We start from the raw sequence: 72,089 nt of genomic DNA on the forward strand, positions 1-72,089 counted from the left end.
GTACTCACTGATTAACATGCCTTGTCCCTCTTTCAAATAAGATAAACTTAGCAGCAATAAAGCATTTTACATTTCTGAAGCAAATTACAACTCGTAAGCGTTCAGCCTAGCTTTAATCAAAATAAAAATCAATTTGGTTAGCTCTAAATATCCATTTACAGCAACCTAATGAAAAACTGTGGCTGATAAATATTAAACTACATTAGCTGGACTTGGTTATCCATCCACTGGGAGGGTTATAATGCATGTTTCTTTATTTGATGAGTTTGTTGTACTATTGAAACACATAACAAGAAAGATATTCAGTTCATATTTGTAATGCTCTGCATTTTCCTTATTTTATAAGAAATACATCAAAAGGGATGCCAAGTTATCTAACTAGCTTAGCTATTTTACATAGCTTTTCCAGCCACTGTAAGCTGGCCATCAAGTTTTAAGGGTAATTTGATAGAAACTAATATTTAAGCATTTAGACGTGGAGGAAATATTACTGGACAGTGTCTGAATATCGAAACTTTCTTAATGTTTTCTTAAATCCTCTCATTTCCTTTTGGGATTTGGTTTTCTATATCAATGAAAACATCTGGAACTGTAATCATGTAACGCGATGAAACAAACATCTTCTTCAACTCTCGCACTGAATAATAATAAAAAATTGGTTCTGAACGTTCAGATTTTCTTTTTATCTTTGCTGTTTTAAATCTGTGTCACGCCAGCAAAACATAGATTTAGGTAATAATAGCCCTATGTGCTAAAAAGGAAAGAGAGGAAAAAAAAAGTCATTTGGTAGCTGTAATATTTCCACTGTTTGTGATCATCTTCTCTCTCGGGCAGATGAGGTGTAAAGAGCTGCTTCAAAGAAATCGTCTGATGTCCGTGAGTGGAGAGTCCAAGGGGCTTGATTTTGTCATTTAACTAGGAAACCAAAGTGAAGGTGCTTGTTGGAGAATTAGAGCAGGGGAAAGAAAGACACAACGGGGGAATCGAGTTATTATCAGAGGCAGAAAAGAACAAAAGCTCTTTTACTGGGTTTGCAGATGAAGAAAGGTTGTGTTTATATTACCATGTGGACTTTTCGTCCCCAAACAATCAGATTTTTTTCTGTGTTTTGATCCTCGCCGGTTCTCAACGGATGACACTGGATCTTTGCAATTTGGCAGCCTGTCTTGGATAACATTTTTTATTGTGACAGCAACAAGAAAAAAATAGAAAAAAGAAAAATAGTTCCTTGCATAGATGTCTCGCCTGTTCTTGGAGGTGAGCGCCGTGCAATTAGTATGCAACCGAGACGCCTCGACGTGGCTCAATTTGAGCAGAGAAAATTAAGGTTGCAGAAAATATGATGTGTTTTGAGAGCCTTGGGAGAAAGGAGCTAATATGCACGTCAGTCAAGCCTACTGGCAGCACGTAAAAGCCAAGCAACCATTTTCCTACCTGAGAGGGACTAAGATAGTGGTGTGAACTGAGTGAGCGGATGCTGCTCTCAGAGTCGGTGACCTCCAAAGAGAGATTTATGCAGAGTAGAGGTTGTTTGAGAGAAGTGAACTGGGATTCTCATTTGTACTAGATGTCATTCAAACCGGGAACGGAGTGACACTTCAATTAACTCACTGTCCTCGACAAAGTTTACCTTGGTTTCTTCACAACGGTGCAGTGTTTCAGCTCATCCTGCAGGATTAGCCAATCATATTTCCAATCTCAGAGCTGTCACCGCCGTGTCACTGAGCTGCAGCTGCTGGTCAGAATGGCTGCCGCTTCTCCTTCTCCTTCTTCTTCTTCTTCTTCTTCTTCTGTACTTCCAAAAGATTTCCAGGGTGGAGCCTGGTGTCTTCACTGCATCATAGCCTCTGTTGATATTTACTGTGAGTATTATTCAGCATTCCCACTGTTGTTTTTCTGCTTCTGATTTTTTGCAGTCTACTTCTGCACACTTTGTGATATTTTAGCCGTTCATACATGAAAATGTTGAGCTTATTCAGGAGATGGGGCTATGACTTTTGTTTTTTTTGTAATTTTGATAATTTTCAATATATTTAACTTTATTTACAAATATTTTCCTTATAGAAATACACTGAGATCTCATCAATTCCTTCATTTTGATACTTTATCTTTCAGCAGGGCTTCTGCTACTTTTAGCTTTTAGCCAGCATTTTGCTACTTTTAGCAATTTTTAGCTTTTAATTAACCTTTTGCTACTTTATCTAGGTTTTCCTGTATTTAACTTTCAGCTAGCATTTTTCAACTTTCAGCTACCATTTTGCTACTTTTTGTTTCAGCAGGGCATTTGCTACTTTTAGCTTCTAGTTCGCCTTTTGCTACTTTTAGCTTTTAGCAACCTTTTTGCTACGTTTATCTAGATTTTCCTTTGTTTAACTTTCAGCTGTCATTTTCCAACTTTTAGCTTTTAGCTACTGTTTAGCTAGCTTTTTGTTACTTTAATCTTTTAGCTAGTGTTCAGCTTAGTTTTAACAACTCAGTTTCAACTTTTTCTGCAAGTTTTAACAACTCAGTTTCAGCTTTTTCTGCAAATTTCAGCGCTCGGCTTCCACACTGCGTCCTCACAGAAAATGCATTTCAAATTCTGTTTTGTATAATTCAGCTACTTTGATTCGCTGAGCATCTGTCCCCTCCATCTGTCTGATTTATTTCCCGCATCTTCTCAGCATGGGTATTTTCGCAAGTTTCCTGAATGTTGCTTTTTCTTTTTTTTTTTTTCTCAAAAGGGTCATTTGCTCCTTTCTAGCATTCCACCCCTGGGCTGGGTCACACCAGTGGTTTGAATCAGAGACATTGTTGGTCCCGGCCAGACAGCCAGAAGCAGCAGAAATACCCTTGGCACAAGACCAACTCTTTGTGTCCACAAAGCCTCCAGCACGGCTTTGAGATGCTTCTCTGGGGTTTCAGTGAGCTTGGTCCAACACCTTTCACCTTTACAGGAAAGAGAAATGGCTTTAATAAAAACTGAGAGCGAGTTTAAGGAAAGACATGGGAGAATCTGAGGAGTCTGGTGCAGCAGATCCAGTGGAGACATTGTTCCAGATGTTGAAGTAGGGCTGCTTTGGCTGTCTCCCCCTGCTTCTTCCTCTGCTTCTGGAATGAAACACCAACAGACAACTGAGGAATGCAAGCAGATGTTCAGCATTATTATAAGCAGGCCCAGTTTACTTTGACTGCATGTTGGAAGCAACCATGCCTGAATCATATATTTTTTTTGTTAAACAATGCCTGCAAAAAGAGGGAGTCTACTTCAACAATACTAAAAAACACCTTTTTCAGTCATCAGTTGAACAGAAATGTTACTGAATGAGAGATTTTTTTGTAGACAGTAGCAGATCTTGTCACCAGAAGTCCGTATTTCTTGTTTTTAACTGTATATAAACTGCACTGTGGCAGAAACCCTTTGGCAGGTATATTGTAGAAACACATTCAAAATGATATACAGGTTTATATTACAAATATACAAAAAAAAAATCCATCAAAATTTCTCCTCCAGGGATTTTCAAGCAGGTGAAATGACATCTAGTGCTGCAAAACAACCCTAAATCAAAACATTTTCACCACCATTCATCAGAGCTGGTGTGGGATTAAATTATTTACTGCATCCAGTTTCTGACAACTGCACTGTTTTTGTGGCTAAACGGCTTTTTTTTATTCATCCACTGTAAGCTAATTACTCCCAAAGGTCCAATCACTGTCTGTAAATTTATCGGCAAATGTTTTGCACCCGAGTTCTTTGTGGTCAGCACATGCTTCCTCCTTATAGCACTCCTATAAAAGGGACATGTGATTAATTCCTTTCTGACGATTATTGCAGAATGTCTGAACAGACGTAAAAATAAAAAATCATCCATAGATCTTCAGGTGAACGTTGTTCTTTTAGACTCCTGATTTAGTCTGGGTGGCGATGAAAAAATCTATGGTACTGGAGATGATTCTCTCTGCAGATGAATGAGATGACAGACATAGACCTTACCATAATGACACCACACACTTGACAATCCTTCAAAAAGTTTCTAATAACTGACACCGTGCACAGAAAGCCTGGGGTTTTTCCACAAAGCATAAAAACTGTCATCTTGTTGTGCCTTCAGAATAATTGACTCACAACAGATTTATGAAGACATTTCAAACAAGAAAGTGCATAAAAACAGAACATGCTTCGTTGTACAGAACACAGCCTGAATGTAAAGAAGCGCCACAAGACCATTTTAATTTCTGATTTGAACAAAGTCCCCCATGTGAGCACGTTTGGCTGTGGAGTTTTCCGCCGTGCCTCTTAAAGTGCTGAAGAGTTACAGCTGCAATTAGTGCTGTATCGTCACAGTAATCACTGAATCACTGAAGTTTACACACAGGCACAGAAGAACACATCCATCCATCCATCCATCCATCCATCCATCCATCCATCCATCCATCCATCCATCCATCCCATAACACTTTTATAGTGTTTCACTGACAGCTGCTCTCTTTTCCTTGAAATTAAATACAGACAAAAAAAAGTGTAGTTTTTTACTACATACTACTACTGCTAATAATATTACTGTAATACATTTGATTTGTGAGCAGCTTTTGAAACACACAAGAACATTTCAAATTTGAACATATATTTTGTTTTTTTTCCTCTCTTTTAGCTGCTGCCTTCTGCAGGGGTCACCACACCGAGTGAACTTGCAGTTGTTTTACACCTAAAGCAACTTGGGCGTGAACCTGCAGCCTCAGGATTATGAAAACACGGCACAGACCACCGAGCTGCTGCGGCCCGAAGTTGGAACAGTATCTCAGTAACTCATACATGTTAGAGAGAGAGACGTTGTGGAGAGGCAAGGCCTTAGTGGTAATCAGGGCACTTGTGACCCCCCAAACACTAGAAGAGTGGCTCCAACAGATCCCAGGAACAACCTCAGAGACCTCTGCTTAGAGGAGCGCAGTCCTAGGAACAGCTAAGATACTGAGCAGAACCCTAAAGCTCCCAGGCCTCTGGTAGAGGACTCGGTTGAACCACCCATGTGGAAAATAGGGTGAGTCGCATCTAAACGTCATATCTCAGCTTCCTCTGTTGTTTTGTTGTTCCGTAAAATAAATAAAATTTAGGCTGGTGTTATCTATAAACAAGCTCTCAAAGTGTGACCATTTCCATTTTAGTTCTCTCATATTGTTTCTTTGCACTGTGATGGTTTTACTATGATTTGCCCAATAACTGGTGCTTTATACTAATAAATTAAACAAGATGCACTTTTATTATCTCTACTTTCATAATAAGGTGAACTACAATTTAACTCAGCTATCTCATGATGACAAAAACTGCATATTAATAAGAGTGTCTGTATCTAGAGTTTAACATAAAACAGCTTTTTGCTTCAGTTGTGTCACGTATGAGACCAGAAGATCAAAAACCACACAGTGAGTCACACTGTAGAGCTAAAATGTTTCTTTTTTACTTCAGTGGCAAAGTGTTGCTCTGCAAGCACCAGAAGCTCATTTTAGTTGATGCACACACAACCAACATTATTCCCTCCATAGCCTTGTTTGGTGGGACATGACTCCTCCATCATAACACACCTTCAAATGTGCAGCCATGGCTATGAATATAAATTTAATGTTCCAGAAAGGGAAGGCTTCCGATAGCAGCTACTAATAGGAATATTCATACTGTATATCAGCAGAGACACGCATGAATGAATACCAGCGAGTGACTGTAGAACAGAAGAAAAGACTGGCAGGAGAGTTGAGGAAGAGGAGGAACTGAGACATGAAGAGTTTTGGGATCAACAAAGAGTTTAGTGATAAGATCAAAGCCTGACATAGACCTTTCTACAGTAAAGTTTCTTTTCTTTCATTTTTAGGGTACTAAAACACATCAAAAGTGTAACGCGTTTTCATCACATCAGAGCTATATGGTGCATATTTCAAATTTCATTTATCCAGAATTGGAAAACATTCTTTGGTCATCAGTGCTTGCTTCACATTAGCTTCATTTCTGATCTCGACTGCTTCGTGCAGTGGCTGTGGCTAGTGCTAAATCTAGCTCCATTTGTTCGGAGGATTTTAAGAGATTCAGCTGAGTTTTGGAGCAAGACAAGGATTTTGAGATTTGCACAGACGCAATATCGCAGCAGTGTTGTCCTCGCACCGAAGATGCAGGACTTACATGCTTGAATCAGAGCTGAAGTCCACATTAAGAAACAAGGAGATTACTTCTCTTTTGGTTGAGGGAATCTTAGGACCAGAGTGAAATCCATGCAAAAAAATAAAAATAAATAAAAAGATCTGTAACAAGGAAAGCTGTATCATTGGCCTTATTAGTCTATTTTCTCAAATTTACAGATGTGGTTTGTGTGTGTGTGTGTGTGTGTGTGTGTGTGTGTGTGTGTGTGTGTGTGTGTGGTCGATGGACTTCACAGCTGCAGAGAACAAAAAGAGCAGAACGAAAGCTAAAAGAAGCAAAAGGCTGGCCTAAATGCTTAGGATGATTCAGGGCAGGTGTGTCTGACTCTTTACTCTGGTCTTAAGTCACATACAGCACAGTGATTAGTGACTTCCTCCCTGTCCTGTGTTCTGTGTGTCAAGGCCAGACCTGGCTAAGAGGTGGGCTGACTTAGCTGGCTGTTAAGGTTTTGAAAAAGCTGCTACCCATTTTCATAGTGGCTGCCATGGCTTGTCAGCATCTGATGACACGCTAGTGGTGTCCACTCCTGGTCCTAGAGGGAAACTATCCTGCAGGTTTTTTAAGTTCTGCAGAAGCATGTTAATCACTCAGTCATTCAAATCAGGCGTGTCAAAGCCGAGAAACAACTAAAACATGCAGGATAGAGGCCCTCCAGGACCAGGATTGGACACTACTGAGCCAGTCAATGAATTGAAACGATTCAGTTGTGGCTCAGCCTACCTCAGGCCATTGCCATTATTTTGGACCAGAACCAGTGACTGTCCCTCCTTTACTTGATATGCAAAACCACTCTAAAATAACTGTTGTAGCGTTCAGACTTTTATATATGTTGTAGATAGAATAATAAAGAAAAAAGGGTTTTAAACCATTTCCTGTTGTGTATTTGCCTCTGCTGAGACTGGTTGGTCGTCTTTTAAATAACACCCTGAAAAGTCTTTCCCACCTGACACAAACATCACTTTACTTTAATAGACTACTGGTGCATCGCCAGATCTTATAGACTGTTTTACACTGCTGGCATGTTGAATGATGCAAACAAGTCTGCAAGCCTGGTCTTAAAGGAACGATTTATGGTCCAAATGGATATAAAAAGTAGCAAAATCCTGATAGTCTTGACTTGAATGAAATGCAAATCTCAGCTTTGAGAGGGTCACCGCACCTTTGCACCAGTTTAGATGCAAATTAAAGACTATTATACAAGTGCACTCTTAAATTTGCACCTGAGAGCCATGAGCAAAGTCACTTTTGCAGCTGATCATTTTGCATATTTGCATGTGAAATAATCAGGACTAATTTGCTAAGCTTTGGTCACCCAGAATTCGACTGCGAGCTGTACATTTACAGACAAGCACATCTTGACTTTTGTGCCTGATATGGTGAGCTGCTTCAAAGAGAATGCAAAGATGCTGCAACATCTGCAGTAAAAGGAAGCGTAGGGAAAGAGTGTGTGCTGCCTGATCCTGAACCATAAAGAGTAAACGAGTAGGGAACTCTTGTGAAACTGAAGTGAAATGAGGATTTTGTTTATCAGAGTAAACCAGATAAACATGTTTTATCTGGGTCAAAAGGCACATCTCAAATACCCTGAACAGGTGATTATGTTAATCCTAATTTGGCTTGTTTGTGGCCTATTCCTCAAACTTTAAATGAAGAAACAAAATTCCAGATCCTTCTTTTTTTGTTGCTAAATTCATGCTCAAATTTACGTTTTTGTGCTTTGATGGAGTCTTTACATGAACGCAACGATCCACCATGCAACTAAACTGAACAAGGAAGCTTCTGGTTCTTAAACCCTGGTTCAAACACACACTCTGACACGATCGCTATCATTTTGACACGATGGCCACACACTGTGTCACCAGCATTTCCGCTCTCTGTCCTTGTGTGAGTCACAGTTTCATTTTCTAAACAGATTAAGAGGTTATCAGAGCATGTTTAAAGTATGCATATCACCTAGGCTAAGCTGAGCACAACATTTTGGGAGGGAAGACAGACTTTCTTTTGCAAACAAATCCAATTCTTGAATCTCGTCTTTATGTTTAAGTCACATTTAACAACAATTCTGTGAATTGTTTATGTCTGACTTGAGAACCCTGTGAGCATCAAATAAATGACAAATTAATTTCCAGATTTAAAATACTGCATATTTGAATGTACATAGTTTAAAGAAGTTTAAACATTTTGATAATAACTATTTTTTAGTAGCCCACTTTAGAAAATCAGCAAGCAAAAAAAAAAGGCTCAACTTTGTCAATATTATGGCGGCGGGTGATATGCATTCCTTAAAGCTGCATCTTTAATTTGTTTTGTTCTGCTCTGTGACTATTACTTTCTGTCATGGAGTGTCTGCTCCTTTTTGATCCAAATCTGTCACACCTGGTCAGGATGTGTAATCAGCACACCTATGTTCAGTTATCTCTCTGTGTATTTATTGTCCTGGTTTCTCTCTTTTCTGGTGTGTTGCTGCTTTGTTTAATTTAAGTTTTTTTTTGGCATAATTAGTCAATTCCTTATGTCTGTATATCCTGACTTCTTCATTTACAAGGGTTATGTGAAATATTAAAATCAAACCACTACTACTAAATATTTTTAGCATTTCAAAGGCCTAAAAAGGTTTTTTAAAATATAAAAACAAATACATCTTTACAGTTTCAGGTCAAAATCATTGCAATACAGCTTAGACATGCCAGATGAATGTTTGCTGCTGTTGACTTTATCATAATAGCTCAGCAGTTGTCAAAAATACAAATTTGGGTCAATAAGTCCTTAGAGGTGAAGTCATTAGTTTTTATTTGCCATTATAAATGGTTACAATAGTAGTCAAGGAGACCAAGAGGTATAGAAACAAAAATATACTGCTGAATTTGATTTCAGACAAAAAAGAAATCTCATAAAGCAGAAAAAGAATAGTCTCCAAAACCACCATCCCAGCAAAAGAAAATGGTCAAACTATCTGCTTGTTAACCACTGACATGTTTTCTTTTTGCCACATTTGAATGTTTCTGATTGGTAAAAAAAAAAAAAAAAGAAGCTTTACCTGCGTTTACTTTTAGTTGATTCTGATTCTACACATTTCACGTGAGAGCTCAGATGATCCACCTCATTTCTGCCTGGTATCTGTCTCCATCACATTTTAGGTGTATAAGCTTAACAGCGCTGACCTTCCTCTCACTAATGACCCTTGTCATCTCACGGGCTCACACCAGCACTTTACACCAGGGGGACAGTATAAACAACCGCTCCAGATGAGCGGTCCTCAATCACCGAGCCGTAATGGCAGTTACCTTGGCACAGTGATATCCGTCATCATCGCCCGGCATTAATTTATCATAAGGGATGAGGCATTAGGACGTCAGAGGGACAAAACACAGTACAGCAGAGACAGGGGCTCCCTCTGGTGTGATGAAAAGAAGCACTCAGAGCTCCATGCTGGGATGCACAAGATATGCTTGGGGAAATGTACTGTTTGATTTTTTTCCCCTCAAAAGAAAAGTAATTAGAGGCTTTGTTTAGTTTCTTTTTGTCGTATCAGGTCGGTAAATCTCTATTTTTTTCCCCTCTGCTGTTTATTCTGCCAATTGTGTTAAAAAAATTGCTTCTCTTTGCATGAAATCTGGACTGTAAACTAGCAGATTAAACCCACCTCAGAGGCTCATCTACGATGCAAACAAGTAGAGTGTTCAAAGTTACCCTCGGAGTGATCAGGGCTTCTGTGCAGATGATGGCGTCTCTCACAAGAAGGTTTCCAGAGCAGATGGTTGCCTGGGTCTGCAGACTCAAAGGCTAAAATACCTCCTGCCCCCTCCTTTGTCACCCTGGCATCACGCAGCTCCTCGGTGGAGGGCAGCTGACAGCCACTCAGCAGAGAACACACCATGTTGGAGCTTGTCCTTGGTGTAGGAGGAGACAGATTAGAACCAGCTTTGTGGATGTTTTCAGATTTACAGAAATAGAGTGGTATTGGTAAGAGATTATGCTGAACTTCTCCTCATGTGACTTTTCTTTTAATTACAAAGAGATTTTGGTTTTGGTTGAAGGAATTCAGACAAAGTCAAACGTGGATATTAAATTCAGTGCAAACTATTTTTAAGCTTGAGCTCTGGAACCTGTAGTGTGGCAACAATAAGGATAAAACTGAGGAAACACTGAGTTCCTGACGAGTCAAGTAAATTTAGGTCATTAGGGTTAGATTGAAACAATTTTCTAAAACCAATGTTCAAGTGCAAACATTTATGAAGCAACAACTGCAAAATATCTGCAATGCTTTTTATTCTTCGATTCATGTGACTGATCAATTTTCTTCCATTTGTGTGTGGTCAGGTTGTGAAGGCAACGGGTCCAGTAGAGAAACCCAAACATCTCTCTACCCAGCAACACTCTTTAGATCCTTCTAATATTAGGTGTTCCCAGGCCAGAGATCAAGTTCTGGGTCTGCCCCTGGGTCTCCTACCTGTGGGTTTGCTCAGAAATCCCCAGAGGAAGGCTCCCAGGAGGCATCCTAATCAGATCCTCGAACCACCTCAGCCGACTCCTTTCAATGCAAAGGAGCAGCAGCTCTACTCTGAGCTCCCCTGTGTTGATGGAGCTCCTCACCTTTTGTATAAGGCTGAGCTCCAGCTACCCTACAGAGGCCGACTCTCATCCCAGCTGCTTCACGCTCGTCCCAGTTCACGCTCAAGGTCAAGGTCACGGTATTGAAGACACCAACAGAACTACATCATCCACAGAAAGCAACAAGACCCTGGAGGTTCCCGAACCAGACACCCTCCTCTCCACGACAGCGCCTTGAGGTCCTGTCCATGACCTGTAAAACACAACCTCTCCCTAAAGGAGTGCACAATTTTCTTTACCAAAACATTACCAACAACTTGTGACATTTTGTTGGGATTCCTTGAGTCACCTTTAACACAGTGGGCCTCTTTCATTGTACGTCTGCTGAGAATGTTTAAAGATCAAAGTAATCTGTGCATGTAACTTTTGAAAAACCTCTAATAGGTTGATGTTTGATGCCGAGTAGCTGCTTTTCCTCTTAATTGAGAAACATTTCTTAAGCATATACTTTTTAAAATGTTGCTTCACTGAAACTGCTCTGGAGACAAATTTTTCGATCAGCCCAGTGAGTAGTGTGAGTTTAGAGAATTGTGACAAGGTAGAAGTGTAAACGAGACACGAGTCCTTCTCGTTTGATCTCCACATGTTGACCTGTTTTGATCACGTGACACAGACACCTGCTTCCCTGTCCTCTCCAGACATTTCCTCTCTGCGATGAGGTACTTCCTGTTCTCAGACCTTGTCAGATACAACTCTAATCCTCATTTTTCATCGCTGAATGTCCAAACCCTGCCTCTGCAAACTCTACCCTGTGAAGAAACCTGCGTGTGAAAACTTTCTCAGTTCCACAGAGGTCCACCTGCACTCTTTTACAATGAACTTACAGTAGTCGTATAACTCATCCTGTCTGTATGCAAAAATACATATAAAAATAGCTTTCTGGCCGTTTCTAACATGTATCAAAGTCTCAAGCTCTCTGTATCTTTGTCTCACTTCCTTTTCTTGCCCTTTTAGCTGATCCTGATGTATTCTACCCCTCTGGTGGCCTCTGGCCAGCTTTACTCTCAACAATGGGGAGGGAGGAGGTCACTTGATGCCCCTCTGAAGCGCAACTCCCTTCCCTTTTACTCTCCTCGTATTCCTATAATATGCTGTGCTGCAGTGTCGTTTTTCTTCTGCTTTCTTCTTTTTGCCATCCCCTCCCCTCCCCTCGCTTTTCTAGTCTTCTCTGCAGCCCTCTGGGTGAGGTTGTCCTACCAGGATGGAACAAAGGTAGCTCTCTGTCTCACTTCTTTTTTTCAGAATAGAAGAAAATTCATACGCAGACTGTAGAGTATTCCTTTAAAAAAAGTAAACAAACTAGATCTTTCAACAAGATATCCGACTGTATTATGCGGTGACATATTGAACTAAGTTTGTATTGTGTGAGTTTGCTTATTGTCTTTTTATAGATCTTTTGGTTAAGGCAGCTTTTGGGACAGCGCCAACTAAAAACAAATTTCCCTGAGGGGACTATAAAATTCTTTGCATTGTATCGTAAATTATTGTAGAGTCAATATTGTATTGCATCGTATTGTATTATAATGGTAAAACAGGCTTTTATGTGAAATAAAATGTAATTTAAAAATAAAGAGTCACCTGTCTTTGATTTCAATGCTTATATCACCTGAAATTGATCACTTGAGTTCATAAACTACTAAATAATGTAAATATTTCACTTAATAAAGAGCATTAATCTCTTCCAGATTTTTTTATAGTGGCAAATGTGAGATTTGTGTGTTAATTAATAATACTGCTATTAAAAATACATGATATTCTTGAGGCTTTAGGATAGTCAAAGATCTTAAAAATGTTTATTTTAATGGCTGTCAGGAGGTTTCTCAGCCAGAACATTAAGATGCTTTCACATTTTTGTAAAAACATGTCATTTTCCCTCCTTAACACCAGTCATTACATAATCTAAAATGTTAATTTTTTTAACAAAATTGACAGCAACTAACTGTCTCAACAAGCCTAAAGATTCATTCTTAAACTCCCAACAAATTTAAGTTTATGAAAAAGGTTTTACAAAGGCAACAAATTTGAAACGTCCAGTTTCCATAAACACAGGTGAGTTTTGCTGGAATGCTACCAGCTGGGCTGGGAGTTTAAAAGTGACCGAAAACACATGCTGCTCCACCTTCCACATGTCTTTGTTCTGATACAAGCCTGAGCAGCAGCACGAGGGACCTGCAGCTCTGCACACTGCATGTGGAGTCAGCAGAGGAACTTGCCATCAGGTCCCGATCAACCTCCTCTCAACCCCCTCCCTCTTCTCTTCATCCGGATCTCGGACCATGCTGGCAGCCATGATGAATGATTCATTCCCCAAGTGAAAAGAGCTGACTCATGGCTAAATCTCAGCTCCATATTTCCAAAGTGGGCAGAAACTAAATGGCTTTACCAATAGCATTGCCCTCTCACAAGCTACAGCAACCTTCTTGATCTGCTGCTGAATATGCAGGAAACAGACTATCAAACTGTGCTGCGGCTGTTTTAGCCAAAATGGCTGCAGTTAATTATTAGATGAGGTGTAATTTTTCAGCCTGTGGTTTTATCCAAATTGCTTCTGCTGCTGTGGTTATTCCCCAATTCAAATAAACTCACCGAAACCACTGATTAAAAATGCCACTTTAAAATGGTAAGATTGCTGCCGTGAAAGGCGGGTGATTATGTAATTGCCTAGGTCTGTTAGTTTGCAAGCAAAATATCTTGTGAACCAGGGAACAAATTTAAATGATATTCTCAGAGAGTAATCACTGAATACAAATCTACAACCAATTACCTTTTGAAGTTACGTGATTCAAGGGGGTTCACTGCTACTCGATATCAGCCAACATGTAAATGGTTATAAGTCGGTCAGTTTCACAGATATTTAACTACGGTCTGGCATGGTGGCAGCTGAGAGTCATCCTCAACCAATACACCAAGCACTTTGAGATCACTCAATCTTTATTTAAAACACTGGCATGAGAGCAGTGGGGAAAAATGCATTGCTTCAAGGAACGCAAGTTCCATTACAAATGTTTTTGTCTTTCAAGATACACAGTGAATAGAAAAGTGTTCATCCCCCCCCTTGGATGTGTCATGCTTTTATTGCTGTCATACATCAATATAAATTGGCCTTCTTTACAAAAAACTAAAAACCTTCAGTGTCAACATGAAGTCAAGTTTCTACAGATTAATACCAATTAAATGTAATGTAAACTAAAAGTCAGGGGATGGATACAAAAAGATACCTTAACTGTTGAAGAAAACTCATGACATCTCATTTAGTTTGGCTAGGAAGTTTAGAGACTTAGTTCAAGATTTTTTATATGAGTTTTGTTCAACAGTATCTTTCTCTTTGCCACTCTCCTATAAAGCTCAGACTGGTGAAGAACCCGGACAGTAATTGTTGAGGCTCAGTGTCTCCCATCTCACCTGCTGAAGGTGGAACTCCTTCAGAGAGCTCACAGGTGTCCTGGTGGCCCCTCTCACTAATCTCCTTCTTGAACAGTCATTCAATAGATGAGGACGGCCTGCTCTTAGTAGACTTACACATGTCCCATATTCTTTCCATCTCTTGATGATGGTTTGAACAGAATTCCTGGAAACAGGGCCTTGGGAATCCTTTTGTATCCATCCCCTGACTTGTGCTTCTCAATAAGCTTTTCTCTGAGTTGCTCGGAGGGTTCTTTTGTCTTCGTGGTGTAATAGTAGCCGGGAATACTGATTACCCAGTAGATAGACCTTCCAGACACAGGTGTTCTTATAGTGCAATCACTTGAGACACACTCGCTGCCCTCAGGTGATTCCCATTTCACTAATTGTAAGCCTGCTAGCACCAAGTGGCTGGACCTCTGTTGAATTAGGTCAGTCACTTTAAAGAGGGTGAATATTTATACAGTCACCTATTTTACATGACGTATTTTTATTCAATTGGTAATAGTCTGTAGAAATTTAAATTCACTTTAAGATTGAAGGGTTTTTTTTTTACTTTAAATTTGTTTCTGTAAAGAAGGCCATTTTATATTGACCATGATTGATTATGATAGCAGTAAAAGCATAAAACATCCAAAGGGGGTGAGTACTTTTTATAGACACTGTATTTTTGGGGCTTGGTGCACACAAATATTCACACACTCAGACTCACGGTGTGACATTTGTAGATGAAGGACATTTCAGTTCTGCTCTGCTGCATGGGACTAATGGTCAATAACAAATTTATTTTCATCACAGTATGTGTGTACAAGTGTAAAAGAGTGTGTTTGTGTGTCCCTCACTTCCTTCTCTGGCAGTTATTATGGACATTTGAAATTCTGTGCCAGCATCTAGATCGAGCAGGGGGGGGATTACTCATCTGCCTCAGATATTGTGCTCCTTGGTGGTGCTCGGCTTTGCGGCTGACTTAATGAGAGTCGAAGGCTTTGTTGTTGTGAATTTCTCTATTCATCCAAAAGAGGAGGAAAAGGTGCTCCGCTGAGGAGGAAGGCAAAAAATAAGGTAGCTTCTCTCAGCTTCTTTTCCTGCTGAAAAGCAATGACAGCTAATACCTGAGGGCACTTCCTTATCTTCAGCCTGTCAACATAGACAGACCATATCATTCAGCAGGAGCTTTACTCAGTGGGGAAAAAAGCCATCTACCAATGGGAATAAGCCCTTCCTTGAAAAACTGTGATGCGCTATCTCTCGCCGTGCCTTGGTAACCTTTATCATATAGTGTTTATGGAAGAATGGTTCCTCACTGTGCCAAATACTTTGACTTTTTCTTTCATTTCCTGATTTCAAAGCCAGGCTGAGATGTTCTCAGCTTAGAGGAAACAGGATGAGGTGAAGAGGGAGGAAGTGCATTGTGAGAGTAAAATGAGATTACGGGGTGAGAAGAGAAGACCCGGTAGAGATTGAAAAGATGTGCTGACCGCAGGTGGGGTTAGTGTGTGTGTAAGTGTGTGTGTGCATGAGAACGTTGCTCTCTCAGACTTATTCTTTTCTCAATCCCAAGTTGAAGGATCACAACTGACGAGATGATGCAATTTTAAATCTCTGCTGACGTTTCCTGCCGGCGCACACAAGTAAGAAAAGTTTGGATTCATTAATAAAGATGAAACTGAAGACAGAGTGTGTGCACCTTTTACAAAAACTCTGACCCATATATAACAATTTTTTAGAAGGCTTGGACAACACACACACACACACACACACAGTAACAGTAATTAAAGGAACACTAAGGTCAAATACTGAGATGATGAGTACAGGGGCCATTCATAGAATTAAAAACACCAACACGTTGAGCTAACAATCAATACAAACTATTGGTTTAAAGGAGTCAAAACAAAAAAATATAAACATGACATAAAGCTGTCTTTGTGGATCTAGAGAAAGAATATGACAGGGTACCAAGAGAGGAACTGTGATACTGATTTAGGAAGTCAAAGTATGTGAAGGTTGTGCAGGAGGTGTACAAGGACAGCAAGACAGTGGTGAGATGTGCAGCAGGAGTGAAAGATGGGTTCAAGGTGGGGGATTACATCCACGATCTGCCCTGAGCAACTACTCGGGTTCAGTGGTGATGGACAGGTTGACAGATGAGGTCAGGCAGAAGTCCACGTGGACTGCGATGTTTGCAGATGATGATCTGTAGTGAGAGTAGGGAGCAGGTGGAGGAGAGCCTGGAGAGGTGGCGGTATGCTCTGGAAAGAAGAGGAACAAAAGTCAGCAGAAGCGACTTCTGAAGGGAGATAAGCATACCAGTACTGCAAGGAGTAGATGTATTAAAGGTCGATGAGTTCAAATACCTGGAGTAAACCATTTCAAGCAACAGGAAGTGCACAGGAGGGGTGAAGAAGAGAGCGCGGGTTGGGTGGAGTGGATGGAGACGAGTGTCAGGGCTGATTTGTGACAGAGGCACAGCTGCAAGAGTGAAAGAAAAGGTTTACAAGCTGGTTGTGAGACCTGCCGTGGAGACAGTGGTTCAAAAAGACAGGAGGCAGAGCTGGAGACAAAAAAAGATGTTGAGGTTTTTATTGGAAAAATGGACAGGATTAGAAATGAGCACGTCAGAGGAACAGCTCAGGTTGAGCGGTTTGGAGACACAGAGTAAGGGCAGTGGACATATTGGATAAAGGATGTTAAATGCGGAGCTTCTGGGGAGGAGGAAAAAAAGGAAGACCCCAGAGAAGGTTCATGATCCAGTGAAGGATGACATGCAGACGTTTGGTGTGACAAAGGATGCTGGGATAGGATAGGGTGAGATGGAGACAGATGATCTGCTGTAGTAACTCCTAAAAAGAGAAACTGATTGAAGGTAAAGCTGCACTGAAAGTAGAACAAATACAAAATTGCACACAAAGAATGTTGCAAAAAACTGAAAAAATAGAATAGGAAACATTTAATATCATTCGACATCTGCACTTTGTCCTCCAAACGATCTTCAGTTTGTTTGGAGATGAAAATACCTGAGCATGACACCTCTAATTTTTTTGACCCAAATACGCAGACTTGTTTCAGTCTTGGACTGACACAGTAAGATGATTTTGGTGTGTGAAAATGTTTCAGAATGGTTCTGACCTTTGGGTTTATAACACAACATACAAAAGAAAAAAGGCAATCCTACAGTTACAGAGAAATGTGCACTTAAGGGAGAAGAGCAACTGAAGAGCAACTGGAACCAGATCCTTTATATTCTGTAGTTTCATGAAAGCGTTACAGAAATATATACACATTCTTGTTGACAGATATAGAGAAGTATATTCATTCAGTAAATTCAAGCTATTTTTTAGCGTTGAGCCTGAAGTTTGTGCGGTTGGTATAAATACCACAATTAAACATCCCAGAGCCGCCCACTAAATGAGCTTGTTTGTTATTTATTTGAGCAAAAATGCACAAGTTGTATATGCTGACTAAAAAAGGCCTATCTGTAAACCAATCAGCCGTAAGTCAAAGGAAAAAGATGGTGTGGTATTAGCTGAGACCCACCACCAACACATAGTCTGACTTATAATTTTAGCATGTAAAGTGAGTGATATGCATTCCTTCCTTCCTTTTTTTAGTTGTTGATAGAGTTGATAGATTGTCACTAAGGAACCTGTGCAGAGAGAATGCCAGTCTTAGTTTGCTTAGCCCCTGAACACGCCACATCCTGTTCATAACCACAAAACAACAACAACCAAAAAACCCACATCCGTCAAAGAAAAAAAAAAAAAGCCGGTCTTCACACTGTGTGACGTTTCACTTACTAATAATTACTAATAAAAATGGATCTTTTTATACACTGGGCTGAGCTCTGGTAATTTTCCGATGAAGAAGAGTGGCTCACTCTCCTACAAGCACATGCGCATGCATACAAGTGTTTCCCAAGAAGAAATCGATGGCCTTCTGTGGGAGGAGGCAATATGCCACAATTCACTGGGCTGCCCACAAAGTAAACAGCCACTTGCAGGTGACGGCAAAGGAGGAAGGCAGGGTGTATCTTGTTTGGTTACAGCGCCACTCTGGTTCCATATTGGAGCGAAACAAAGATTTAGCGACATGATTTAGGAACTCAATCGATAAAAATGGAAAGGCCACATGTGGGGTAGTTCTACCTCAGAAAGCAGATGGGTTAAAATAAGTACATCACCCACAAAAAGTCTGTTTAGTATGCATTTTGTACAGTTGTTTGCCAGTGTCTGAAATAACCTTGTTAAAATTTTCTGACTTTTCGGCATGTCAAGATGTTCTTGCCTTCGCTGCAAATGTCACATCACCCCATAACATTTTAATACCTCAAGCTGTGACACTATTCTTCACAACTGGGTGTGAGATTTTTCTCCCAAAAGGCATTTGGTCTTAATTTAAACACAAATTTGTACATTTTTTTCTTTCTGGAATTGTAGACGAAATGTTCTTTTACCAAAGATTCATCAGCTAGCTACGACCAACTAAAGCTGTTTTAGGAAACTCAAACTCGCTGTCTAGTGCAAAAGCTAATGGTATTTGCAAAGCCAGCCAGGTAAAACATCTTCTTACAAGCTGTTTTTACTGTCTTAGCTTTTACTTCTTATGTCCTAAAGCAGAGGTGTGGTTTGGCCAACTGTGAAAAATGACACGGCCCGTATCGGACCCAACCACTGGGTTAAACTTTGACCAATATTTGGTCAAACCAACCCAACCTATGACCCCACAGCTTTAACACAGCAGTGAAGCAGTAGTTTTCAGGAGCTATGGTTTCACATGAACATTAGCAAGATTATGTTCACCTCGAAGCAATTGAAACTTTCCTATCAGTTTGCTCCGCAGTGTAGATGGGCAAAGAGAGAACAAAATGTGAGCCCCAATAATGTGCTGGAGAAAGAAAAAAGAAGCATTGTTCACATGGAAGTTTGACACTTTGCTTAAAAGAAATAAGAGTATTCCCTTGTGATTCAGCATCATTATTTACGTTAGAACTTCTGGAAAAATTCAAAGAAGCTATCAGGAGAAAAATCTAACTTTTTTGTATCTTTTGCAGCACTTATGAACCGTATATGTCTTCATGCCCCCTTTCACATTTTCCTTCAGACACTTCACTGTCAGTTATCCCTCGTCTCGTCGTGGACCTTATGGTCTGTGTCTGATGCTGACAGCTAAGATGAAGTATTGAGGACCCTTAGTCTCTAGAGTTCTGGATGCCTCACTCCCACTTCCATCTCCCTCTAATACGATTGGTCTCTTCGTTAATTGCGGAGGTCACAGATAGATGGGGAATTGAATTTTTCTTCCCTTTGAGGCAACAAAAACTAGATCACTGAGTTGGAGATGGCATTGTTAAAAAAAAGGGTTGCTATAGTGTTAAAGAACCATTGTGACCATTTCTTTTGCCATTTGATAAAGATAACACAGTGATTCAAAATTTAAGAAGTAAATAGTTTCTATTGTCAGTAAATATTCAGTTGAAAATCTTTTGGTTCCAGTTTGTTTCAGTTAAACAACCTATTTTACCAGAAGGAACCTCTCTGTAACACAGATCTGTATTCTGTCTTGTCAGTCTTGCCTTGTTTATGTGTGATCTGGTCACTTTATTTCTTGTTTTATTTTGTAGAACATTTTCCCACCGCTGCCTCCTGTCAACTTAATGCTGCGTTTTGGGTCCTCCCCCTTCACCATGTATTATTACATATTTATTTAAACCCACATAAAATCTTTAAAATATATTATTCAAAATAGAGTTACGTGTTCAGTCATATTAGTGTTGGCTATTCTGTTAGTTTGTTTGTTAATGACAAATCTCTTGTGCAAAATAAATACTAATACTTAGATGAGGTTGTGTTGGAGTCCTGCTCATCAGTAAGAGCTTTTGTGCCATAACGTCACTTTTTAGAGTCCACCAAAAAAAAAAATAAAACATCAATCATTTGTTTTTTTGGTGCTGCTGTTAAATTCTCACATGAGTTAATTCGTTCCAATATTTGTCTAAGTGGTAGTTTTGAGTTTGAGGTTCATCAGGTTCATTAACAGGAAGTGCTTACCTCTGACCTCTGACCTCTGTTGTTTGTGGCCACACAAAAAGCTGCTGAACTTAAACATCATGTTTCCTCTTCTCTTCTGAAGGATTCTTGTTTCAGTTATATATAAAATTTCCACTCAAAGATCCCATCTTTAGGGCTATTAGTAGAATGTAATAAATGCCTCCACTCTAACAAATGGGTTAGTCTGAACCTAATCTGGGTCAAACCATAATCCAGGAGCTGACCCATGGGTGAGGTAGGTTTGAGTTGAATACTCGTCTCTCTGTCCAACGTCTCATCTTTTTAATTTCTGTGACTGCTTTTATTTGTTCATTCGCCCGCTCCCCTATGCGGGGGTCACCATAGCGAGTGAACTTGCCTGAGAGATTTGGCAATTGTCTTACGCCAGATGCCCTTCTTGATGCAACCTGGGCTCAAACCTGCAGCCTCAGGATTACAAGATTGGAGCACTGACCACCGAGCTACAGCAGCCCCCCTTTTTAATTTCTGCCACTCTCATTCTTTAAAACACACAAGCAGGGAGGCTGCAGCTTCTCTTGCAGGTGTCAGCAGTGACAATCCTAAACTCCAGGGCAGTGAAATATACATATGACAGCTAGCTTGTAAAATACAAATGTAATGAAGAGGAAATAAAGCAAAATGTAATGGAACAAATTCTGTAGAAAGAGAAAATTAAAATGGGATTAAATTAAATTGAAGAGTTTCATAGTTGACATCCTGTTTCAGTAATTCATGTTTGGTTGGATGCAGCAGTCATTTCCAGCTACTAATCTCCAGTCGCAGACAATTTATTGATCATTAGGAAATGCATTTTAAATGGAAGATGTTGCAATTCACTGATTTCTTGTGTTCAAAACCGTAAGAATGGACTAAATCATTACTAGATCTGGGTGTGGACATAAGTTCTTATACTGGAAAAAAAATTAAAAAATCAATGAGTTTCCCAAAAGACAAGTTGTTCTGTAACCTAATATGTCGTTTCCCTGCAAAATATCAGCTCAAAAAGACATTTGCAAATTGGAGGTACAGTTGAGTAGATTATTTTTTTTGTTGTTTTGTTTTTAAAGGAGAAGAAATGAACATCATCTTAATAACCAAAGAAGCTCAAAAGTGTACTTCAGATGTTTTTTAACAGAGAATTTGGCACCAGTGGAACACTTGAAATGTGCAGATCTGTCACAAGGTGACTCTGGTTTCTGAACAGTCCTGGTCGATCAAAAAAGATAAAGCTGAACAAGTTAGGGTCAGATCTTTAACCAAATTCAATCAACAAGAGGTTAAGAAAAACTGAACCACTGAATATACTGTTTATTACCTTTCAAAATATTTTGTTTAAAAAACTTTTTTGCAAGCAAGTGTTCTTAAAATTCATTAGCAAATTGTGTAAATAGCTTTTGTAAATAACTACAATAAGTAGTGTTTACATAAAGCAAGAAGACATAGTATGAAGGAGAGTTATCAGAAGCAAACTGATCCAAACTCTTCAAATTAACCAATGAATGAATAATGTTTTAGTGTGTTGGAAGGACTGGTAAACTTTTCATTTGACTCATTGTCCAGGTTTTATCCCAACAGGTGATCATGTGTTTGTTTGTCTGTCTGTTAGCAAAATAGCTCATGAACCACTGAATGAAACTTTCAGAATGTAATGATTGGATGTGAATCTGCAACTGATTAACTTTTGAAATCAATGTGACTGTAGATGGTCCCCACAGCTAATGGACCTTAGCCAACACAGAAATGGCTCAAACCAAGTTAATTTTATAGATACTGAGCTAAAGTTTGGTGCAGTAGTAGCTAAGAGTCATCCTCAACGCATACTCTGAGCACCGGCAGATCGCATGAGATCATTCTTTAAAACGTTGGAGTGCGAGTCAGCAGACACTCTGCATTCCTTCAAGGAATGCTAGTTTCATTTGACATCAAATAACTCAACAAGTCACATCTGATAAGCTCCACCGCAGCTGTTAAAACTGATTTTTTTTTCTATCAAGCACCTCTTTTCTGAAAATGGTTTTAAAGTTTTCTCATTTTTGATAATTGCAGATTTAAAATTTAAAAAAAAAAAGCCTGAAGAGAAGCAAAGTCATTGTGTGCTGTTTCTGGTGGTGAATGAAGCCTTTGCCGTTGTGGCCGTTCTCGTGGTTGAACTTCATTCCTTTCCAGAGGCAGGTTGGTGTCAGTGCCAGGGTAGGCTGAAGTAACAGATGGTTGCTGGAACAAGTCTGGCCTGTCCCCATCTCTCTTTGCTCACAATAACCCCACTGCTGTTCTCATGGTAACACTATCTGCCAAGTCTCAAGGATTGGATTTTTACTGGACGCATGAGCTCAGCGCCGTACCATTGGTGGACGCTCTTCTCCCCTCTATCTCTCTTCTTCGCTCCTGCACCTTCATCCTTTGCTCTGTGTCTGTTGGATCGGGTTTTTTTTCCCCTTCCTTCTTGCTGGCCCAGGATCCTTTGTCTCCTTTATCTGGCTCCTCCTCTCCTCGACTCATCTGTCAGCGGCGCTTGTTGAGTCAACAGTTCCTTCTCTTCCTCCTCCTGGTTTTGTTTCATCATCCAGAAATCCCAACTGTGACCGAGCTTTATCAGTTCGTCTGTTTAAATCTAATCTCCTGTATCTCCGATGTTACTGTTCTTTCTTTAGTTTCACTATATCTTCAGTAGGTTGCCTCTGTTGTATTATGTTCTGCAGGCTGTGCTGATAGGCTTATCACATGACTGATGGTTTCAACTGTGAATCCGAACTCTCGCCTTTAAAAATAAACGTGTCGAGCATTTTGGTTTAGGGTTCTTGCAGCGTGGCTTCGCCTGACACTGGCATTTGGGGAGAAAGTTAATCAAGTGCACGCATACACAGACTCATACAAACACTCTTATTAAGGATATTTGATTTAAACAGACTCAGCATGGAGTAGAAGACAGCCAGCTGTTCTCTGGACGAACTAAGATCTCGGAAACAGTGGCCATCTGTGGCACATTGATTGGAGGGGGGGGGGTGACCTATTCTGAATTCAAAACATCTCCAAATCAAATGCAAGCCCACACGCATACACTCAGCCCAACCCCTGCTCCATCAAAGAGGAAATTCAAATCACCAGAGTTAAGGAGGCAAGCTGGCTTTCTGTGTGTCTTGCTGTTCACAAGGTGAGCTCACCCCCTTTTCCCCTCTCTTTCTTCCTCTGACGGCATTGTAAATGGAATGAGTCTGGTTGCATTGCTGTATTACGGTGGGATAAAGTATCAGTCCTGGTAATCTTCCGTGGATTAATGGCTTCTTCTTTATCTGCTGCGGCTGCTCCTCTCAGATGTCTGGCCGGGCCAGGAGCCTCCTGCTGGAATACTAATGACAGACAGACAGTTCCAGCTCTTCCCTGTCCCCAGCCCCAACCCAGCCCACAGTACGTGGGTTTGTTGTGTGTGTGTTATTGAAGGAAAAAAAATTGGGCACACATGTGTGAAGTGCATCTGCATGTAGACGGAGAACGCGAACAGCAGCAGGACAGCGCAGGAGACTGCACGCAGCGTGAAGAGTGTGTGTGTTTTCGCCCCCAAGACCCTGTCGCCTTTTTTTTTTTCCTGTGAGGTAGTCGCTGTCCTCCTTGTCTTGGGTGACACCTGCTTTGCATACAGGAGGGGGCTGGGAGAGAGGGCACGGTGTTGAAATGAGGGTCCCCCAGGATGTGAGAGATGGAAGAGAGAGAAAGGAAGGACACTAGATTAGCAGAAAAAAAATAGAATTAGTTAACCAAAAGGAGAAACCAGAGAGGAACAATGGTAGATATAAACAAACCCCAGCAACTAAACCACTCCATGTGCCCCCTTTCCTCTTTTTATACACTTATGAGTATCTAGTCTTTGGTAAATAACTTGCTGTATGGCATAGTCCTCTCTAACTCTAATTCCATTCCTTTAGCAAGGTCACATTTACCCCATGTCGTCTCTGAGCTAAGAATATCTAGCAGGGCTTTTATGAAAAGGAAAATAACCAACAGTAAATGCCATCTGCTTCCTCAGTGAAAGAAGAAAAGAAAGAGGAGGAGGAAAGAAAAAGGAGGGGGGTTGGAGTGACTGAAGCACAACATGTACCAACTACTGGCCATGCTCATGTGAAGAGAAACACAGAGGAGAACAAAAGAAGACTGTACACCATGAGACTCCATTCATTGTTGTGGTGGAACAGGAACCCAGTATGAGAGCAGAAGCGCCAAAAGAACATTCATCTTGGAAATGAAATGCCATTTTGAGAAGATAAATCAAGTTGACATCTAAAAGGGTCATGAGAGAGTTGCCCAGTGATACCTCAGGAAAATGCCAAAAACAACCAATGCAGTTTGCTCAGAAGCAGAAGATTTAGGTCCAGTTGTTTCAGTTATCAGCCACTGTCAACTCACTATAGATTAATTCATTTTAATACTATTAATTTGTAGACACAAATGATCAAAAACTCCTCTTTAAGCCTGATCGTGATATTGTTAGATTGAACAAATGCCAGACCTGCCATTTAGAAAAACGTCTTTACCCCCAAAAAAACTGAAAAGCTGAAACCTTGAGAAACTGTGTCTGGTGTGCCAGCCATCTTTACAACACTTCCTTTAAGACTTAGGTTTAATTTTCATTCAACAACAACGTCAAGAAGCTATTTAAGTTGATGAATGCCAGTACGCTATTTATGTCCGTGGACAGTTGCTATAGGACGAAAGCTTAAAAAACAGGGGGGGGGAGAAAAGGAAGTGAAAGTGGAATCTGTGCAATATTTAGGTCTAGTCTACATCTCGAGCTGAATGTTTCCACTTACAGTTGGTAAAAGACACTTTTACCCATACTCTTTCATGCAAAGCGGTTTCTTCTCCGAGTTGTCGGTGAACTGTTTGCTTCAGGTCTCCTCATGGTAACGTAAAAGGACACAGTTCAGGTCTTTGACGCTGCAATTTAATTATAATAATGTACTCATCTTATTCAGTTTGGTAAAGCAACAGATTGTCGTCTTTTTCCATTAGCCCAGTCTTTTAAGATCCACTTTATGAACAGATTGTCACAGTCTGGGTTCAGTTTTGGACCTTTAAGTACTTGGTCTGGCATTTTTTGGAGTATTACGAGTTTTGGTGTTTTGGTTATTTGGCTCTGTTCTTGATTTTTTTGTCTGTTGTTCCATCACTGCTTCTAGATGTCCTCCATAGTCCTTGTTTCCATTTTCTTTCAGACCACCTGTGTTCTATTTGTAATCAGCACACCTGTTGTCATTTAGTAACCCCCTCTCTCAGTGCTAACACTATACTTCCTGTTTTTTTCCTCTGTTCTTTACCAGATCTTCTGTTAACTCATGAATCTTACTGGTTTGCCAGTTTTGCATTAGTTGCCCTTGCATTTTTGGTTGAGTAAATAATCTTGCTTCCTTGTTGTTTCATCTCCTGCGTGCCCACATTTGGGTCTTGCTAAAACCACCATCTACTGCTCGTGACACAGATGACCTGACATTTTACTCTAGGACTCGATGGCATCCTCGTGAATTGAGTGCGACAATAATGTAGCGGCCGTCCTGTCTAAGATGTCACAAAGCGGGCCCAAACAATGATGCTGCCACTACTGTGTTTTAAAGACGTTATAAAGTTCTTATTCTGGAATGCAGGGTTTTTCTTTCTCCAAATATCACCCATTTCAAGAAATAAAGTAAAAATTGATTTTAGCTGTTTACAGAACATTTTGTGACAAGCTCCTGCTCTATTTGTGTTATTTGTCTCTTCAGTCCTCATTTAGGAGAGCTTTTGCCTTGCAGCTCCGCAACCCAGACTGTTTTGTTAATTAATATTAGCCAATGTGAAAGAAGCCTTTAGTTCTTTTAGAATTACCCTGGGTATGTTTATGTCCTTGTTCCTGTTTGAAACCAAAGCGTAACTGAATCAAATTGGACAGAAATTCTGAATCTACGAAAACAGCCCCTCGAAAACGAGATGAAGCAGTAAATTCAACAAAACCACACTGCTAAAAGTGCAGTTTTATACCCTTTGTTGACAAATGCAAAAGTCCCTTCAGTTAATCAAACTTTGAGCTTGTTGAACATCTAAGTGGAAAATCAACACTTTCTTTGGATGAAATATTTTAATTCTCTAGTGGATTTATGATTCTTTTTTCCCCTTGCACAAACATAGAAGTATCCTGTGTTCTAGTCACACTGCAGTAGGTTGATTGGTTTTTGGCAGTCTCCTTGCAGCTGTTCTTTACAAGTCACATCTTGAATAGTGGTAAGCTATTTCGTTTGCCGTTCAGTTAGAGCTACACGAAGAGAACTCTCTGTTTGCCCGTGTGAGTGAGAGGAACAGAGGAAAAGACAGACGTCAGGATGTCCACATAAACTTCTCCCTCCACATTTTTCGATTTCCCCTTCCTCGTTCTCTTTACCGGTTTCTGCTGCTTACTTCTTGTCCTCTATCCGCCTTTCTCCCCGACTTCCCTGAGTCTTATCCTGTGCGGTCCCAGTCACTTCCCTCCACGCTTTCATCTCGCACGAAGAGATAATGAGTGGGATTGCATCACCCTCAGAGTAATTTGTCATAACTTTGACTTTAAGAGAAAAAAAAAAGAAAAAAATACTCACTTTGATCCCAAAATCCCAAAAGGATGAAATATTGTCAAAGTAAAAACAATTAGTGAAGGATCTGCTGTGAAGCATATAAAAGTTGCTGCTGCATTAGATATTAGGACTGTAGCTAGCGTGACAGCCACAGGAAGCATCAGCTCAGGAGGAGACAGATGTCCAACCGGAAATATTGCTGGTATGTAGGAGGCCAGACATTGTTCAGTCTGCAACATCACATCTGCACGTGAACTGAGTCTGAGTTCAGTCCCTAACCCAGAAGACTTCAGGTAGTTTAGCACTTTCCACACTCAGTTTGGTAGGGTCACTACAGGTCCATATGAATGGATTTAATTAGGAAAAGAATACATTGAATACAGTTTTAAAGAAAGGTTAACAGCTTTGATGAGCAGAAAATAATGTCCAGCCTTCACCAGGTTGGTAACATAAATGCAACAGTAAGGAGGAGAGGGGGTTAGTTTAAGACTTTTTATTAACAGTGTTATTGGTCCACATTTTCCATGAAGCTTGATAATGCAAGATTAAACACGAAATAGTAACTGTTCTTCGATGGGCTTCTCCCTTCTTCAGGAGTTGCCACAGCAAGCAAACTCACACAAAAGATTTGGCAATTGTCTTACACCAGATGCCCTTCCTGCAGCAACCTGGGCTCAAACCTGCAGCCTCGGGGATTATAAGACCTCGGCACTGACCACTGACTTACCGCAGCCCGACACGAAACAGTCACTAAATGAACAAAATGTTGACTTCCGCCCACCCACCCAAACAGCCTGACTGAGTCACCTGAATCCAGCGGAGCGTCTTTGGGACAAATTAGAATCAGGAAGTTTTGCTAATGTGCATTTGGCAACTGCACTGAAATTACATGGTGTAATTATGTTGCTATGGATGTGAATTGGTAAAGAGTGTTTCCTTCTGGTCCGTTTAGAAAAGAAAGTGATGTCTTTCCTAGAATTTCTGTTCTAAGAGTCCTCGTTGGCTTTAGAAACCAGGTAAAAAAACAAAAAAACAAAACAAAACACAACTCTGTTCTAATTTATTTACAGCATATGGACAGCAGAGATGTGAATAGATGACACGTTTACTCGGGTGAAGAGAAAAAGTAAGACAAGGTGCTCTGGTTTCATTTGTGATTATTGGTGCGTGTGTTTGTGCCCCAAGCTCTTTGTGCCTTTTTGATGAACTCAGAGTCAACATTTCCCACACACCAGCACCAACACACACACACATGCTCAGTGGCTTGTGTTCTTCAGAGGACATTTCTTCTATGTGGCCCTTACTGCCGAACCACGGAGCTAACCTCAGCCCAAACCTAAAAATGCAATCAGTTCATGAAGAGCTGATTTCCAAAAACCTTCATTGTAAAGCTGGTACATGTAACATCCAAAATCCAATATGTCCCCACAAGGCCAGTGAATTGTTGACAGTTGAGCCACACAAACGCAGCTAAAGCAGATCACACGCTCACACCCGCTGACAGCCACCATTGGCTCTGCAAAGAGTCCCCTCCTGTCCCCGTCCTTTCTTGCCTGCAGCTGCTGGCCAGCCTGTCAGTTCCCAGGCATCAAGCCATCAGAGATGACACCTCCTCACGCCACCAAGTGGCAGTCAGCTGTCCTGCACGTTTCACAGAAAAGAAAGGCTCCCCCACCCAGGCAGAAAAAGTACTGAAGAATGCGTTTGACCGATAACGCTTACAGCTTCTCCACTGGAAAGATCAGACACGTACTGAAAGGGGGTTCAAACGGTGCTGTTCTAACACCACGTTGGTGAAAATATGTTTCAGAGTGGATGTAAGTATTAACATTTTTTGACTTAAAACAGAGTAACTTAATTCTCAAAAGGAAAGTTTTCAAAAAAATCAACAAATTATAAATTTTGATGATCAAAAACTGCGTCATTTGGTCTTTTTTTTGGGTCTGATTAGTGTCAGCAGACTTCCTGCACCTAAAAGTGTTTAAAGTGTCATAAAGATGAATGAAGGCATGCTTCAAAAAGGAGGATTTAGTGTTCACGGTGAGACAATTCAGTGTGTCGGAGAAGTTCACACGCTTGTTTTCACAGCACTTAAATACAAATGATAAGAAAATTACTTTCAGGCTTTTATAAATTAGTTGTCTTTTTTATTGTTAAACAATTATATAATCATTTGAATAAATGAAGTCATTCCAGGACATAGCATTTATTAAGAACTGTGTTTTAGGAGTAAATATTATAATTTTATCTGTACAAATACTCATATATGCTACCATATATGAGTGCCTAAACTCAGCTTTTCCACTCACAAAACTATGCTTGTTAAATGACTGACATCCTCTATGGCATTATGGGTCATAAACATTGTGTTTGTATGTCAACATACATTTTTGAGAGGAAAAACAAGTTTTAACTGTGTCCTGAGTTCATGAAAGTGTCACCATCAAAGGTTAAAGGTCAGTTGACTTTTTTACATGAATAAATTTCAGTATTTATTGGTGTTTTTAAAGCAGTTTAAAGTTACAGACTTTGTGTCAAAGTGCATGAAATGCAAACCCTCTCATTGAAGCAGACTCGTCGAACACCAGTGGTTTCATCATCATAGATGTTAAATCTAATTTATGATGCATAAAAAGTGATTTTTGGTGCAGTTTGTGCTGGCATCCAAAAGCAAAGAAGGATAAACAAAAAAAAGAAAAGAAGTCTTAAAGAAACTGCAATATGAATGTAATTTCACTGGTGCTTTGAATCAAACTAGACCAAAAAAAGAGGAAGGAATTAGATATAAATGACCTGTATGCTCCAACTGAGCATCAGAATTTACCAGTTTTCATTTTCCTAAACTAACAAAAACCAAAACCAAGGCGGATCGTTCAGCAGGATACCAAACTAACAAACCCACAGAAATGTGTCCCAAGGGGCAGAAGTAAAGGTCTGGTGAACGGCCGAGCCAAAGTTTAGACCTGAATCCAACTGAAATGTTGTGGAAGTATTTGAAACAGATGGTGCAAATAAAAATTACTTAAAAAAAATAACTATTCCCAAAGTTTGCAATAAAAAAAAAGAGTGGGAGCACATTCTGGCAACCAGTGTCACAAACAGAGTGATCCCTGCTGCTGGGAACGCCATGGACGGCTTACTTAGATTTGAAAAAAAATTCACATCTTTGAATGTTTTCAGCAAATAGTTTCTTAAATCAAAGTTGCTCAGTGTGGTGATAAAACACATCTTTACCTACAGCTTCGAAGAGATTCATGTGTTTAACTAAATATGACAAAAAGTAAACAGTCTTTGAAGGATGCTTACTTGTCCAGATGAGATTAAAAAAGATGACAAAATAAAGTTTTTTTTAACTCTTTTCAGAATTAATTTTGGAGCCTGGTTCATTAACGACAGGCAGGCGTAAAAAAGAAGATAAAACGACATCGAGACGTGCCGAAACGGAGAAAAACAAAAGGACTGAGGCAACAAAAAGAGCAGGAGGCCGTAAAAATGCAGGGGGCTCTGCTCAACACTCGGAGTAACTGAGGTGGGGGGTCATGCGGGATGATGAACTGCCGTCATGTTACCTTCTTGTTAGGAGGAAACTACAAGCTTATAATCTGCCTTTCAGCTGCCGAGGTCACTCAGGAAATCAACACAAACGTTTGGCGGCAAACACTCGGCTACAAGCCTGCAAGCGGCACGCACAACAAGTGATGCCTGTGGACTGGAGGCATTTTAAAAGGCAGGTACATCGTCTCCGTCGGTATCACTTTGATCGTCTTCTCTTTTCAGCACCCACCCTCGCTTTCTTTAAAAAAAAACCCGATATTTGCATTCACCCAGGACAACTCCTCCGTTTGAGGTTACATAGACGAGAATTGGGGAGGATTTGAGGGGATTTCTCTCCTGCAGGTTTTTAGAGAGGGTGAGGTATCAATCAGGTGCTGATGTTACACTGACGCAACATTTCAGCCTCCGGAGAGCTTTACTCCTGGACGCCGCGGGGATCCGAATCAGCTCACGGAACAGCTAAAGTCTCCGACACGTGACCCTGAGCACATACGTAAACAGAAAACCTGTTAGGAATCTGATAGGAAACACGAAACACCTCTCAAAGAACCAAGAAACGTCTGAAACACCAGCTAATTTTAATCTGTTTATTCTCATTCATCAGGCATTTCTAGAGATTTTACATTCAAGAGTGCAGGTTTTTTTGGTATAAATATGATAAAACATCTGAATGTCATAGAATATATTTCTCTTTAAAAACTCCAAGTAAGAAAATTAGCTTTGGCGCGAGGCAGAATATATATTTTTATATATAGAGAGAGAAAGAAAAAGATCAGCAGGTAGGTGCATAGCACTGGTCCCCAACACCTTGGAATATAGTTAGAAACAGTTTGTTCTCAAAATAAATATCTTTAGAAAAATAAAGAAGCTGTACTTTGTACAGTGTGTCATTCACATTCTTTACTGGTGGGGTGATGATCCCAGGATAAGGTGCAGGGGTGGAGGGATTCGCCTCTTCAGAACAAGCAGTTTGAAAAAGTTTTTTTTAAAGTCACTACACCGAAGTGCTTAGAAAAATGAACAGAAAAGTTTAAGTGAACTCCAAACATAACATCTGAAACATGAAGGATTAAACAACCTTGCTTTGAGGTAAAAAAGAAAAAAGGCGCTTCAGGGCGAAGGCTGACTAGTTGATCTTCTTGGTGTTCTCCGAGTTCTCCGACCCGTCTTTGGCTTTCAGCGAGCTGCCCTGTCCCGTGACAGGAGAGGTAGAGCCGTTCTCGCTGGACTCTTTGGTTGTGCCGTTATCGCAGCGTGGCTTCTTTAAGTCGCCTGTGAGCGCCGCGTACGGGGAGTGACCGGAAAACAGGGTCCTGTACAGGGCCGACTCGACGGAGGCGAAGGGTGAGGAGGAGGAGCCCGTCAGCATCATCCGGGACTAGAGACACAAAACAGAAATGAACAAAAGGAAGAAAAAGGCGCAACATGAGGAAAAGACGAGGTTCAGGAGGACGGTTGTTTCAAACTACTGTGGGCCTTCAAAGCAACGGCACAAACCAGACATTTCAGAATAAACAACAAAATTATTTTAGAGAACATACAGCAGTGTAACATCTCACAAAACATCAACAAACACGGCAACAAAATGGGAAACAAAAACATTTTTAAAAATGGTTTCCTGATGTTATAAGGCTGTTTTAATTGTGGGTTTTATTTTTTATTGTAGATTTGATTTTGTTGTTGTTTTCAAACTGATTGTTCTTAATGAAGTTGTTCCTTTTTCTTTTTGCGATAAACGTATTTTTAGTGTTTGAAAGTGAAACTAGTTCCAACTCTTTCCTTAAAACAGGTGCCTTTTAAAGTTACTTCAATCTGTATTTTGCATTAAAATAAAAGAAACATGATTACTTTGTATTCATTCAGCTGGTTGACTTTTACTGCTCTTATCAGCAAGGGTTTTTGTAACAGAAGCCACTTTTTTTCTGCAAATTAACCATAAAGTACAGCAAAAAATAATTGTAAGATATGAGACATAATTAAAGCAAGAAAGAGTTAAAGGTAAACCCAATCCTGGATTTACAGCAATCAGATGACTCAAGTTACAAAAGCATCAAATTTAGTTTTCTGTTTGCTGGGTGGACTGTTAGTTTAGTTCACAGAAATAGTAAAGGTTACGGCAGGATTAATATTTTTCTCTCAATTAAAAAAAAAAAAACAATCATACGGTTAACTAAAAAGGAACGGGTGAAAGTTGCGTACTCAAAAAGAAGGTTTGCTGTATAAATAAATAGCTCTAAAGACAGACTACATAAGAGGGCTTTGGTGCTATAGTTCTGTGTAAAAAGTGCCTTAATATGTGCACAATGTGGCTAAAGAGAGATCTAAATATGAAGAGGGTGAGGAGGGTCATAATTATGAGGCTAATTGGAGAATGTGCTTATTTAAACCATGTGATGTTGGTCTTATGTGTCTATAAAAGAACAGAAAATAGATACCAATCAGCATTTACTCTCCATTAGCAGAAGTCTGAACAACATCCACATCATCAGGAAGACAAAACAACAAACAGCAGGCTCGAACTCGGCTCCTGAATCTGACGAAATGGTTTGCCTGTAATTTGACAGATCAGTCAGACGGAGCTAACGGAGCAAAAGTTGAAAGAAAGAAGATGCGATAGATTTATCTGTGTCTCAGTGAAGAGCGCAAGTTTCCCAGAGAAGAGAAAAGTGGATGATGCAAGCTGATGAAAATGATGCAAACGCTCCAGCCCTGTGGGTAATACCCAGCTAATGTGAGTCACAGCAGCAAAAACTTAAAACAAAAAAAAAAGAAAAAAAGGAAAAAAAAAAAAAGAAACAGGGAGGAAGGTCATTTAAAAGACAAGATGTGAAAGATATGGCACCGAAACATCTGTTCATTTGAGGTGTTCTTTAATTAATAGAAACGAACGGTGCTCAATAGTTAATATCACCTTCCTGCTCAGCACGTCGATCCCTTCACCTTGGGTTAAAAATTCTCCTCGGTGTGTTAAAGTGTGAGTCACACCGGGGGCCTGACACTTACCTTGTTGACAACGATGAAAATGGTGTAGATGAGCATCAGGTGGTGCTTCTGCAGAGGCAGGTAGTGGGTCTGCTGCAGAGCAAAGAGCACCGCTCCCATCAGGGTGATCTTTGTGGGGCTGAACAGTTGAACAATTAAAAAAAAAAAAACATTTTTAAAAATCAGATCATTTACTATGAGTAAATATAATTTGAGCCTTCTGATGTGATGCGTACACACTAATTGGAATTTTAAAAAACAGCTTTATGGAGCATTATGTAATAAGTTTGGTTTATGTTTTCATCAGAACTTCACAAGAAGGTGCATCGACAAATAAAAATAAAAAAGTGCAAGTTTTATTTTGAGCATTTAGGAAACACCTAAATCCCTGATGTAATGTCAGAATCCTGTAGATTAGATTACTTACTAAGACATTTTGAGGAGCTCATTTGTTTCTGGCTTCCACACACCTCGAACAAGCTGCTCAAAATTACTTATGAGACCACCTCCGGCACCTGGGGAGAGAAGACGAGACGCACGGTTGAAAAACTTGCAGCGTCAACGCGAGCTGAACGTCAGGTGCCTTATGGCGATCTGAACGCGCTCCGACAGAAGCCACCCACTGACCTCTCGCCCACCCGATGGCGATCATAACCAGCAGGCTGTCTTTGTATTTGCTGTGGGCCTGCGTGACGCCTCCGAGGACCTTCCACGTCCTGGTCACCTCCTTCATGCCTGACAGCACCAACCTGAGGGGCTGCAGGGCGGCACAGGAGTACACCGCGTCCATGGGGCAGTAAAAGACGAGGTACCTGCGGAAGAGAGCGGGGGTTGTAGGACATGAAACAGACACTCACACTTCAGCGGCCAAGTCTGTGCAAACTACATGTGGCTTGGCTTCAAATACTTCCTGCAACCAGCAGAGGGCAATGTGTAATTTTAGGTGAGACGGGTGTGATTTTATATGACGCCTGCAGAGGGCACCAAACGCTTTAAAATTAAAAAGGAACTCAACTATAACCTTTGTTTCCTTTACTGACTCCTGCATGAAATAGTTGCCCCACTCCCACTAACTCTCACACTAGCTGCTTCCTCTCCTTTCCACTCGATTCGTATATATCCCCCCCGCTTTAATTATTTACCAGACGATTGAAGCAAGCAGAACACCCGTGCTGTTGGACAAAGGTGCTACTGGTGGCTCGGCCAGCATGATCCCCGACAGCACAGCCCCCCCAAAACAGTAGAGCATGGAGCTGAACCAGCAGGCCAAGGGGCTGACCCTGGACACCTCGAGGGCTCCTGTGGAAGAACAGAACGGAACAGAACGGAACGTGTAAGAATGATTGCACAAGCATGTTGAGCGTTGCACATTTCGTTCCTTCGCCACAGTTAAATCTCAAACTCATCACTGTTCGTGGCGAATCGTTCTTCAGAAATACACTGTTCCTTTTAATTGGGTGGAAGCACTTTTGCAACAAAGGGCATGTTGATAGATAACGTTGGGGAACTGATCTAATTGCATCCCGCGAATGTCCTTCCTCTGCTCTGTACTTTGAACTTTAAAATCTCACAGCAAGCTGCAGCCGGGGCTGACGGACCCTGCCTCTCTGCGAACACTATAAACGGGTTAATATTTACACAGTGGAGGAGACTGTGAGGCACATGGGTCAGACGGGGAAGAGGCCAAAGTATCAACGCTGTGCTACACTCCGAAGTTCAGCAACCCGTGAAGTCTAAATGATATTTAGCTCATTCTAATTCATTATTCATAATTCTAATTAATTCTGGATGAAACAAACAGCATGAGAACTGCTCTGCTATGACGTCACGAGTTTAGATTTCCTTTGTTTAAATGAATAAAAGGCTCTGTAAATACAGTTTGCCTAAGCTGAAGGACAACAGTGAGAGTTTGTGTGCTCTTTATAAAACGCTGCGTAGTGAGACACCAGCACAGCTCAACCCAAACTACCAGGCCAATGTGCACCGAATCGTTCGTTCACCTCAGACAGGTGGGCGTTATTTAACTCTGACGCACTCATCCTGAGTAACTCGATACCCACTCGGGGCTGTAAAGGTAATCTGAGGATTACAGGAAGATTACGGACTCAAGTATCTGCTTGTTTTCTCTGTAGGCTGCTTTGAACTCATTCCGCGCAGATCACAGTTTTTATTTTACAGCTGTTTATGGTGTAGGTAGTAGGTAAATGAAAAGATAAAGCATGGGGGAAATTATACATGAGCCAAGCCACAAATAAAACTGAAAAGAGATCCATTTTACACTGAGTGATGGTCTTCAGGTATGTCTTCAAAATGCAGTGTGCCCCTGATTACATGTGATAGAGGTCCGCGGTGGTTTTAAGCGTGCACAAAACTTCCATGACAAAGCTGTGGTGGTTTATCATGGTGGAAGCATATCGGGATCCTTGGTAGAGCGTGGTGGCAGCACATCCAACACATCCATGTGGAGCTCGTGAGCAGCAGTGTGGCTTGGTCATGGAGAATCTGAAGCCGGGCTGGTTACACTGGCCTCAATGCTTAGGCTACAACCGTGATTGTGGTGACGTTTGGAAACAACCGAGCGGACACATGAAGCCCGTGCTGGTCGTGTCGTGATCGCCCAGCATGCAGCTGCATCCTGACAGGCGTACAGAGAGTGAGGGTGCAGAAGACCACATCAGAGGCGTGGAAAATAGCAGGAAAAACCCCATTTGGTGAGTTCTGATACACAAACGCAGCATCAGAAGCACTGCTAAGTGTGACTTTAAAGTTTCACCTTTTGACCTTAAGCAGCAGCTGCAACAGTAAGTACTCGAGGAATGTCTGAAAACTGTGACAGATAAGAAAGAGTGCTGAAAAATCTCTTCTGTCTGTCATTTACATCCTCCACAGTAAGCAGCAGTCACTGCAGTTTAAAAGTGCAGCATATTGTTTGTACAAAAAAAAAAACACTGATGATGCTTTCTCATCACTTTTACTTCTGCTGCAAAAATAAGATCCTGCATCCACTGACTCACCAGAAAACCGACATTAGAAAGAAATCCCAAAGTGAAGCAGGCTCCATTCATCAAACAAAGCAAGTTGTCGAGGTTTTATTTTTTGTTGACATAAAAACAGAGACGACTTGGACACTCTGGACTGCAGGCGTGCCTTCACCGCACCCTGTCGTCTGGTTTTGCATATGGAGGACACACATCTACAAGTCAAATCTAGGTAATTAGGCCACTTGCACTGCTGCTGTCCCACGTCATACACTCAAACTTTCACTTCTATAAAACCAGAAACATGTATAATAAGTATAAGTATAAGTCCTGTCATTGCTGGGAATTGACGCCGGCAGGACCCAGCTTACAGAAGCTGCCATGTTGTATTTTTGGGACCAGAGAAAAATGCTTACGGGGTCTACGGGGATGCTGGTCCCCTTCCAGATTCACCTTCCAGCATCCTGTATTATATTATACAGTCTTTGGATAAAAACTGTTAAGATCTCATGTTTTTTTTTTAATCGCCTCTCTTAGCTCCTCCTCATCTTCATCATCTGCTCTAAATGACTAAAAACTATTGTTGACTGTTTGGGATTTCAACCAAACCCCACTGTTGAACCTATGATCACTGTGCCTCCTTTACATCTCTGCCTTCCTGCTCCCTAAACACTCCCCTTGTGGCAGAACAAGCAATTTGAGTTAAAAATAGCCGACTAATAAGATAAACACTTAAAGAGAGCTGCCAGCCGGTCTCGAAATGCTGAGCAGAAAACTGCATTTGTGTCCGTTTTCCTACAAACATGTAAATAACAGACTCATATTTTTTTTTTTTTTTTTAAATTCAGACACTTCTTGGGAGATTCTCTCAGTAACTTGTTGTCAGCCTAGTTGGCTAACTTCAAGTCCTATGTTAAAAGGAAATAAACACCCTCTCTTATTTGTCTGGTTTGTCGAGATTTAAAACTTTGTTTATCTCCCCTCTGGTCACACGGTCGGATGCCAGGAGTAAAGGACAATGGGTTTGAAAATGTCACAGCAGCTCAGATGCTTGGAGAGGCAGGATCCAAAATAGATTCAGAGCAGTGGGACTACAATGAGCCGCGTCCGGGGTCTGAATGTTTGCGTGTGTTGAAAGTGTACTGCCGGGACGGTTAAAAGTTCCAACTGTCCCCACAGCGACAATCAGAACAACGTTAACAGAGATCAGATCAGTGGCCGACTTCGGTCTGAGTTACTATCGTGCCCTGGGGCAAACTAAATGTTGGTTCTGAAGTGCTGCTTGGTGGATGAGGTGTTTTACAGAGGCTTATGTGATTTTACACCGAGCAGTCCTCCCACTTCTTTGGGAAAGCAGCGAAGACGACTGACGGCCGGTGGCGGACCCTTGGCGTTTCTTGTGCTGCTGACACGGCGCTCAGGCGTCAGTGATTTAAGTCTCGTGTAGAAAAGAAGCTGCTCTGCTCCTCGGGGCAGCGGTTGGAGCTCCGAGGAAAAGACTGCAGTGCTGACGAAGCAGCCGGGCGGGCACATTCAGTTAAAGGAGGGCACGTTTTTTTTATCTGCGACGCACCAGCAGCCAGTAAATTCACCAAACCGGCAGCTGAGCTGGACGCAACTCCCTGAAAATTACCCAGGAAAACTGCATAGGACTCACCTGGGAGATAGTTTAACTTTATCATTTCATAGCAGATCTAAAACACCTGCACGGTCACAAAATGCACCAATCCAGATCTGTAGCTGATGCCTCTGAAATGCTATTAAAAGAAAACTAAATTATTTTAAGCACAAAACAATTCACTGATGGATTTATTGGTTGGTAATACATGAAACCAATTAGGTCTAATAATTAACTTTCACTGATAAAAACCTAATCATTGCTTTTTCATTTTGAATAGCCTCCACTTCTCATTTATAACTAACTTTGAGTCAAATGAGAAATTATATATTTTGACACAAACTTTCAACAGAAACTTTTAGGTAGTTTTATTTTATGATTCAAGGTTAAAATTAAACCATTAGCTATTATTTAAATATGAATTTTGTTCCGTTTGATGTATTAAAAACACATACATAACATATAAAAGGTAAATATAAAAACAGTTAATATTTTGTTTGTGTTGCATTTTGTTGCAGTGCATTGCGATACATTAAGTTGGTGTTTAATTCCAACCCCGCTGTGTTTTAGAGTGTATTTGTTTATTTATTTAGTCACTTTTTTTTCTGCGTTTGGTTTACGTGGCTTTCAGGAGGGGAAGCAGTTGGAAGTTTGACAGTTTGAACTATCCGCCGAACTTCACCAGAACCGAGCTGCCGCTTTCCAAAATAATCATAATAATAATAAATAAGCTGCTGAACTTCCTCCTTACCTGGCTGCTCCCTCAGAGCCATCACCGACACGACATAGTGCGCCATCTCAAAGTAAGGAAACATGGACAGGTTCGCCAGCCCGTGGGACAGCTCGTCCAACATCCCGAACAAATCCATTACTGTCTCGACTGCAGTGAGCTATGCTAGTTCATTCCAACGGAGAGAAGAAAGAGAGAAAAAAGGCACCGGTCCAACAGCGGAGCATCAGGCCGAGCACAGGGCTTGCATCCACGGTGTGTGAGGTCTGACTCGAGCCGGAGGAGGAGGAGGAGGAGGAGGAGGAGGGGGACACAACAGCTGTGTTTGTGCCGAGCAGGAGCAACTCACAGCTGGCTAGTTAACGTGAAGGATGGCCGCTCGTCGCCGGGCAACAGCTCGGTACTAATATGGGATGGTCACTATCAACCGTCACTCACGCGCTGGTGTCAACCGCCGCGCATAGGCGGAATTCCTGCTCTGCTTCCGCCATGCAGGCGATGCAGTGGGCGGAGCCGCAAGTGAGAGCGCCGCCAGCCAATCAGGTGTCAGAGGGTGGCCTCGTGAAGTGATGGGACAGGAAGTTTGATCAAGCTAACAGCCCTCCCGTGTAGCTGCTGGCTGTTGAAAAACTTCCCACTTTATTGTTTTTTTTTTCTTTCATTTTTTTGTTTGTTTTTAAATTTTTTTGTGTGTCTGTGCACTTTTATGCATTTTCAAATTTTACTTTTCCTGTTGGACAGCATATTCAGCTGCTAGGCGTGAAGTGACTTGTTGCATTTTTGCTACTGATAACAGCAGTGGTGCAATCCATCCATCCATCCATCCATCCATCCATCCATCCATTCATTCATCCATCCATCACGGAGGCAACAGGTTTATGAAGGCAACACAGAAACCCCTTTCCCATACTATGCAACACTAAAATCATTTCATGTTTTGTTGCTATTGTCAAACTATTAAAAATCCAGGAACCTTTAAATAATAATTAAAATTGTTCAAATTATGTTCTGCTCCTCTCTGGTTTTCCTGCTTACTTTTTTGCAGATCATGTACTGCTGTTTTAAAACCATTTTAATAACTTCCACTGGAGCGGTGCCACCAACGTGCTTAAACATCCATTTTGTGAATAAAAGATGTATGAATTTAACAAAGCTTAACAGCTTTGATAACAGTGAGCTCAAATTCAAAGCCAAACTAGTCAAGGCAACGAAACCAAACAGAAAATGATATGTGCAGGCACAACTATACCGTGAGTAACTGGAGAGGAAACTTAACACCAAATGACAGCAAAAGAGACACTTGAATAAAGTTGAATTCTGCTTTACTTTATTTTGTTTTTACAGATAAAAGAAGCACCAAAGTGACACGTCGGAGCAAAACTGATCCTGGTGTTGTGCAGGCCCAGGCCAAAGGGAAACACTTTATTCCTGTCCATTTACAGAGCAAACACAGGCAGGATCACTTTTTTTCTTACTTCTGTCAGTGTGATTTACTGCAACATTAAAAGTCAGATCTTGTGTGTCAGCAAACATTACCTCACCGGTGGAAGCTGCAGAACTGGTTAGTCTGTGGCGTCAAACGCAAAATCCAGAAACTGCAATAAAGCAACTGAAAAGCACCAGTTCATTGTAAGACATGTACACAAGTCCCCACTAAAAACAACAGAGGAAAACAATTAATTAATCAGACTCAGATGTCATGTTCTTGGCCGTGGACTCAATGTTGATTTGCTTCTGAAATCTTTGCACCATGGGAGAGCATGACACCTGCTGGTGAGTAAGCCTATATTCATTTTCTTCATGTCCTTATATATTCAGCAACAACTGAGGAATTCCAAAATGAGAATATGCTGAGTCATAATAGGTTAATGGATACAGAGACAGTTGTTAAATACCACGTCTAACTCTGCTTCACTGACGCTTAATTGACCCTGTAGCTGTATCAGTTATATTAATTATGTAATCACTGAAAAATAATCAGTAATTCAGGACTTCAGTATGTTTTATAAAACTTTAGGTTTATGTATTATAAATGATAAGTGACAAAACAGAGTACAGGTGAGGATGAAACATTTGAGGAGAATTTGTAATGTAAGCCAGGCCCCAGTAGATGGCAGTGCTCGACCACCTATGACGTAATCCACTGTTCACCTCCACTAACTTCTGGCTGCACATATTCTTACAGAAAAAAATATCCATTTATCACCAGCAGCTGTCAACAAGGGAGTAATTTCACATTACATGCTGCCTTATTAAAAACGATAAATCAGAATGAAGAGATTACATGTGGGAAACTAATATAAAAATTAGTCTGTATTTGACAAGCAGTAGTCTCCAAACTTTGATCGTTTTTATGTTTTGAGCCCTGTGAATGAAGCTGGTACTGCGTTAGTTTATATCATTTCAAAGGTATTGTGTCCTCTCATTAAAAGATGAGATGATCCCCATGATATGATGAGATGATTATAATTATCATGAAGCGATTCACGTGGAAAAAGAGACCATCATTCACAGTCGAACTCCACCCATAGCCAGTCATTTGGAGCCACACAGTCCAGCTCGGAAATTTAAGTCATATTCTCAGGACTAAACTTCCTGCCTCTGACAGCTCAGAGGCCGCGTCTCATTCCTCATTCCTTGGATTTTTTTGGGTCCACCTCAAACAATCAGGGGCTGAATCTGGGGTTTCCAGAACAACTGGAATCTTTCTGCCAATCTGTCCTCAAGCTTCCCGCCCGTTTGCCGCCTTTTCTCGAGGAAACCAGGCAAGGGTGAGGCCAGATAAGATCGCCCTCGTCTTCCCAATAGTTTCATGCAGAGGTATTTCCTGGTACGGGAACGGCTTTTGTTGCATTCGTCAAACAATTGAAGGTCAAGCAAAAAATATGCTGCTGGAATTTGAAGAAAATAACTTTGTTCGTGTGATAAAATGCTGTGGCAGCAACAATAAACCACAATGTTTTGGCTTGTCTATTGGATTTCTAGTCATTTTTTTTCCCACACAGCAAAAAAATTGATGCAATAACAAAGGAAATTGACTGAACCTGCCTGCTCATGTCTAAAAATCACATGAAATGATCTTTCTCCCTAAAAATAACTGCTAAAAACTAAAAAAGAAAAAGAGACTGACTCAGGCATTCACACAACAAGCAAACATCTAATGATGCCATTAATATAGTTCCTTTTTTTCTGACAATGCCTGTAGACTTTTGCCCAAATAGAAAGCTTGGACATTTTAACCAGTGTCCCTGAGACATGTTTACATCAACATCTATCTCAAAACTGGTGACTCAGGCCGCGACACATGACACCTTCACATGTAAGTCCCCAGCAACGCCGCTTAAAACAGAAACTTGCTCCAAAATGCTCTGAAATAACCAGTGGCATTTTGTGGTCAAGTAACAGCAACATAAAACCAGTCACACGGAGAACAGGTGTTTAATGAACACAACGGGGGAAATTACAATAGAAATTCACCTGGTGGGTTGTTTGATTTTGGATGATTCATATTCAGAGCAGATCACTAAGAAATAGGACTACATCAGTGTTACAGCGACAAAACCGAAACATCAGCGCTGACGTAGTCTCGTGGTGCTTCATCCCTTTTTTCTTTAAAGTGAGAAACTGCTGAGGCTTTGCTCACATCCTTAAGTCTCATGGTCAAGCTTCCTCAATCAAAAGGAAAAAAACACAAAGTTTGTCAAGCAAAGACTCGCTCGCTTTTATTCTTTAAATGGTGTTCATAATAAAAACTGCAGTCCTGCCTTCACAATGACGGAAAAGGTCCAAAGAGGTTCAAGATCAGCTCCTCGGAGCAATGCAAACCCTTCCCTCTTCTCACTCAGACACAACCACATAAAACCCCTGCAATTAGTTCAAGCCAACAGACAGAAGGAATATTGATCTGGGCTGCATCGATTAAAGATATTTAGAAAGGTCTACAACGAGCAAACACTGACTGGGAGCCATAAATCATATCAGTATGATATCCTTGCATTAAAATAAAAAAATAAACTGTTTTCTTCTGTATTTAACGAATAATATAAACCTATTTCTGCTGTAAGAATGTGCTGTTATACAAAATGTATTTCCTTCAATAATGTATTTTTTAAATAAAATCTCAGCTATGTTTTACTTTCATTTTGGTCCACAGTGGAGTGTGGGAACAAAAGGTCTGATTATGCATTAAGTAAATGCAAAAACAAAAACCAGGTATTTTGACAGTATGGGTAAATTATATGTCTGATTCAGTTGGTTCTTGGAACTGCATAACTATTTAGTAATCAATATAAAGCCTGTGACAACAATTTTACTGCCAAATCACACGCACACACAATAATTCTGTTTATTGATTTTCAGTCAGACTGAATTAAGATGGCTGCCTTAAATGGCCTCTTTTTTGGGGCCAGGGATGTGCACGAAAAAGTTGGCTTGCCATTAAAACACATCAGAAACAGGTTGTTTTGAAGTTCACACATTAGCTTGTGCAGTTTTAACCTTTAAAAACTTCGAAGACAACAACAACAACAAAAGAACCGTCAGGAAAGCCTGCGGTTGACTGAGCCTAAATGTGACAGTTTTCACTTCACCTGTCAGGCTTCTTTTATCGTTACTTTGCCATCCCTGTTTGTAGTGCAAACATGTTCTAAAAAAGAACCCTAAGGTCCACGTCCTTTTGGGAAACTCTCTAGCCCCAGAACCATTAGAGAGACGAGCCTAAGAACAGTTTGAACTGACTCTAATTGGATCAAAGAGTTCATATATTATCTTAATTATATATGCCTTAAAAAATCAAGTCATCTCACTTTGTTGTCTCTTGAAGATGTTTCACCTTTCATATGAAAGGCTTATAGTCAGAGTTGGGAAAATCGCTCTAAAATCTTCTTTAGAATCATGAGTCACTGACCCACCTGTCTGTCCTGTGAAACAGTCGGTCACTGTGAGGTGACTAACAACAAGACCAACCAGTTAAAGTGTTTTGATCACCAACCATTCCAGCTGCCTGGTAGAAAGGATCAAGAATGCACTGCAGGTGTTGGAAGGGTGGGATCTCGAGGCAGCCCCTTCTGTTAAGAGTTGGTTTTTCTTTTCTCGTTTGATGTAGACGGCCTTCTTCACTGCATCTGCAGCAGCTAGCATCTAGAATTACCATGACCTGAATGACTGAGGATAGCCCCTTACACATAATGGTTCTGCAGTATGGCTGAAAAAAAAACCCTTTTCTTTAAGTCCGCTTCTGTAATTCACACATGAGCCAATCATGCTGTCCAAGTCACACCACAGAAGCCAGCACTGGAAAGCCAGTGGAGTGACAGCAGCAGCACTGGTTAGAGTATAACATCGAACTCAATGCCCCGACTTCACACATACTCACCAGCTCATCTCTATGACTACCTCTAGCGTCACTGGAGCGCCTTGGCCATTTCACACATGACACCGATGTAAGAACAACGCATCTCGGGTTCAGCTTGAAAGTGCTGTCTGAAAGGGGCTAATGGTTCGTAGCTTTTTTCTCATGATTGCAGCTCCTCGCTTCATTAACTCTAGTACCGTCCCCCAGAGGTCATTTTGAAAGTGCTTATACAAAGGTGACAGACCATTTAGTTATTTTCCTCTTTGCTGGAAAGAGCTTGAAATGACTCAAACAACTTGGAAGTGTGACCAATGGGACAACGCGGTCGGCAGAGTATTGAATACAGAGAAGGTCAGTCAGCGAGTCAGCTTGTTGTTTCCTTCCTCGGGGAACCAAATGTATGTGGGGCATTGGCCGCCTTTGGGTATGGCTGGAAAAACCTCTCACCCTCAAGACATTTCCACAGAGCTCTCAATGTCCAACTACACACACAAACACAATTTAGGCACAAAAAAGTGCACTCATTTCTATCTATGGTATCTCCAGCTACGTGTGTGTGTGCTGGGGCGAGCTGGGTTTGTGTCAGCCTGACCACACAACTATGCAGGGAGTCATGTGGCTTGCGTCATTCTGTGGTAAATTAGAAGTCACGCTCTAAACAGATTATTTTAGTCTCTGATTATATGAGCACCAAATGATGGCTTAGCCTAAACAACAGCGACTCTGCCCTAATGTTCCCTCTTTGATTGCACAGAGGAGGTCTTGATGATAATTATTATTCTAAAGACATTTGCACAAACTGATCAGTGAATAAATGTGGACGTTTGCTTGCATACCTATGCTTACTTCCAATATTTTTAGTAAACTTTGCAAGCAATGTTTGTGTATTTTGGAAGGTATTTGGTGAGTATAACTGTTGCTTTCACTGCATCATTTATGTTAATATATCAGTACAATTATTTAAAGAAAGCACTGTTACAGAAATAATACAATCCACTTTTTAGGTGATTTTAACGATCAACTTTCTGAAGATTTAATCTCTATTTCCTTCTCTGTTTTTCGCCGGATGCAGCTGGCTGTTTTTGCATGCAAGCAGGAAGTGAGGAAGGTGGAACTCTTCATGTGCTAAAAAAAACAAAACAAAACCTTCCAGTGGTTCTATTTTAAATGATCAACACAAACAAAATGGATCACATTATGTATCGTATCGTACAGTTGGAAGAAAAACCACGCGGGTTGCACTGCATCCTAATGAAAAGTCCAAACCAGCCTTCACTCCACCGTAAAAACAAAAACGTTCTCGTATATTTTTTTTCTTCTCTACCAAAATCAACCATATAATTTCAAGTGAGCCAAAACTGGGTGTTGCCTTCTTTCTGGTGAAACCGTGCCACGTGTTTGGTTGATGAGGTGGAGGATGATGAAATATCCTGACAGAAACCGTGACTATTTTTGTCAGTAAGTCAGAGTTAGATAGAAAAAAAATCCTGATGATTTATACCATCCAGTCTGAGCTTGTGTCTGTGTGTGTGTATGCACCTCTACAGTCTGCATTTGGACTCTGATATTAGAGAAGCCAGACCTCTCAATAACAAAACCTTACACTTAAACTAAATAAATATAGTTATATTTAAGTGTAATATCAACTAAAAACAGTTTCACTAACCCAATGCAGGTTTTAACCTCAATAAAGGCATCCAATCCTGGGAAAGAACTGAAAGGATGAAAAGTAGGTGATCATGTAACCATCTGTGTCAGGGTGTGTGTGTTCATTAGCAAAATCTAGATCTCAGGAACCACTGGGCAGATTTTAATTCAATTTACAGAATGCAATAACTGGATGGACAATGATTTTGTAGTCATCTGAGATGACCGCCACAGCTAATCAACCAACAGCAAACACAAAAACGGCTACAACTCAGTCAGTCTTACAGATATTGAGCTAAAATTTGGTATGGTAGTAGCTGAAAGTCATGCCCAACACATAGTCTGAGCACTGACTGGTCATGCAAAAACTTTGTTTAAAACTTTGACGAGCAAGACTTTGGGTGATACTCACTCTTTCAAGGAATGCTAGTTTATTTTAACCCTTTTTTAAGCTGCATGTGCAGAAAGTCCGTGGTATAAGCAGTGTAAACCTTCTCTCTTTTATGTTGTAGTCCCAAAAATAAACCAGTATTTATAAATGAAAAAACATTTTTTGTTGGTTACATCAGGGAGTAAGAACGTGTAGAGAATAATGCTAACAGTGAAAAGAAGAGTGGGCTGTCAAAGTCAAATTAAAAGGAAATAAGGACTATGTTTTATTAATCTGTAGTGCAAGTTTTTCCTTATTTAATAAATGTTTGTTATGATTAAAATGGCAAGTTAGGCTATGATTGTTTGGTACAGTTTACCATGCTTACTGCATCCTCTTTGCATTGCTTAAACATAACTCCTCACACGAAAGGCTCTGACTGAATGAAAGCTCTGGAAATTTATTGAAATTCAAAGACATTATGCAGTGAGGAAACGGGAGAAAAAAAAACATCTTCTTGCACAATGTGATGCATTTATTTAAACCTCAGTCCAGCTATTCATCTCTTTCTTGTCTTACAGTTGCCTTGAACAAGGTGTGAGGCAACAAATCAATTTAAAGCCAAATCCTCTCAGGATGCCAAAGCTCCTATTCAATCTCTACTTGCTTTCAAGTGATTATGCAAAGAAAGGACAAAAAAAAAAGAAAAAACAAAAAGTTCAGTGTTTGTGCAACGCTGTGGGAAAACTGGTAGTGTTTTGCACTTAGTGAAAAGAGTCAACCTTCCTTGTTAAACTCAAAGCCAAGCTCTCAAAAGCGTGCCGTCAAGGACACTTTGACTTAATTACATCAGCTCAATCTTAAGTGACAGGAACGTGTTCAAGATGAAACTGTATCTGCAAGAAAATGCACCCCCACCCAAAAAAAATCATGTTTAATTATTTCATAAAGGTAACTTCACGGTTCTCTAATCAGCTTTATTTCAAGTTGTGCCCTTTAAAAGTAACTCAATTCCCTTACTATGCATTCTCAGTAATTCAGACAGACATTAATCAAGCCTGACTAGAGCAGTTGTCATGCTGAGGAGGAATGCTCCACTCGACTCCCTCCGTTTCTGAGGATAATTGGTACTGATTACCACTTCTTAGTGTGCGTACGCACTGCTCACTGATGAGGAAAGATGCTCATAAACACGCTGGTTGTGTTCAAAATTCGGCTCACAAAAGCTCCTGCGTGCACATCCACACTGTGAGCCTCATTATCTCCAGCAGCTCATACCTGCAGAGGAGGAAACTTGTTTATTTGACTTTCTATGTCTCCTAAAGACATTCCACGGAGGCTTTCCCACGCTGAGGGTAATGCTGGTAGCTTGTGGCAGATGGGTTTAAAGGCTGGAGACCTTTTGGACTTTGTGTTGATAGTCTGTGCCTGAAAATGCTTTGTGTTAATACACAACACGCATACCTCCGAGACAAGTCCAGACATGTTAGAGGAGAGCAAGCACTTTCTCAGTTATTGCTGAGTGTGCATGTGTGTACCCAGACAAGAGGATTTAAATGTTGCAGGATTATTGCTTGGTTTCTTTGTCGTGTCTCGGAGTCACACACCGATGCTGTGTGCAGATTTTTTTTTTTTTTAAAACAGGGTGGCTATGTTTACAGAGGGCAGCAACAGTCAAGCTTTAAAAAACTGTCTTGATAATCCGGCTATCCTTAGAAAGTGAGTTGTAACAGAGGAGAAAACACAAGCGCGGAGTTGCCGTGAAGCATGTGGCTCCAAAATAGATCTTATCAGAGTGGCTCCTGTTGCCAGACGACAGTTTGCTCTGTCTATTTTCTGTGAAAACACAGACACCCGCTTCACTGCTAAGGCCCGATCCAGCCTCCCCCGGAGCGCCCACTGTCACCGTGTATCAGCGGTGTTTTTGGTGAAACCAGAGTCCTCAGACATCAGAGGGCCAAGGACGCGGAGCAAAGAACAGGGACCCCACCCCTCGGCTTCTTTCTCACCACCAGCTGCCAGCGAGGGCCAGATCAGTGGCCCGGGTAACTGATTTACACCCTGCAGGTGTCCCGCATGTCCTATGTGCATGCATGCATAAGTCAACGCACGTGCAATCGCAGAGCAAATCGGCCCCTTTGGTGTATTTTAGCATTTAGTTAGGGTTGTGAAGTGAAACAGAGATAAATGCTTCACACTTTGAGCCCATCGTATTCATTTTGCATGATAAAACTCTTTGAGTCAGCAATCAAATTCATTTTGTGCTTTTTGCCTGTAATATTATGTATAACAATATTTAAAAAATTGTTGTAGTTCAAAAAGACAATATACATATATTATTTTGTTCTCTTATATATATATATGTACAATGTAAAGCCACAGAGTTAAATAAATGCTAGCTGGTTCCATTTTTTAGTCTAAATGGATAACCAAGTTCTGTCTAATTAAGAGCATTTAACTTGAAGGGATAGCTCAGATCTCTGAAGTGGGTTTCTGTGGAATGGTTATGAACAATCATTATCTTACCTTGTTGTAAATAGTTTTTAGTTTGGAGGAGTATAATTTAATTCTGACCAGATACTAACGACTATTCTTAGTAGAGCCAAAACCAAAGTGGATTGTTGTTGTTTTCAAACCACTCCAATCTGAAATATTTCACAACTGTTTGTGTAAATGCTGTTTTATGAACTTTTACACTTCTGTCAGTTTTTTGTTATATGTTTATTCAGGTTTTTTAGGATAATCATGCTGGAAGTGCCCAGGTTGCACTGGACATGCTGCAGCTAGTTACCATTTACTGATATTTGCTTTTGCTAATCATCAGAGTGACCTTTATTTTTGTTATTTTTGATAATATGTTTTTTATTAGGCAATCTTATCAAGTACAACTTGCATGATCCCCTGGTAGTTTGGTTTGGCCTTAAATTAGATGGCCTTTTTGCAGTGTGGGTAAGAACAAGAAGAAGTTTCTGATTCTTTCTGAAATCATTCTGAAACACCCCTTTTACCATCCTTCTCTGATTTCATGTTCCCAGTCTTCATAAAGGGTACACTATCAGAGGAGACGGAGATGGGGAAGGATGAGATGATAAGAAAGAAAGATGGCGGGGTGGGCAGTGGAGTGTTGTGGGGGTCAAGTTATTGCAGACTGCTGATTCAGCTCTTCCCACCACCCATCACGCGATCTATTCCAGTGTTTCCTGAGGGAGAAGTTACGTTCTCATGGCTGCTGCTCAATATAAAACAAAAACCCTTACAGGACAGACAGCACTTAGTGCCGAGGATCGGATTACTCGGATGTGGCAATACATGGTGAAAAAGCTCCAGAGGAAAAGCTCAAGAATCCAACAATAAGCTGAAGTATAAAACTGTCAACAGCTCAGTGGTTGTAAATGTTGAGGTGGTGGGCAGAAAGCTTCGTCACCATGCAGTTCTACCTCCATCTGTCCCACAGGAAATGGATGAAGTCAAAGATTCTTAAATATAAATGAATGTCTTTCCACATCTGTCAAAACAGCACTGTTTGTCCTCAGTTTCCCCCCCATGCTGTCCCCTGATTCAGCCTACCCAGTGTGCCTCGTATCCAAACAATAGTGACAAATGCGTAGAAGGTCAAGGCTGAGCTAGGTGTCACCCGTCAGCCAGCTGAGCCCAGAAACTTTGACGAACTTGTCTAATTGGCCGACAGGAAGGAAGCCTGTGAATGCAAGGAAGTGAGGTTCACTGAAAAGACCCAACAGCTGCAGCGGCCTTGCTCGTTAAGGGTAAAAAACCAGTAAAAGTTTCCTGAGTGTGCTCAAGTCTGGCTGCTGTCGCTTAGCAACGCTGATTGAGTTTTACCACTGAGAGACTGTTATCTATTCCTGACTGCCCTGTCCTGCTGGAAAGGTCTTCTCAGATGTGTGTGGAACCACGACGTGCTGATGAGTATCTAAAAACTATGTCAGTTACCTATTATTGTCCTACTACTCTTATCTGATGTGTGAGTCAGTAACGGGGAAAGAATCAGGCACGATGCAGTCAGCTAAGAAGCTATTTGGATTTAAATAAATAACACGTTGACCTCAATTCTTGACAAAAATCCAGGAAAATCAGCTTGGAGACAGTTGTACGCTCACTGATTTTTAATATCTTTTTCACTTAACTGACTGTAATAGTCTGCCACAGTTAGATGGTACCAGCTGCTAATTAAAACACCTGCATGTGGGAGTTTAAAGTCAAACTACGGGTATTTTTAAGCCCCGCTGTGAAACTGTTTTATATAAATAAATCAGACGCCTAAAAACTGTATTTTCTTTTAAATATTAACAGTCTATATAGTGTAAATTAGTAAAATATATAACATTTCTAGGGGCAAATACCAGCTTCATCATACACATCTATATCTTAATATTAAGAAACGCAATAAAGGCCGAGGGAACAGGGGGTGTGCAGGGTTCTGCAGCACCCCTGATGCATGCCCGAAGACATGCAGGTCTAAATACATGGTTAAAGTATTAATTAAAAAAAAAAGTATATAAAAACGTTTTATTAGTTCCACACAACAGTTATTGTATATCTTACAACTGCTCAAAACACACAGAAAGTGTGCAGATTTGCATTAAGTCATGATAACAGTTTTTTAGTTTGTTTGTCCAAAATTTTTTATGTCTATATTAAGATAAGACAATATGCCAGAGTGCATTTTACTGCATATATTTGGTATTATGTGTGTTTAGTTTCATACAAATTAACACATCAACCCCCCGACTGGAACATGTTCCCATGGCTTTGAATGCAAACCTTTTTGTTTGTTTTGTTTGTTTGTTTGTTTGTTTTTGGATGATTAGCTTAGTTTTAAATGATGAACCATGATCCACTGCAGAGATTTTAGCTCTGTTTTTCACCAACATTGTTTCTGAGTTTAGAGGAATACACAGTCAGAACCACTGATGTTGCAGAGGAACTGAGTCAGTTAGACATACGTATGTGAAACTAAAGGTTTACGCATCAAAGCAGAGCTGACAGGCAGTGTTTTTGGGTCAGAAGCAGAAGACTTGTCCTAAATGTTTAAAATGAATGATAATCAGGGCCAAAGGAATAAATGCCGCTTTATTTTGTAAGTTTCTGCCTAAATTTAGGTTTTGCACTGCTCCTGGTAGATATTTTAAAACTAAATTTAAACAAGCTGGTGGCGTTTCGCTTGAAATTTTCCAGCATTTTTGAAATATCAACAACATCAACAATAAAACGATCATAAATGCTGTTTATCATTTGTAAGCAGACTCTAAACTCAGTGTGCTTTAAAAACTAACTACTGTGAACTTACAAAAATGTATGTTTTGAACTTGATTTACTAATTTGCCCTCAAAGTCAGAATTTTAATGTTTTGTTGTTATCGTCCTGTATAATTTCTTTGTACTCCGATCTAAGTTTTGCTTTATCTTAAAATATACCCATCTCCCCAGCTTCTTTTTTCAAAAATCTCATTGTTGTTTAATACAGTCCTAACATTACATTATGTTTTTTTTCTTTGCTGATTTATGAAAAACCCTTTTGTCTAATAATCACAGACATCACATCGCCTCGGTATGAACTGTCCTGTTCCTGTATCATTGTCTTCTTACTTTTCCTCCAATTTCCTGTGGTTTCACCTTTCATTGTGTGGATCAGTCCCCTCTTCCTCATTTTCTTCCCTCCTAATAAAGCTGTGAATAGGAAGAGCAGCCATGCAGCTCTTCTCCACTGAGTCCATAAATAAATATTTATGAGTTTTCAATTGAATACTGATTCAAGCACTCACACAATTGATTTCCTTTTTTTATCTTTCTGTATGTTTTTTACAGTTAAAGTTCTTTTTCATACTTTGTGCTATTTTAGCCTTTCATTCATCAAAATGTTCATCTGATTTAGGAGATAAGTGCTTTGTCTTCCGGTTTTTGTAACTTTTATACTATTAGCTTTGCATAGTGACTGCTTCTTTGAGCTTTTATTTTCTTTTACTTAATAACTTTATGAAATACAGTTTTTCTAGTTTTGCTTTCTCATCCATGCAATTTTAAACTTTTGTGTGATTCTGCCTGTGTTTTAACCGAATAAAAGCATAAGCATTGTTCTGTTTTGATTTTCTAGCCTAGACCCAAAGCAACATGGCTGCCACTTCAGTTAGTCATGTTATTGTTTTAAAAGCCAGAAAAGAAAAAACTGCAGACTTATTAACAGCTGCACCTTACCACAGCACAGGAGGCAGCTAAGAAATTGAACTTGGTTATTAATCAAACCACTGATACAAGAAGGCAGATGGCAGGAAGTGTGTGTGCGTCTAAGACAGCTGTGGCTGTCATACATGGTTGACGCAGACCTTCCCAGGTGTTGCCTCCTGGGCTTCATCGAGGGAGGCACAGCGGGCGCTGCGTTTGTGTTCGCACCAACTGATCAGAGTGTGTGTGTGTGTGTGTGGCGTTCACACGGCACTTTCAGTCTCGGTGCGCTTTACGATATGGATACATGTCATGTCCTGCCTCCGTCAGGGCAGTTGTTGTGTCATGCTGTGCCTCAAAGTGGTTGGCACCCAGAGAGACAAAGATAATTTACTTTAAGCTGAAGCAGCTTCTTATGTGTGCATTCTTTTCATGCCAAAACACAGTCAACACCTTTAGTTTAAACAAAGGAAATGTATCTGTTTCTTAGCTGGATATTTGCTCAGGAAGTTCCACAGAGACAAAAAGACACGCAGGTTCACACAGCAGCAGCAAAGGAGATAAAAATAAATGAACGTTCAAAGAAAAATGTAAGTGATCATGCGTCGAGTTGTGCCTTTTTGAACCACAACTGCAGCAGTGTGGTTAATTCTGACTGTTTACACACTTGACTTGTGGATTTATGAACATATTTTTGTCTAAATGTTTTGCCAAAGTGGATAACTCCAACACCAACCAGTAATTTATATTTATATTGCCTGCCGTCAAAGGCAAGCATTATGTTTTTGGCCGTGTCTGTGTGTCGATTAGTAAAATATCTCCTGAACTATGAGACGGGTTTTAATGAAACTCTCAGAAAGTAATCAGCTGTTGTAAGTCTGGAGTTAGTCCAATTCAACATGGTCGCCACTCCTGATCAACATTAAGCAACACAAAAACAGCTATAACTCAGTCAAATTTACAGATATTGAGCAAAGTTTGGTGTGGTAGCAGCAACATATACACTCAAGATCCTAATCCCTTCTCATCATAAGATGATCTTAGTTTAAAACATGGTGGGTGATGTGCATTGCTTCAAAGTATGCTCAGCCTTAATTATATATGACTATTCTCATTAGCTGGAAATGACAGCAATTTTAGTCATTTGTCTCTAAAGCATCTTTTTTTATTTAATTCATCATACTGCACAAACAACATGTGAGTGAACTAGAAAAGCCCTGAGTCAGCGTCTGAGGAAATATTTAGTTTTACTGCTTACTGATGCCGATGTTTTGCCCGTTTCTTTTCTTGTCATCGTGACCAAACGTGTGAACAATGGCGCCAGTATGTTTAGAGAACAATGTGATGTGACTGCCTGTCCATCACCTGCTTGCATCACACCGACAGGAACACAGGTCACCGACTGATTGGGTTTCATTTCCTCCAGAGCGCTCAAAAGAAGGAAGACGGACTGATAAGCAAGAGGGACAGAAGCAGAAGTGTCTAATGTGTTCAGAGGGGACCACAACATTTGTGTATGTCTGCAGACGTGTGCACGTTGCTTGACTAGTCTGGATCTGTGTGCGTGATTGTTAAAAATGATTCACAAACAAAGGAATGATTGCACTGGTTTTGTTTTGTTTTTTTTCATGTGCAGCATAAATGAGCTTATTGTTTCACGCTGTTATCTGCAGAAAAAACAAAAAAAACAACTCTCTCAGCAGAATCTTTGCTGTGTTTGAAATTTATTACACTTTCTATAAAACGTCTCCTCATTTGAGGAGGGGAAACAAGGCTAGGTGGAAACAAAGGACAATTCAAATCAGCTGAACAGCCACTTTGAAGTTTGGAAATAATTATTCACCCTGGCACACATTTAGACAGCCAATTAGGATTGACAGAAACCTCAGGAAGCGCCAGGAAGAAGTGCTGCTGAGTTGCCTGGTTTGATTTTCAAGTATCTGAGTGTGAATTAAAAAAAAAAAAAAAGAAGCAAGCAGCAGTAATCTTACACAGCCGGTTGGTTGCTGAATATTTCTGAAAACTAAGAGCTTGCTGCTTTTATGCTCCTTGGGCCAGTATAATAGGAACAGACAAAATGAAGATGACATTATGGCTGAAATGTTTCCTCACTGTCTGTGTGTGGTTTTGAAGCTGTCAGATCATTAGCGAAACTGGTCCCCTGTACTGCGATGACGTATAGATTCATTTATTTCCTCTATCTGTTTAGATAGAGACAACCACATGTTCCCACACCTACTGTCGTGTTATTGAGGCCCTCGATCATATCGCAGATCATGACACCGGCGATGAGCAGAGTGGCCAGAAACCTGACATGGAAGGTCCTATAAAGGAGGAAGTGTCAGGAATTAAAGGCAACATAAAATACGAGGCAACCAGTTCAGTGGGGTTGGTGTTACAGAATGGAGATGTACTGGTCTTCATCCTGACCCAAGAGGATGAAAATGTTATCAAAAAGGCCCCAAAGCCAACAAAATACCCAATATCCTTGCTTGATGACATAAAATCCTGCTTTGAACTGTTTCCGACTGATTGAAACCATAATGATAAATATGAAACTTAGAGGAGAGGCATATGTACAAAGACAGTGGATGGAGTTAGATCATACAGATATCTAAACATAAATAGGTTGATTTATTTTGTCTCATGTGTACAGCTCTAGTTTATGGGAGTCCCAATCTGGTTGTGCAGTAATTTTATCACATGGTTAAGTTTTCAGCTGCAATTTAGGGCCTGTGTTCAGTTTTCATAAGGATCAGTTTTGACCAAGAACACAAAACGTGTTTTTCTGTTTCACTATTAAAACCTTGAAATGATTTAAACATACATCCTTGACACGCTCTGACAGATAATAATCTGGAATAAACAGCACAATACGTTTGTTGTTGTTGTCAAAATAATTCATACAATGTAATTTATTTATTTTTTATTGTCAGTGAAGCCTACTGGTCATAAAAACAGAAAAAACTAATTTTGTACATTTCATCTGAACATATGTTGATAAAAAACATCTATCATTGCATTAGGTAATAATATATGTATTAACAAGGATTTATATGTTTATATATTGGTGTGGTCATTTTTGACCAAGAACACAAAAGTTGAGAAACTTGCTTTTTTTTTTTTTTTTTTTAAAAAAGGAAAATTTATCAAATTTCACATAAATCCCAACTAATCTAATATAAATCATTTTAATTGCTTACACGGTTTATAACAGTAGACCTGTCAGGTTAACGGAAAGTTTGTTATTATCTCGGCACCAGCTGCAAATGTTCTGCACAGACACAAAAAAATGCATTTCTTTCTGTCCACGCCTGACTAAAGCTTGAGCTCCTGAAAGTTATTCAAATGGGTTCCAGGTAGCAAATCGTTTTCCTGACAAGTCTAATCCCCAGTCTGATGGTCATCCATCTGCTGGATCTTTCCTTTCTAACATTCACTCCAACCACACACACACACACACACTTTCTCCATACCACAAGCAGAGCACAGTAAATTAAGTGAGATGACCAGCAGCAAAGCTTGGGTTTACAGGAACCACACAAAAGGCTTTTGTACGGCTGCTTCATTCTGACCCACAATGGCTGAATGCATGGGAAGAAATTTAACAACGCATACATTATCATGGAGCCGGCATCCATACATTTACATCCTCTCTGCACTTTAACACTTTATTAACAGCTGAGTCTCGTGAACCAATTATTTAAAGAACTGTGGACAGATATTTCTTAATTCCTCAGGGAATGAAGGCTGCATCACTGGAAAGAGACCTCTTTAGAGACTGGTAGTTGTCCTTCATTTAAAAGACAGATAACAGGGAGAAAAAAAACAATATATTTTTTTTAAATACTGAACAAAATACAGAGGTATATGGAGAGGGGAAGCTGAGAGATACAGACAGTAAGAGAGAAATGGAGGAGATTAGGTGCCACGGTGAAAACTCCAGGGACAAAGACTGATCCCTCACGCAGCAAAGGAAAAAAAAAAAAACTGCTGTCGAGGCAGAAAAGAATCATTGTGAAAGGAGACAAAGAAAAGGGAAACGGTAAAAAAAAAAGAAAAGGAGGCAGGATGGAGGAGTGAGTCTGTCATCCAGACAGACAACAGCTGAATGATAAAGTATCCTGATAACTATTCACCGTATTGTCCCGGAAAAGCTTAGTGTGACAAAATGTTTTTGGATTTTGTCAACTAGATTTCAGGGAATTTGCAGGTATGCTTGCATATGAAGGCTAATTTAAAAAAAAAACAAAACACTATAACCACTTTTTTTTTCTGTCATCAAATCTCCACTTCTACGCTTTATTCTCAGTCTTCTCAGTTTGTTGTATTTGCCATCCGGGTTTGCTTATGTTTTGACTATTAGCAGAGCATCGAGCCCCATCGCTAGCACGCATGCAAGCACAACCACAAGTAGATGCTGACATGCATACAAATGAAAACAGTTGTCATGATGCCCTCACACTCCCAGCTCCAGTATCGTGCTCCAATCTGCACAGGGCTGTATGAGAATAAATAATTCAGCAGACACACAAATACACACTCTGTGTAGTCAACTTGTGATCTTTCTTCAGCAGCTATACAAGGTCAAACATATAATTATTTAATGGACTGTAAAGGAGCAGCACAGCCTTGCTGAACTTTAAGACAAAAACAAGAATTATTTTTCAATGAAGACTCTAATGCAGCATTTGGGAACAGAAACTTAAAAAATGGCGATAAGGGATGTCCAATGTGACTTCAAAAGCCAATTAGTAACATACATTCAAGCCAACTCCACTTATGTTTGTGTAAATGTAGTGAGTTATTACTATTTTATAAGCTTATTTCAATTTCGAAGTATATAAGTCATGTTATAGATCAAATTGCACTCGTTTTTGTTTTTATAAGTGAGATTTCATTCTCAGCCCTGAGAGCATGGAGGGCAAACTGTAGCTACTTACACATGTGGACAGTTATGGAATACTGCGGGGTTTAGAAAAGTCAGCAATTTTATGCACCAGCAGTTCTTTTTTTCTTGCCATACCCATGTTGAGTGTGGATGTGCAGAGGGCAGAAAAAAGAAGCCGATCCATGTGTGTGCGTACAGTATTTCCAGGTGGATTGGGATTTCCTCGGGCTGGATGTGCGCATGCCTAAAGTGGATTGTCTTGAGATCGTTTTAAACAGGGTGCTGTAAATGAGCCCCCGGCTAAACCGAAGCTTAACCGAACCAACACGGATCTGTCAAGAGGAAACAAAATCCTGACATGAGCTTGTCTGGACTGTCATAACAAAGTCTCAGCGAAACTCTGAGTTTATTTGGCAAAATACAAAATCATATTCATCAAGTAATCACTCAAAGGAACAATCCTTGAAGCGGGGCTTTGTGGTAAAGTTATGAACAATTAAGAGCTTGCCTGTTGTCGTTAGCTCTTTGAACATCCTAATTGATGAGCGCATGGCTAGTCTGAGCCAAGCCAGGACCAAAGTGCTGCCATCATAAAATTTCACAAGAACGCTAATTTATAAACCTTTAAATCACTGTGAATTTCCTATTATGCTATTAGGTCATTATCAGCCACTGCCCAATGGTGAAGGAGGAAAATAATGTTTTTGGCCGTGTCTGTGGGTGGGTTTGAAGCCAACTCTGTCTGTCTGTTAGCAAAATCTCTCATGAATAGCTGAACAGACTTTAATGAAACTTCCAGGGAATAATCAGAGGATGTAGCTCTACAACTGGTTAACTTTGGAAGTCAGTTCATGTCAAGATGGCCTCCACAGCTGGATATTAGCCAATACATGAGTGAGTGTCAGTTTTACAGATACTGAGCTATGGTAGTAGCTGAGAGTCATCTACAACACACACTCTGAGTGTGAGATCATGTGTTATTTTCAGGTTTTGACTAACACAGTTTTGTTTTTTCTCATTATAAGATGATCTTGGCGATATGCATTCCTTCAAGGAATGCTACGCCTTTTACTTCCTGTTTTTCCTGTTTAACATTTGAAAAACTACATAAAATCAAAATGACAAAGGTAGGAGTGATTGGAAAAGGTCACTGTTTGTTTCATGATCATGCAGATATACACCATTTACCAGTGAATGTTTACAGAGCCGAAAACCGGAGCTCTGCTGTGATTTGTGCCACACAAAAGGAAAGGTCGTTTGAAAAAAAGAAAAAAGAAAAGCGTACAGAGTTTAAAACCATTAAAGTGGTCGACCTGCTTTGCACTCTGCAAAGTAACTCAGACGACCGGCCTCTTGTGACGCAGCCCGTTCTGCATCTGCCGGTTAGTTCACAGCCAAGGTTTCCAAGCTGAGCATCAATCATGGTTATTGCTTTGTCTTACAGCAAAATGTTTATGATATTATGTTCAGACAGCTTCTGAAGTAGCTGTTAGAGTGTCTATCTAAGCAATAAAAAGCCACTCCGAATCATATGGGTTTCTGTTTTTGGCTGCTGTGAGATTTCTAATCAAAAAACTCTTTTAATTTACAGCTTTAAGGACTGAGGGCGAGACTGTCAGGGAAAAGACTTTCCATCCTGTGTGGCAGAGAGAGCGGCCCTGAAGGTCCGAATGAGGTTAAAAACGCTGTCTGAGACGCAGATTAGTGCCACTTTGCAGGAATACAGTGGTTGTTCTGCACTTTTTATTCATTTACAAGGTCTAAACAACAAAAACATCCTTCTTTTTCTTCATTTCTGAGTTGGTACAGCAATGACAAACTGGCTGTATGCCAGATGTCTGAATAATTAGTTTATTTTCAGATTCAGCAGTTCCAATAAGTCTAACAGCGATCAGGTTTATTGCTCTGCTCTTCGTCTTTTTTTGGCTGATCTGAAGTGAGATATTGCTCGGTTATACTCTTAGGACAAAGGTACAGAAGTACCTCTGTGCAGGGGACAGCTTCTCTGCTGACGTTTGCACAATAAAAAAATAAAATAAATCTGATTATTTCATCACTCAAGATTTCTTTTATTACTCTCTCTGGCTCTGTCACTTTTATCTAACAGTATTGTCCTTAATTTTCCTTCTCTGTAGCTATAGTCCCGTTTTGGACTACTTTTATGTTTAATTTAGCTAAGACACTGTTCTTTTGTTATTGTCCTTAGTGTCATTTTAAAACTTATAACACTTTTTTTGTGGCATATGCATGAATCGCAGCTATTTCCATTAGAAAATTTTAATTTAACAAAAAACTTTTCACCATTTGAAACAAAGGTGCAAGATGTCGATTTCACTCTTGTCCATCAGATCAAGTGAAATACTTTACCTTGTTTTTTTTATTCTGTCCTTTGACATTTCTTCATGATGCTGCTGCTTTTTTTTTTTTAAACACTGCCACCTCGACTTGTTTCTGTGTCATAAATTAACGAAAAACAAAAGTGCTGTTGAAGCGCCACACGCTTGGATGTGTTTTCTACAACATATTTTAAGCTTTGCATTTATTTCCACCTGAAAGAGATTAAACATCAAGGCAAATCCTGTCAGTCGATTAGCATTTGAGCCTTGGCTACAACACTGTCCAAGGTCAGTCCTTCATATTAAACGTGCTCTCGGAAGAAGAATATTTATTTCTGTGAAAGTGAAGGCCTCGATCTTTTGAAAACACACAGCGAAATCAGATTACAAACAATAAAGAAACAACCATAATTGTGATAAACAGCTCAGCTTAAAGCGAGATCAGTGAACTGTGTCGACCTGTTTTGTTTTGTGTAAATTCAAGATGGCGCCAGGATACAAAAACTCCCAGATGTGACGCCACATGCAAACCATGAATAGTTTAAACCTGATCAGATTAGTTCTGAGCGAGGCCATCAGCAAAATTAATTGCTGTGGTCCTAAAGCAGCTCCAGTCTAAAAAGTTTCATAATGGTAATAACTCCAATGGTCATAAAGTTTTACAGTTACACAGTTATTCCAGCAGAAATATGATATTCCTGCTTAAAAAACCCAGGCTGCCAGCTGATGCTGCTTTTTACGCTTGCAAATAAACAAACAACTCCAAGTAAATAATCATCTAACGTGAAACTGGTGGCAATGTAAAATTCTGCACTGTTATGAAACATCTGAGACTAAAGTTGTTTCCATTTTTATTCAGTCTGTTTAATTCAACATCTCATTTCTACAGATAAAACCATTGCTGTTTCTCTGTCCTGTATGTCTCAAATTGTCGTCATTTATGTCTGAATGATTTTCTCAAATTATTGCTCAACTGAATCTTAGAGAAGGAAAACGAGAATTGGCAGAAAAGGCCAACTGACCAAATATTTGCCTTTTGTTAGAGCAACCCCCCACTAAGCATGCTCAGGACAGGAAAAACCAGCACCTGTGCCTGTTTTGTCACCAAAATGACGGTAATTTGTGATGTTTTTACACAGAAACCAGACAGGAATTCCTGACACCCCCCCCCCCCCCCCCCCCNTCCGAGACAGGTGTTTATTAACTCTGCAAAGCCCCTCTTCTTCTTCTTCTTCTTTGCTGCGTGCCCCACTCAGCTCTGAGGTCAAGAGAAAATGAGAAAAGATGGCAGACAGAGGAAAGAAGAGGGGAAGATTTCATCCCGACCACCCACCGTCCTCTGAGCCTCTGCCTGAGTTGAGTTTTTTTTTTTTTTCCAGATAATCAGAAAAGTGGCGCCGAATTCTCCCCCTTTGTTTGCCAGCTGTTTGTACTACAAACCCTGAGCCGTTCTGTTTAGGATAAATAAGCAGCAAACGTGTTTGTCTTTTTACCAGATGAACACAGATAAAACCGAGGCTTTGTCACGCTACAGTGTTTCGTGGGAAGATGATTTAAACTTCCAAACAGATAGAACACAACCTGTTTAATTCTCTGAAACTGGATTAGATAATGCAAAACTCTTGTGTTTCGTGACTTATCTGTCTATAATCCTTATTTATACGTTTCCTGGATAATCCATGACCAAGCAGTTTGTCTAACCAGTGAAGTTTCTCAGTGCTCGCCTACGATCTGCTGAGAGCAGCACTTTAAACTCTGATTTTAATATTCCTGCCATTGTTGTGGTTTTCCTCGCCCCGCTGTTAATGTGGAAGCTGTTTGATATGTGAAGCCCACAGAGCTCTGGGGTTTCTTGTGGTGGGCGTTGATGGGGAAAGGTTTGCTCTTTATGAATCAACGATCAGTGAGACTGTGTGGCTGGCATTTCCTCTGCGGGGAGAGAGGAGGTTTAGGTCATCATTTCTTCGTCTATTTTCCTCGAGTTTGTGCAGCAGTAAAACCATTTCAAACCAGTTTTTTCTTTTTTTTTTCTATGCGTTTATTGTGTGTTAGCAACCCTAATGTGTCTCCTCTGGATCTAGGGAACTACGCTCGCTGACAAAAGCAGTTAAGCACCCAGAAGGAGCCGTTTAGCTGGGATGCAGTTGTGTGTACGTGCAGAGCAGAGATGAGTGTGTGAATGGTTCGATTTGCAAGAAGCTGGTACGTCTAGAACAGACACCAGAGGAAATAAGTCGTGGCATCAGGAGTGAAGCGTCGGTGTTATCAGGCAGTTGCAGTGAGTGAAGATCAGCAGACACAGAGGATGACTTGTAGATACATTTGGCAGCATTATCAGCACTTGAAGGAGTTTGATAGGAGTCTGAATTTGAGGCAAGGTGAATCAATGGGTACACGAGGGCAACCACAGATGTTCTAAAGGTTCTGGTCACCTTAGACCAGGGGTCTCCAATCCTGGTCCTGGAGGGCCACTATCCTGCACAGGTTACTTGTTTCCCTGCTCCAACACACCTGATTCAGTGGTTAAACTACCTCTTCATGTTCTGCAGAAGCCTGTTAATCACCCATTGATTCAAATCAGGTGTGTTGGAGCAAAGAAATGAGTAAAACATGCAGGGTAGTGGCCCTCGAGGACCAGGATTGGAGGCCACTGCCTTAGACAAACCACACAAAGGCCACGTTGTGCACTAAATATTATTGAATCCCACAATATGTGTGCCTGCCGTTCAGACACAGTTACTTGACTCTTTACAACACCCTATGTTATCTCGCACAATGTCATAGATTCACCGTGTTTGGTGCGTGGATCAACTTATTGTTTTTTCGCATTGCTATTTTTTTGGTCCAGCATCCATTCCAGTGGACTTTGATGTGTTCATCACACCATGTTTAGCAATGAATCTCAGATCTGTACGACCAAGGATGACCATCATGTGTGCGTACAGCGACACAGAGAGGAGAGGTAAATCCTGTCAGCGCTGTGGAGAGACACAGAGACATTACTCATGGTATCATAGCCTGGGAAGGCATTGGGTTATGACTTAAGGTCTCCTCTGGTAGTGATTCAGGGGATCCTGACGGCACAGATACATCTTGCATCCAGATGTCACTTCCTGAGATATCACCCTGGTACAGTTATTTAACAAGACAACGCCCATCCACACATGACACCTGTGCCTATGAACTGCCTTCATTTTGATGAGGTCCTTCATGGACAGCCATGTACCAATTTATTTAATCTCACGGGCTAATTCCCGTGAGGGGATACCACCAGGATACCGTGGGAGGATAGGAGAGGACACCACAGCTGTATGACTCCATTTTGCACCAAAATGCTGCTTGTATTCAGGCTTGACTGGGTGCCACACCCTACTGACATTTGACCAGCAGTGTGCCTGCACTGCCAACTCTGTTATCCATTTAATCTTATATTATAATCATTGTAATACAGTAACATGACCTTTCAACATGCCCAGCCTGGTTTAATTTCTACCACTTTGCCTGGGTGAGTGTATACAGTGTATACACCCCTGCACTTTGCATCACTCATTAAACATGTTCAAATGGTCACTGATACTCATTATTTTCCTTATGAAATGACTCTGAATATGAATGATTTATTGTATTCACCATCTTAGACAGCATGCTAACAACAGTTACACAAAATTACAATAAACATATTTGAAAAATCTGCATTTTTTCACAGTTTATTGTCAGAGCATTGTGAACATTTGCATACAATGTTACAACAGTCAGTGCAGTTCTTAGTGTCTCGTTTTAGTCTGGCTCAAAGCTGCACACTGCTAAATATATTAACTTTTAGCTTATATTGACTCCATCTACTTAGAGGTGAGCAAAAATACAACCTGCAAAACAGATTTCTCTGCCTCAGACAGCAGTAATTAATTATTGTTCCTGGAGGTGTAAAATAATAAGAATTGCTGAAGTGCAGTCATTAATCTTTGCTTATGAAGCCAACAGTCAGAGCTTGCTGCAATTAAAACTTAATCTCAGTACTCATTTCAAACTCACTCAGCAAACAAAACTAATTATCACAACAGCTATTTTAGCGTCATAAGCGCTGACGACCTCCGCTCAGTGCCTGATAATAGCTGTGAGAAAAAGCTTGTGTTCTCATCATTATAATGCACTGAGAGGTAACGTGATCTCCTGGGCAGGCCAGTTCTAAGAAAGGAGTTTCTCTTGTCATCTCTTCAAATCCCCGAAAGGCGATCCTGAAGCTCATCAGGACAATAAGAGCTGACTAAAGTCTGTAAAGATGTGATCATTTTACTACTCTTTTTCCCTTCGTTTGGAACATTCTCTCTGTTGTTCTTTCTCCTTCCGAAATAATTTTGATCATGCCCGACATGCTGCTCTAAACTACAAAACCACTATCAGTTCCTCGATCTCATCTGACACAAAAACATGGCAGGAGTCACAAAAAAAAAGAAGAAGAAGAACCTGAAGTCCCTGAGTGTGAAAGATAATCTCAGCTCATGTATGCTCAGGCCATTAGCAGTACCAGATGTGCCTGATACATTATAGATGATCAGGCAGGCAATCATCTGTCTCTTTGATTATGATGTTTTTTTACGTGCTTCATTTGATAATTTAATGACCTTTAGAGACATTTTGCAAAACTGCATTTGCACTGACCTGGCACTTTTGATATTTTCCTAATTATGTTTAAATTGTCAGAGCAGCTTGTGTGATTCCTGCTTTTCGTTTGCAATTTGTTTTCCCAATAATTACAGCAATAAATGTGCAAAAGTATGACTTGACCGGAGGGAAACAAAAATTGCCAATGATAACATCTATGTTATGGGACTAAATGAAGTTGAATTAAATTTATTATCTCTCACTCGTACCCTGACCTTTAAATCACCAGGCAGGTGGTTGGGTGCAGAAAAGCCTAATGCATTATTCTTCCATCTCCTCTGAGACCTCAGACCACAGACCTGTTCTGTGCCATGAAGAATTAATTGTGATTAATGCACACACAGAGAGACACCATGACATCAGTTTTGTCCAATTCGTTAAAATGACTGTGTACATTTAGCTTTTTATGGCTTATTTAAACATGTGAAAATGTATTGCATCCCACAACATGATAGTGTGATCGTTTAGAAAAAAATGCCCTCCTCCACCAGACATGGTTAATATAATGAAAGAAACCTGTTTTTGTGCTACACAGTGGTGGCAAAAATATATAATGTTAATACACTCTCTTTCAGCTCTTTCAGCACAAACACCTTGAACAAATTGTCAAGCACGGTGGTGAAGGAGTGATAATTGGGCTGGTTTGAAGCCGCAGGACCGAGCACAATGCAATCATTGAGCTGACTACAAATTCTTTTGTCTACAAAAATATTCTAGAGTCTAATGGGACAGTGATCTGAAGTACAGCAGCAGATTTAATGGCTGTGACAGAAATTCATGTTACAGAATCATCAGGTGTTTTTAAATGAGGGGGGGGGGGGGCTGCAATTTCATAGGATTCCCCCAAACTGAATTTTAAGTTTGGTATCAATGAAATAAACATTATCTGTGCTTTTATCATGTGTGAGGCAACATAATAGGAATTTCTAAATCCTAAACTAAATCTTTGTCATGGTGAAGCCACATCATAAAAGTTACATTTATTCATCTTCTACCTTTTACGAGTAAATCAAGTTTATAAATGAATCACCAGATGCTTCCTGTCCTCTGACACCTCTTTTAGAATCTGTTTACACTGTGAAAATACACGCTTTAGATGCGTGCCTGCTGCATTTTTTTTTTTTTTTTATGTTTTATGAGACTGTTGCTGGACAGCACTGAGCTTCCAGTATAGATTTTTGTTTTTATTAAAGTGTGAGTGTGAGAGACGTGAATGGGAGGTAGCAGCTTTCTGGGTCATGGAGCAACGAGGTCTGGCTTTAGCAGTTCGATGTGCTCGAGCGTCTCCCTTTCTGCTTCTACAGACAATCTGCTCTTCTGCTGATGCGCAAACAAAATGCCTTTTTCTTAAAGTTTATTTGCCAAAAGCCATTTTCCTCTCACATTCTGTGTTTTAGCTGACCTCTAGGAGCCCATGTAAAGACATCCTACCTCATCATAACATGATTGATTTAAAGGAAAGGAATCAGTGGACTGACAGGTTTTCTGTAACCAGACCTGACTTTGGCTAACCTGAGAGGAGTTTTTAAGGTTTAGCGATCAAACTGCACTCATGAGAAAAGCTGAAATGCTGCACATTCCTTAAACTGATCCCTGAAGTGCACAGATGAGTGTGGAGCCGCAGCCTGAGTCGCAAAGTGCCACTGCAGGACAACTTTATGATATTTTGAAAACGACCTCAGGTTTCAGTGGATCAGCAGAGGTACTGAAACATTTTCACTGGTCTTCTGACACCTGCACAGGTGTCCGAACACATGCCAGCGTATAAATCAGTTTAGCTTGCTTGTTTAGAAAAAAGAATAACAACAACAAGAGGCTGGAAGAAATTAAATAAAAGTATAAAAGTACAGCACTGAAAAAAAATCTACCTTTTAATAAACTGAGAAGTAAAGCCATCCAAATATCTTATTTCCCTCTTTGTTTCCCAAACAGACGAGTTATTTCTGAAAACATGACAGGCTATTTATACGTGCTGAAAATGTCAATGTCTTGTTTACAGTTTCTCTGTCCCAGTTCGCTGCACACGCTCTACTCTGGTTCTATTTTTCTTCCTCTGACCCACTCAGCCTGTCCTTTAAACCACAAACAGACAGGAATCAGAGGCTGACTCCATGAAAAGTCCTTTTTTTTTCATAAATACGACATTTGTTTCATAAAATGTGTCCGGTAATGTCTGATAATCACAGTTTTTGTTCTTTTGACAGCTACAATAATAAAGACAATATAACTGCAAAGTCTGGTCAACTTTATCAGACTTATCATACTAACAGGCGTCTATAACTACATCACTGTAAAAATGAAGAACATACAATGTCTGAAATGCAGAAATGGTGTTGGTCTGCACTTCTGCTTATACCTTATTAATATTTACTGCATAATAATAAGAAGTTCTCCTTTCTAAAATTCACTTGTTTGTTCTACTTTTTTATAACCGCACACTGTGTGCTAGTAAAGTATTTTAGTCTATATTTGTGCTCACAGCTTCTTGAGGAATGCAGCAAAATGTTCTGGTGGATGGTTTCGTGCAGATACTCAAAGCACTGGTTGAGACGTATCAGATAAAAATGTCCCTTTGCTGACATTTAATTATAAAAAAATTACCCTCTCATGCTCTGGACTCAAACCATCGTCGTCTTCGTTCTGCCAGAGTTCAGGACTGAAGACTGGATGAAAAGTTTGATTCAGTCCAGCTGCTTTCTTAACCAGAACACTTTATTTTATTTATTTGTTTTATCCTGTTTTATCGCAAAGTATTGGAACATGGAAAATGAAATTAAATTGTCTTGCCACTAAACAAATAAAACTGGAAATGAATTCAACTAAATTTAACAGAATTGGACTGAAATGAAGAGTAAAGAACTAGATCTGATTTAAACTCGTCATACTTTAAATAAGCTGAATTGAACTGATTTTAATTAAACTGAACTGAGCTGAGCTGAGCTGAACTGAATCAAATCCAACTAAATGTAAGTTAACAGAATTAAATTAAACTGAGTTGATTTTAATGTAGTTGAATTAGTTTGAACTGAACTCAACTCGATTCAGTTTAATTGAACTGAAACAATTTAAATGAATCAACCTGAGTCGAGTTCAAATGAATTGAGTTCAGTTGAGTCAGGATGAGAAGAACTAAAATAAAGTGAGCTGAATTAATCTGGTTTTAACTGAAGTGACTACAATTAATTAAATAAACTGAGTTGTAATAAATTCAAATAAATTAAACAAGTTAAGTTGAGTTGAATTGACATGAACTAAAGTGAAGATAAACAGAAACTGAGTTAAAATGTGCTGATTTGAACCTAAATAAATCAAGTTAAACTGAGTAGAGCTGAGTTTACGTGAACTGAAATAAAGTGAACAGAATTAAATCAAACTGACTCAAACTAAAATGATCCAAATCGATATTTCCACTCCTTTTTAAAGAATATTAGTCAAAGAGCACTAATGCATTTAACATGATTTTCAATTACAAATTCACTCAGAATTATGAGCACGTTTCCACTAAAAGCCAACAAATGACTCTGAAGCTCTTTTGGGTTGAAATTCTCAAGCCTTTGGTTTTTGACGGGATACAAAGCCACCTCTTAGAGGTTGTCAGAGGATACGGAGACGAGGAAAAGAAGGGCTGGGGGTGAAGTCTGGAGCAAAAATGCGTCTGGGAACTAAGTGATTCACATGTTACTCATACCGCCACAGCTCTGCTCTTTATGGCGCCTCAGGCTCTTCTCTGAGAGGGAGTCTTTTCAGCGTTTAAAAAAAAACAAAAACTAAAACAAATGCATGTTTATTTGACTCCCTCAGAACAATAAATGGTTTAACATGTTTTCTGCTCCAGCAAAGCAACGTGCTGCTGCTTGATTTCAGCTTTCACTTTGGGGGCTGTTTTGGTTTGAAAAGTAGTTATTTTCTGGTTTCACCACACCCGGCGCCAAGGGGGCGAGTAAAACTACTGAAGAGGGTTGGTGTTACTCACAAAAGAGCCAACTAGAGCGCTGGTCTTTGACATCTTTGTTAAGAACCTGTCACTGATCCCAAATCTCACAATTTTTATAAGCAATAACATGTTTTTGGGGATTCTTTTAACATCAGAATAATTTGTGAGCAGTATTATTTAAGGTAAAAAAAAAAAGATTTTGTAAAGGATACCAAAATCAGTGTCTCAAACATGGGTAAATCATACAGTAGTGGGTTTATTTTGCTCTTCTTTGTGATGAATTGTCTCATTAAATGCATTTTTTTGTAATTCTTTTTATATTCCAAGATGATTAAAAACGCGTCCTCTTGTTTCACCCTTTATAACGCAGAGGAAGCAGCGGCAACAGCTCCGTGCCTCAGGCCTCCTCCCTCTTTTCTGAGCGCAGGTCAAAGGTCACTGTCTGTCCCAGATTCTGTTATTAATGGTTGCATATGAAACACGCGCCGCTGATGAAGACTGAGGCACAGTTGGAGATGACTTTCATTTGTCACTGGTCAGATGACAGCTCATTGGTGAAATTAAAATTGGAAATGGTTCTTTTTTTCTTTTTTTTTCTGTAGCGAGTTATTTTGTGAGCAAGAGAGAGTTGACAGTTTGACAGAGAGTTCACATTCTGCCGGCCCAAATAAATTAGAATGAAAGCTGGGACGCACAAGAGGGCGATCAGCCTTCTGGAAAACTTGACGCAGCCGTAAGAGAGAGAGAAAACAACTAAAATGCCTTTCAGCGGAGTCGTGGTATTTGTGGAATTTTGAAATCAGAAAGATACGTCTCAGCTCAATGTCAAGGAGGATTAAAAGAACGGGGTCACAACCTTCGTTTTAAACGAAAATATTTACCCTGTATGCTGGAGTATGGATTGCTACAGTGGTATGTTGAGCGGGGGAAGGGGTTTCTTCACTGTTTCTCACTCTCGTCAAGTATTTTGGGACGAATCTGTAAACAGGAACTCCGTGTTACTACATGTCCGCAGCATTTCACAATCAAAAAGAAAGGGCAAAGAGGTGGTAACAAGTATCGGTGTGACGTTTGACTCAATTTAAGTCACTTGTTAGCATCATTGACAACAAAACAATATGTAGAAAGAGTCCAACAAACAGTATTCGATCAATGCAGCAACTCAGCATACACCCAAAAGTTAATTTTATTACTATTTCTTTATTGTTCCAGTTGTGGTTTTGTCTGATTTCATACTTAAGCCATCACTAGCATAAAAAACACAAATAAATAAATGTTAAGTCAAGAATTTGTAACAAAAATGTCACAAAATCAATCAGCTCCAACAGCTGAACAGGAAGCTGGAGTGCTTTGGGTACATGACAATAACATGATTGGCTCCACCAAGGAGGTTAGGTTTTTGGTAGTCTGTGTGTCTGTCTATGTACAAGATTACTAAAAAACCTAGGAACAGATTATCATGAAATTGTTGGGAAACATCAAACATAGTACAAGGAACTAATAATTACATTTTAGTGGTGATCCGGTGAAAAGCTCAAGGTCACAGATGAGCCTGTTCTCTAACCCTGCAGGAATTTTAAACTCCACAGCTGGACACCTCATGGGCCAAGGGTGATCACTGTTGATTTAAATGGGGTGGGGTCAAAGGTCAAGGTCACATTTGACCTTATGCTCTAACTATGCAACCATGTAATGGAGGAAAATTAAACTCCCCCCACAGTTCATATTTTTATTTTTGTTTTCAAAATTATTTTTAAAAGGGTGGCTATAACCCAACAACACTCCAGCCTCCTGAGAAAATCTAGAGTAAACACAGTATGTATGTCCATGTGTTCAAAATACTGTAAAAGTAATATCACTAAAAATGTGCATAATTATTTCCAATAACTTCACAGAGCTCTGCTGAGTTAACTTCTGTAAATGTGGAGCCAATCCACATGAAGCTGTTTGCTAAAGTTTTGACAGATTTACAGACATCAACTCCCACACTAATTAAATGATTATGGTAAAATGTATGTCCCTTTGTTTATTTTATGTGTGTGTGTGTTTAATAAATCGGGAAATCTATCAAGAAATATCAAATTAACTGCCTCAAATAGTCTGTTTTGCAGATGACCGGAGCTTGTAGACCCATCTGTGTGTATGTGAGAGAGTCCCCCCTCTAAGAAAAGAAGCCTTCTTGGTTTACTTGTTAAAATTATCTGAGCCCACCCACCACCATGAACCCGTTAACTTACGTGCCGGCCCAGCGTCCGCCCTGCTGTGCTCGTCGGGGCCCGGGCTGACCTGGTCTTCTGCAGAGCGTTAACGCATGTGGCAGGTGGCTCTGTGGTGCGTGTCCGTACCAACAAATGTTCATGTTTGTGTGCACGTGTGAAGCGTTCGAGCAGAGAAGAAGTGCACCCCCAGAACAAACAGGTCGACGTGGGCATGAGGTGTTGACCCGTGAGCCGTGGGCTGACCATCAGATTACAAACAGAGCAGGTGTCTCAGAGTGTCCGGACTGACAGGCCAAAAATTAAAGAGAGCAAGCTCCTTTTTTCTTTTCATTCTCAAAAATAACAAGATGATTATGGTGAAAAATGAGTGGTGCATCTGTTACACTCAGATTAATCTTCCATTAGCACCATCTTGGCATTGGAGATGAGCTACAACAGTATTGCGTCGATCAATAATAGATGTTCTTTAACGTGTCGGCTCAAATCAGTAACCAGCAGAACTGTCCTGACTCCTCATGATTTTTCACCCCTTTTGCTTATTGTTGAAAATAACAAAAAATATGAACCTATTATCCCAGCTCTGTTATCTTAGTAAGAGAATAAATAAGTTGCTATCTTGAGAAAAGGTCATAAAAATGAATTCTCTCAGCTACCATATGTTTACTCTGCATTAAGCATGTGTGACATAACAAAAAAAGCAATCATTAATGGACCTTTGATATTATAAATCAACATGACAACTGGTAAACAAAAAGCTATGTTTTTTAATTGATGATTACTTTAAAAAATGGGAGAAAAAAATCAATGACTATGCTTCTGAATTCATCCAATTAAACTCTAAATAAATGTGCAATAAAGCTTTGATTACTCCCGGGTCCTACTTTAATTAGACATTTAATTTTATTATATTAAATTTGTTGCAGAAATATTTATCTTTAAATCTCAAACTGTAAGGCTTTCAGCAAAAGTCAGTTTGGCATTTTTGAAATATTGTTCAAAAAGGGTTTACAGGCGGTATTTCTTTAATGCTATCCTCGTGCTGCGTTGCATTAGCCCTGGAAAGGAGACATCAAAACAGGAAACGACGTCCCACTTTGAGCCGATCGTGTTCCCGTGTCAAGCAGCATTTGCCCACTTTTATGCTCACTAACCAAACTTTCTGCTATTAGAAATAAAAGCTGAAAATGATGCACTGAAGCAACACGTTTACTGATGGAGGTTGGAAACAATACTGTATATATAAAACAAAGTGAGTGATACAACCTCACAGAAGTGCTAATGTTCAGCCTGTTACTGTGAGTTAGCCATGTTGGATTTTTGAGGTGAAGTTTTGGTGACTTTTCAGGACAAAAACTCCACTTCCTGGTCACTCAGGGTGATTTCCCCAACTGGAAGCCCTCAGTGGAACATCATTTAGGCATGAATACATTTTGACATTCGGAAGCCTGTAAATAATAACACATTGGAGGTTAAATATATATTCGATCTTTTTTTTTTTAAAGAATTTGTGGTTTTAGAGGATTTAAATGAATAGTGTGGCTTCTCTGGAAATGCGTGCCTAAACTTCAAAAACACCCAAACACCACTCTCATTAGGCTGACTAATAAATGCATCATGTCTCTTTGCTTCTCAAATGAAAACAGCACTTTAAAGGAAAGTGTGGTTTTATTGTAAATACCGTGTTGCGACTTCCTGAATTCTTGCTGTGGCAGGAATGTACTGAGCCCAGCAGCTGTTTGTAAGCCTTTGACTACTCAGTTACTGCTCACATCACACGTGAAATTTTCTCCTTTACTCAGAAAAACAAGGTTAAAAAAATCTTCAAAGAACCCCCCCC

General features: G+C 40.1%; 1 protein-coding gene across 1 annotated transcript; it reads right to left on the bottom strand.

The window, feature by feature from the left end:
• Positions 1 to 30,926: 30,926 nt before the first annotated feature.
• Positions 30,927 to 39,155, bottom strand: tmem38b (transmembrane protein 38B). The gene is made up of 6 exons (XM_017407545.3): positions 38,683 to 39,155; positions 34,478 to 34,634; positions 33,963 to 34,147; positions 33,763 to 33,850; positions 33,357 to 33,474; positions 30,927 to 31,731 (listed from the first exon to the last, which is right to left on the bottom strand). Exons 1-6 carry the CDS (start codon positions 38,798 to 38,800, stop codon positions 31,480 to 31,482), a joined length of 918 nt encoding a protein of 305 aa, XP_017263034.1. The 5' UTR covers positions 38,801 to 39,155; the 3' UTR covers positions 30,927 to 31,479.
• Between the last annotated feature and the right edge of the window lie 32,934 nt (positions 39,156 to 72,089).

Source organism: Kryptolebias marmoratus, linkage group LG14, assembly GCF_001649575.2.
Source record: "Kryptolebias marmoratus isolate JLee-2015 linkage group LG14, ASM164957v2, whole genome shotgun sequence".
Classification (NCBI taxonomy): Eukaryota; Metazoa; Chordata; class Actinopteri; order Cyprinodontiformes; family Rivulidae; genus Kryptolebias; species Kryptolebias marmoratus.

Coding starts and splice junctions, on each gene's coding strand:
- tmem38b (XM_017407545.3), bottom strand. CDS start 38,800: ATGGATTTGTTCGGGATGTTGGACGAGCTGTCCCACGGGCTGGCGAAC. Junction 34,635..38,682: donor GGCTCTGAGGGAGCAGCCAG/GTAAGGAGGAAG, acceptor GTTCTTCCACAG/GAGCCCTCGAGGTGTCCAGG. Junction 34,148..34,477: donor CTGCTTGCTTCAATCGTCTG/GTAAATAATTAA, acceptor TCTCTTCCGCAG/GTACCTCGTCTTTTACTGCC.